Raw genomic sequence first — 72,089 nt, 5'->3', positions numbered from 1 at the left:
ACTAATGCCTTAGTAGCATTGCTCAGTCAACATCATGATATTCATGAAATTTTCTAAGGGGTAAATCAAACAAAAATGTAAGAAAAAGTCTTCTAAAAGATTATCTTCCCTAGAAAATACCAGCCAGATTTAAGAAAGAAATACAGCATGTCATCTGAGAAGAAAATAATTACTTACAAAATCATGTTTCCAACACTAATAAAGCACCTAATTATATATTAAAATTTCAAAAGGTCTACACAATTGATATTCAACTAAGTCTTGCATATCAATTATTTGGCTTCATAAAGTAATATGTTGTCTAAAATGAAGTAGTCATATAAAAACATATTAAAAACAATATATTTTTCTTAATGATGGTTATATAAAATTTCTTAATAGAATGGTTTTTCTGAGTAAATGAATTAGAGTTTAAAACAATAAATATAATAGTGCTATAATAAAGCTTCGTAGGACTAAGGCTGGATTTCCTGCTAATTTGTACTTTAGATTTTTTTTCTGCTTTGTGGAACTTTTCTCTTCTTCATAACATCATGCTTTTAATGTACCTTTAAAAGCTAATTAATTAATTTTGGCAAGTATTTTTCTGGAGAGATGCTCTCATGGAAGCTACTAAATGATATTTGTCTCATACCTGCTTTTCCGATTAGAAAATACATGAAAGACCAAGCCAGCCATGACCTGCCTCTGAGATCAGTATACAAATGTTTTGTGTCTTTAAATATGAAGCTAGGTAAAGTGATGTATGTTTAGTAAAACTCTTAATCTTTATAATAAAATATATCATAAATATATTATACCTACATAAATATGTATCACAGAACATTTGCTTAGATACAGCTAGGATAACTTCTCTTGTTAATGTTATTTTGCACAGATTTTTTAATCAAAATTGTCTCTAAAGTAATGTGCTATAGATTTGTTTTGAGATTTAGAACGATGTCAGACAAAACTGGACAAACTTTATATTTTCTTAGATCCAAATTTTCCAACTTAATGGAAATAATGCTTATTCATTACATGAAGTAAAATTCTGAGAAGGAAAAAAAAAAAAAACTTATGAAAGCATTTTAATGAAAAATTAATAACAAAAAGCAATACTAGTTTCTAGGAAATGATGATTTAAGTGAAAGAAATATTAATTAGAAAATATGTAAACTGACGTTTAACATGTATGTTACAAAAGTGCATAAAAGATAAGTTAAGTAAAATGTGTTTCATCAAAGAGTAAAATCTTCTATTAATGATTTACTATGAATAAATTATTAACATTTGAGAAAGAGTATGAAAATCATCAGTACAGCGAATATGTTCTACTGATATTATCACTTAACACAGTTACCATTTGACTGTTAATAGACAAAAATATAAAAATTTTCCAATTTATTTGCAGAATGAGTGTGGATGAATCTAAACAACATAGGAACATTTCTTTAGATCAGGGGTTCTCAACCGGTGGTATACAAAGAAGCAAAGTATTTTTAACTATTAAATTAAAAAATTAAAACCCAACATCCTGATTGAGTTTTTTTCTAACACTCGTAAATTTATGTGATTTGAGCTTTGTTCAAGAGTGGTGGTGGTATTAAAGGTTTTCAAGTTTTGTTTAGATGGTACGCGTTTGTCAAAATGTTGAGAACCGTTGCTTTAGATTAAATATTAGAAGAAAATGATAATTGCAGTTTGTCTAATTTGTAGATTTCCACAATGATTTAATATTTTGGGAGGTTAACATTAATATAAATAACTGTTGTAATCATAAAACACTGATGGCTATTAAAAGCATAACATTATTGAAGACAGGAGATAAAGCCATATTTATTATACAAATAAATTTTAATACATGGTTTAACTGTACATGTGTAAGCAAATCAGTTAGACTTAAAGTACATGGTTTAAAAAACAGTTAAACTTAAAGTATACCACCTCGTACAGCCATTGCATGTAGATAAACAGATAATGGATGTGCACCTAGAATATGTGAGAAAAGTAGATTTCAGTTATTACCAGTGTTCAGCTGATGTAGCCATGGGTAAACTGTGGTACGTTAGTTTTTTTATAATCATAGGCCTGATATATTCAGTAGATAACAGATCTAATGAAATCATAGATCAAGGGATTAATAGATCAATAAAAAAAAATGGTGGGAACTTAGGAGTTGCTCTCTGTTATGTGCCAGACATTCCTTGTTGATCACTAGTTCTAGACAACCTCTAAAGATAGACAGCAGTGAGCTTCGAAAACCTCAGAGTAATAATAAATGATTCATCAGATTTTAAAAACACTGCCTTTTCATAAATAGTATACATACAATAATCAATTTATGGAAATGAACTAGAAACTAAAAAATTACCTCACATGCTACATACATTTTATGAACATTGATCACAGAGCACACTTCCAAATGGCTATTGATTTCACATTTTTTGTACGAGTTTCCATACTGCATCATCTATCACATTTCAAGTCTTCCATTCGGCAAACATTAAGGAGTGCATTTTTGTACATAATGTACTGTTAATACATTATGTACAAAATGCACCTGGTGCTCACATGGTATTTTTGTACATAACGTAGCTGGTGCTCACATAACATACACAGCAAAACATTTGTTGTACGTAAAGAAAATTTGGATAATTTCTCATTCTTTACTTGGATTCAATCATTATAATATGCATAATATTTTCGATATTAGAATTTTTAAATCTGATAAATCATTTACAGTATCCCTAAACAATGGCGCCTGTTCAACTGCACAATAAACATAGAAGCTGTTTTTTTTTGGGGGGGGTTAATTTATTTGATTACAGTATAGTAACTTGGCTAAGGGTAGAGATACTTTCATGGAGTACTTTCAAAGAAAAATTAGCTTATACATATTTCATATATGCGGAAAACTATGAAAACACACGTGCAGCCAACCTGTTCGCCAGAATGTAAATTCAGGTTGAATTATCAGTATTCAACTACTTTACTGCTTGGCTGCTAGCGAAGACAGAGCTAGATATTTTATCACTTAATAGAATAACTGCTGCTTGCAAATTATGCCTTCCAGTTCCTGCCAAAATTCTAAAAATTTTGACGCTCCTATGTCTTGCTGCCCATTGCACTCATACAGGTTGCCCTGGCCACCGATGAGCATTAAACGTGAAGGCAACTGGAATGTAATGAACCATACGATTACACTTGGTTTCAGACCTGTATGGGGATGCATAATGCATGACATAATGTGGCATTTTTTTTTGATGCAGACCATGGATGTGATCCTTGATGGTGTTGATGTATTAATAATTGGAAAATTTCATTTATTTTATTTATCTTTCTATTTGCAAAGTTCTATGCACAGCTATAGCTGTAGTTACTTATAATGTTCTAACGAGGGTTTGGTTAGGTTACTTGAACATGGCAAAGCATCTAAGGGCTGCTTATTTTTTCTACCAAAGTTAGCTGAAACAATGGTCACTTTAAAAAAAAACTACTTTAACTTTTTGCTATGTAGCACCTACTTAGTTTTGAACTGAAGAATAATATAACTGTAACAGCCATACATACAGATTATTTTATCTTAATCAATGAGTCAAACTAGTGAGTTCATTCACCAGCTCAGGTAGGAAAATTAGATCAAGTAGGATAGTGCTTTTTTTTTTTAACATAATTAAGTATCAATGTGCTTTAAAAATAATAATTCAAATTGTGACAAAAGTACCTATTTATTATTAATACATCTCAGATTTTTAGAGGTAGTTATTTCCCAGCAATGATGTCTGTGCGTTTTCTTTGGTGGTAAAGTAAAAATTTCACAGATTGAAATAATAATCATTCCAAAAGCATATTGCAATAGGAAAGTTCTGATATATGCAAATAAATCATTATGTGGAAGAAAGGAAATTGGTTCGAGGGAAGCACAGCTTATTAATTTTTGTTCATCATAGTTCACAAAGTGTATAACTTACTCAAAATAATTCTAAAATGATGAATTTTGGTACTTTCTAATTTTCTGAACCTCACCAGAATGCTGTGAAAAAGTATTGATGGTCTAAACCATGATGCGAAGAAAAATTTATGTGGCTACACACCTCACTAAAAATTATTTATATGGCAACCCAAGTATACACATAGCATTCTCCCAGACAGCACTTCCCCAGATATTTTCACCAGTCTGGTTGCAGATTATGATCCCTCCTATGGGAATTTCAGTACTTCAGCATAAGGGTGGACCACATACCGCAGTTTCTGTTGTCTCTGGTAAAATCTTTGGCGATGTTACTTTCTGCATGCATACAACATAAAAGGCATCACATGCCTCTCTTTCCTTTCTCATTTTAGGATTCTGGTGCCAACATTTTGCAATTTTCTGATTTTTTTTATTAAAAAGATTTATAGGGAAAACAACGCTGAAAAAAAGCCTAGCATTGTGCGTGTCTTGTATTGAAGAAGAAGTATGTAAAACAATAGGTGGTGGTGGATGCATCATTGAAAGAAATTTAAAGATATGCAAACAAACATCCCTCTCCTAACTCACCAACAAGTTTGCAAATGCTCTTCAAAGTTGCCAATGAGTTCATGACTTACCACATCTGTGGTAAGAATGTAAATTCCATATATTTTATGGCTCTTGTTAAAGATGGAATTAAATACAGGAATTTTAATTTAAATATAGGAATTTTAATTTAATAACTTATATTATTATATTTGTTTCCCTTGATGGTAGAGCAAACATAAATATTGGTGCAAAATGTAGTTTAAAATATTAATGGTACATTTAAAATGCAATTTGTCACACAAGATCATCCCCATCTTTAAAAAAAAAAAAAAAGGTAATGTAGTAGAAATAGATAATGGAAATGACACTGTGTATTTTAAAATATAAATGAAAATTTAGGATAATCCAAGCAATGTTTATGTGTCTAAAAAGTATATTCCTTACTACCTAATGCATACTAAAGGTTACTGATAGAATTAACTGACAATAGTTACTTTTAAAACAAGAATAATATTAAGAGCGATTCAAAGGTTACATTTAATTTAATGGACATTAGGCAATGTAGGCATATATATTTTGCTGTAAATTGACTGGCAAATGTTATTCAGTAAAGGAAAAGATCCCACGTGTGCTTTCTCTATATAACTACTTTGATCTAGTCCATCATTAACAATATTTTTCCTGGGATTCCATCTCAGAGTGAAAACTGAGATAAATTTAGGTGTATAATTGTAAACTTTGTAATCTTGTTCTTAAAAATGTGGTTGTATCACGATAAAAGATAATAAACTATGTTATAGATAAATATATACTATAGATAAGTAAACTATGTTACATATTGTTTTTCCAACATTAGCAAAATGCAATATGGATATAACCCTCTCGAGCAAATAACCCATTTTCCTTCCTTTGTAATGATCCGGTATTTCTCAAGTGTGTATTGCATAAAGTGAAAATATATATTAACATATGAATTAATTCAGTTGTACATAAAATCACCTCTGACTTCTTAACTGATTTTTGTAAAGGATTAAAACATAACCGCTGTATGCGATCCGATGCGAACAAGTATGGCTGGAGTACGAGAAGCTTTACCACGTGACAAAACAAATGACGTCGAAAGCTCTATGTTACGTCTAAATTCTTCTAACCAATAGCAGCGAAGCAGCTCTCACAGCAGGAGGTACAGCGAGTACGTTTTAGGAACATGCGGGAGGGTTCGCGGTTTCCTCCACAATCGGGGAATGAAACTTCGCCGAACAAGCGGTGTCCATGTTTGTGACTTCAAAACATTGCATTACGGCAGTGACATGTACGTGTTTCTAACCTGTTCCGTGCATTTATTTTCCAGTAAAAATATCTTAAATTTATAATGAAATCCCTCGCTATTGTTGAATTTTGTTTTAAAGTAATAAAGATGATATCCATAATTTACTATGTACAGCAAGTTATTAAGAAATAGTTCGAAATCTAAATGCATGCGCATAACATTAAAGCCATTAAAAAATTATGTTTCTGCATATTTCACGGATTTGCCTAGGTTAGAAAATAAATCTTAATAAAATAAAACAGATTTATGTGAATTCATTGATTTCAGTTTATGCGCATTTCATATTTATTAATCTCGAAACTGCCTTTAATTAAGTTAAATTACAGAAATATAAGTTTTTGGATACATCTTTCCACATGTTCAATTGTGTAAATATTTTACTTAATTTTATCACTATACTGCTCAGAAATTTGTTAGTTTATGCAAAAAATTTTTATCAACAGAACAGTTTATCTTAACTTAAAAAAATGAATAATAATTAATATATAAAGAAAAGCATTGCTTTATTTAACACCTTTACAATTAATAAAAATAGTAACAATTGATTTCTTACTTTTCATGAAAGTTATAAAACGAATTAACTAAAACGTTCAAATTATAAAATTTAAATCCTACCATATAGCATTGTATCTTAAGGAACGAAGATACCAGCTATAAACAGAAACATTAAAATGTATTTTATATATTTTGATTATAGTTATATTAAATAACCTATTTTAAGTCCTTTTTTTCACATCTGGAAAGAAAACCACATGACATTGTGATATTTTTTGACATAGTTGTCATATTACATAAAAAAAGAAAATTAATACTTACGTGTGAAAAATAATACCCGGAATTTTTTTCGAGAATCTAAATGTGCATCCATATGCAATACAAGCTGACATGCTTCAAAAAGAAAAGAAAAAAATGTTGCAATGACAGACTTCCTTGCACAAGTCACGGTGATAACAGGAAGATGGCCGCCAAGCTTCACCGTTTGAGTTGAACCTTCCCTCCTTCTATTCTAACCTCCTTGATCAACATCATGCAAAACATGAGACTGACGACTCGGTAGAAAGATTTAGCGCGTGCAAAACAAGACAAGCGTCTAGCCCCTCAGACGCTAGTTTCCTCCTGGTTCCTCCCTGAACATCTGCGCAGGTTATTGCGCAAGTCGTCGTTTTCCTGAAGGCGCCTCGTATGGGACACGTTATTAACCGGACCTCTTCTCGCTCCTCCTACTAAATGGCACCCTCTCATTGGTTATAATGAATCTCAATCACGCATGACGTTCAGATGAAAGGTTTTGCTTCCGGGTTACTAGAAGAAGAACTTTATGTTTGTCATAGTAATGAAGAGCAACTGAAATGTCGCCAATTTGTCGTGATTTTGGGATTTTCGCGCATTTTCTTTGTTCTTTACTGAAACTTTTTGTTCTTTGTTGTTCATATGCAGACAGAAATTTTCCATAAGCTAATCACTAATTTTAATGCTTTAACGTATTAAACGCTATTTTATAAGGAGAAGCATTTACAGTATACTCTGAAATATTTTTTAATCACTTAATACTATAAAAATAATTCGTATCACTGAAATAATTTTTCAGTATTTCCTGAATTAAGTTTTTATCAGGATCATCAAATGTCTTTCGAAATGAAGCATGGTTTATTAATCTTTGAACAAATGTAGTTTCAAAATATTAGTTCTAATTTTATTTTCTATCATCTCATAGTTAGATTGTTCTTTTATAATTTTGAATGTTATCTTTTCTCAAATAAAATTCGTAAATTGTGAATAATCAAAATAGCTATTACTCTACACCGATTTCAGCAGGTTTTTATAACACAAAACAAGTATAATAATAAATGTTTAATAATTTTAATTTATCTTAATTTAATTTGATCCTGTTTTTATATTGTAACAGATATGCAATAACAAAATATCCTTGATTCAACTACTTATGTAAACTTGTCATTGTGATATGTAAATTATACTTTATAATTGAGATTTTCATCAAATTTCTATGCACCTCATACAATTAGTTAATAATAAGTAAATGGTGTATCATGTTGTATATGGTTAAACCTTGTAAAAAATTAAGAAATCATATTGCATGGTTTCAAATTATAAATAAACTGTTTAAATATCCTTTAATTAGCAAATTAAAATGGTTTGGATAAATTTATGTTACTTTTGTTTTGGATAAGTAATTATCGTTTCTCTTAGAATTTTCTGTTCAATAGCTCATTTTAATAACTAAACATATGTTTGATTTGGATCCCATCAGTGGCCAAGCAGTAAAGTTACTGAATACTAATAGTTTGACCTGAGTTGGATTCCAATCAAAAGGGTTGGCTACATGAGCATTTTTGCAAATTTCCAATGTGTAACTTGGATACCAACCAGTTTCCTCTATAAAGTCCTCCACAAAAGTACTCCTCCCTTTTGACAAATAGCACTCACATGCTTTGCTGAAGAATTTTCTGTTGAATAGCTAGCTTCATTTATAAAGCAAACTGAGCTATGTTTGATTTGAGATCAATTAAAAAATGAAAGGCAACTAAAAGTTAATTATCATTGATTTTAATTTTTTGCTTCAAGTTAAACAGCAAAATACAACTGATAAGTTAATATAGTATAGAAACTAATACATAATGATCATACTGGATATTTTCTGGGCACTTGATATAAGAAATACAAAAATAAACTGTTGATTGACTCCATAAAAATAAACAGATTAAAAAAAAAAAAAAAAAAAAAACCCTGATTTTTGTTGTTTGACTTCTGAATTAGTATTTATTCGGCGCGTTATTGTGTCTTAATCCTTAGCTATTTATAATTCATTCTAAGGAAGCATTAGATCTCTGTATAGTTAATTTTCTTTTTCAAAAATGTCATGGTGTAAGATGGTAAATAATGATTTAATATTTCTACTGGGTTACTAGAAGTTGTATTTTAAGGTTATTTTAGTAATGAAGATCAACTCAAATATTACCAGTTTGTCCTAATAGTTTGTCTTTGTAGATGTATTCTGTTCCTTTCAAAATGTTTGTTGATCATTAACTTGTAAGATAGTTATAAAGTATTTTCTCCTGTCCTTCCACATGTCTTCATGGTGTAATTGAAAACAGACTCGATGCATAGTCGAGAGTTCCAGGGTTCCAGTGAGAACATAGCATATTTTTCACACCTCCTGCTTCAAAATAATCTAATGACGTCACATAGTACTTAATTGTTCAAAAGCTAGTCAATAATTTTAATGCTTTTACCATTTTGTAGGGAGAAACATTTATATTATAATGTGAAATATTTTTATAATCACTTTAAATTATTGAAAAATTAGTAATTATATTTGTTATTTAATAGCTGATTTAATAACAGAATTGTTAGTGCTGTGGTTTCGTTAATTTTGGTTCCATTTCCAGCTGAGGAGATGCTGATGTCCTTAATTATTTATAATTCATTCTAAAAAAGCATTAGATCTGTGTATAATCAAGTTTCTTATTCAAAAATGTACATTAAAATGCTAAATAATGATTTAATGTTTCTGAGTTAAATTATAAAAATAATCCAATTTCTTTGTGATGATCTTGCATTTCATTATTAGCTTAAAATGTATTATGACATGGATATGTATTAGTTTACTACTCACACATTTAAAAATTAAATACCTTAAAACTTCCAAAGACTGATATAATTAAAAGTTCAAGATAGTGTGGTATTTTGATATTGTGCTTACATCAAAATTTTAACTAAGCTTTACACATTTGAGCAATATAATCACAAATTAGATAACTGACCTAAATTTTTGTAACATAGCATTTAATGATTATGAAAAAGCACACAATGACTTAACTATCTAAAGATTAGTTGGGGATAATTTATCCCAACTAAAGGGAGGACCAACTACAAGGGACCCTGTGTGTTTTAAATCACATGAAACATAGCCTAGTTCTTTCAAAATGTACTTGTAAACACTGTTAGGAGCCTTATGTTGAAAACCTTCTAACGTTAGTACTATGAACGAATGACAATGACTGGACATTATGTTTTAGCGTGGATAAGGAACCTAGAGGGGGGGAGAAAGAATATTTTAAGAAATTATTATTAAATGAAATTATTATTAAATTTAAGAATTATTTTTAACTTTAAGAACTTTTACAAATTATTATTAAATTTAAGAATTATTATTAACTTTAAGAAATTATTATTAAATTTGAGAACTTTTACAAATAATTCAAAATTAAGAAAGAAATTGTTATTAAATTTAGGAATTATTATTATTTAAAAATTATTAACTTTAGGAATTTTTTACAAATAATTCAAAATAAAAAGAAGCACTTACCAACAGCCAGTTAAGAAAAATCTCAAGAGTTCACTCCTTAACAACTCGAGCAAGTAGTGAGGAGCTCTAACAGACCACCTCCTTTTATATGCGCTGAAATGATCTTATCAGAGGAAATGATACCCTAGAATAGTATTCATAACAAGCCAAAAATAAAAATTGAGGTTACTTTACCACGCCCAGTTCTTGTTATCAGTTTCTAGAAATCAAATTCGCAACAGGATATCTTTTCATAGAACCACTTTTCAAGGAGAATGTCTTACCTTGTGCTTAATTTCGAAGATTTTTAAAATTCCATGATTCAATTCGTAGTGAAAGAATTAGCATATAATAATTAGCTAAAAAGTAAAGAAAGATGGATTCTTAATCAAGGAGAATGTCTGACCTTGTGCTTAATTTCGAAGGTTTTTAAAATTCCATGATTCAATTCGTAGTGAAAGAATTAGCATATAGTAATTAACTAAAAAGTAAAGAAAGATGGATTCTTCATCAAGGAGAATGTCTTACCTTGTGCTTGATTTCGAAGGTTTTTACAATTCCAAGATGCAATTCGTAGTGAAAGAATTAGCATATAGTAGTTTAAATGGAACGTGTCGAGGAATATTTGTTTTTAAACCTCCTTTTCCATGGTATTATATGAATGACCAAGAAAAGAAAACGGCCGTTTGGGCAAGTAATTACTATAACGGTTTATCTTGGTACGAAGGGGAAATACCTTATTACCATTTACAATTTATTTTAAACATGTTGAGTAGGACATTTAAACAATTTCCAATTTATTGTCGAGGGGAAGGAAAACGCTTATTCTTGGAAAAATGGCTTGGGAGACCCGTTTATAATATTTCAGGATCGAAAGAAGAAATTAAAAAATGTGATGAAATTGAATCGGTATCTTGCCCTAATCATACAAAAGGATTTCATCATTGTGCTTTGCAGAAGGTGGTTAGATATACCCATTATTTAAAAAGCAAAGGACCTTGAATACATAAATCTCAAAAAAAAAAAAAAAAAAAAAAAAAAAAAAAAAACACCTCTTCCTTTCCCTCTTTATAATTTGATGTCTACACTTTTTTAATTTTGGATTTTTTTTTTTTTTTTTTCAGCTAACAGATTGCTTGTAGCCATGTTTTGATCCAATGTATAGACAGACTCATTTTTTCTCCTTTCATAAATATTTCCCCTGCTAGGGCTGTTTGGTTCTACATTTACTCAGGAGTTTAGTCCTGCCATGGAGGATATCTGTACTAGAAAATCGATAATTTTACCCTTCAGGTTCGAGAATTTACCCGTGACAATCTTCATTATAGAAAGATGTTTATGGTTTAAAGCTTTAGACATTTCAAACTGCCTCAAAAGACTATTTATGAGTAACAGAGGAGAATCAGTCTTAAACGAATTTATCTCGAATGAAACGCTTCCATTCAGAGATACAGGAAATACCCCTGAACCCATCTTGTACCAAACGAGGATATTAAGAAATACGAGGTTCCTGATGTATCCAAAATTGAAGAGCCTCCTAGAGAAGTTGGGCCAAGACGCAATTTTGTTCTCAAACTGGCTAAACGACGTGTTAAGCAGACCGCTTCAAATAAATGAAGATAGAGTGACTGGAGAACCCTATTTTACTATTATGGAAACTGAATCAGATTGTAAATTCCAAAATTTTCTGGAACTGTTGGATACTGCCTACCTATATGAACAAATAAGCGTTCCTTGAATAGTATTATATGTGTATTTAGTTTTTTCCCGAAATATATCATTATGAGATCAAAACATAGATGTAAGCAATCTCTTTCAGCTCTGACCATCCTAAGGAACAAAATAAGTCAATTCTCATCTCCTTCCTAATTCATTTGGAGGTCTACTACGTCCCCCAAAATGGTGAAAACGCAAAAAGGATTCCTATTCTCCTGTGGATTGGTGAAAGGATAAAAAAATTTTCTCCTCATTTCCCTATTCAAAGTTCTGGAGAGTTTGATAAGGAGATGAAAAAATGGGTTCTTTTTCACCCAACCTTGGAATTAAGAAATATTTATCAGTATCTTATCTCTTTAAATAAATGAATGTATTTTTGTAAAGGTTTTGGCATGAAAAGCAAAAGACCCAATGGTAGTTATCTTGGGAAAAAAATGAATCCCCGAGACGAATCGAGATAATCTCGGTTAGGTAACGAGGTTCCCTTTAGAAGAGTAGAAAAGAAAGCTTTTTTGAGGGAAAATATCTGAACGGTAAACAAGTAAACAAATTGGTAAACAATGTAAAAAAAATGGTCAACAATGTAAAAAATGGTAAAGTAAAAAATCAGCTGGAGAAATTTTTTTTCTGAAAAAAAAAAAAAAACTCTTCCTTTTTCCTTTTTATAATTTGATGTCTAAACTTTTTACTTACTTTGGAATGGAAATCTATTTTTAGAACCCCAAGGTCAAAAAGTGTAGACATCAAATTAATATGCATAGAGGAAGGAGTTTTTTTTTTTTTTGTGAGATTAATTTAAAGTAATGACATTTGCAAAGAAAAAAAAATAATGTATGGTATACAAATTATCGCTTTATAAAGGATTTTTTTATTGGTATTCAGTCTGCTCAACTTATTGTTATGAATTCCTTCATTGTTCTTAACATAGAAGGTTTTGATTTGGTCCAATATAATGATGAAAATTACCATGATATGTTAGGTGTGTATATAATTAAGGAACTTGCATATATCTCGAGTGATAATGCCAGAGGAGTTGTATACGTTAAATCGCCAAAAGCATGGAGTGATTTAACACCTTCCATAAGACGACGTTTTGTTTCTACCTACCTCCACCTAGCCGATTCTACACACGGATTTTCGTGGAATGAGGGCAATCTCCCTTACAAAGCGTTACAATCCTTTCTCGTTTCTTTAACGGCAGGTTATAGTAAAATTTATTGTCCAGAATTTTGGAAAGCTAATCTTTTACAAAAAATAATTGATCGGGATGTTGAGAATACATTATCATTAATGTCCATTAATGTATGTCAGAGTAATTTAGCTTCAGATTCATATTCTTGCCTGAAACATTTAGGATTGAACAATTATTGTGCTTTACAAGATGCCGTCGTCTTTTTTCGTTATCTTAAGGAATATCTATTGGACCGGCCTAATCAACTAAATGATCGACAATTAGGAGTAAAACAATGGATTAATGACATGAGATTACAATAAGAATTCTTTTATTTCCTCTCAGTACTTTGGAAAAAAATAAAAAAATTTAATTAATAAAAAAGAAGGGAATATTATTATACTCTCCTCTAATTTTCTGTTGTCACGGTGCCAATATTTTTTAAAGTTTTTAGACTCAGAAATTTTTCCTCAAGATGAAAATTTCTTTTCAACTTTTCCGATTCCCCCCCTAAAAAAATAAAACAATACAACATGTTTAATTGTTAAACGGTCAAGTTTAAGCCATTTTTCTTCATGTTTGATAAGTATCTTTTAACACAGGAAATGGGAGAAGGAGCTTGAAAACAGGAAACTAAAAATACAGTTCGATTTCTGAGAAAGAGCTTCAAAACAGGAAATTGGAAATGCGATATAAAACGGGAGGATAGAAAGCGTTACGAGTCATTGCCTGCTGAGCTTCTTTGACTAGCTACATATTGAAAGCCATTATGGACAAGTTATGCGATGTGTTTCCTTCCAAATGTATCGAGTCCGTTGACGAGTTTAAACGACTGTCCAGCTTTAATGATGATTATTTTAAAGATTACTGCTGCGCATTTATACCTCATATACCCATGGATAAGAGAAAATTGTACTACAAGCCAATTAATACCACTCAATTAATTTTGCAAAATATTGAACGGACTATGCTCGAATCAAGATTAGCTCGTGAGTGTGATCCTTATAAATGGAACAAAATCGATCAGAAACTTCGTCTACCTGTGAAATCCTCGAGTGCAGAAAAGAAATATACGGACACCAGGACGAGCTTCAGGTGGAACAATATGTTTCTAACCAAAAGTTACTTTACTTTTGGACTTAGAAGAACGGGAAAGGGAGAAGTACATATTTATCAAACGTCTGCAGCACCTATGGTATATTATGAACTTTGCCCTTCTCCCAACAATTCCTCTATGTTAGAGAGAATGTTTAGACCTGTAGACGAACTTAAATTTAAAAGGTACATTTTTCAACCGAATAGGCTGTACCTTATCCCATCAGATAGGGCATATACGATTTTGACTACGCAGAAAACATTGTTCGCGGTGGACAGGTGTGCTACTGCTTTAGCAGTACAGATAAAAAAGAAGCTGAACATAAAATACAAAAACCCACGAAGTTATACGAAATTTGAACTCTCAAAGGATCAACCTATCGACCCCTATGAGAAACCACCTGCGACTCCCTATTTAGACGAAGTGGCAAAGTGGACGTCAACCTCGATCCCCAAAAAGAGGAAAAGTGAGAAAGCGGAATCAAAAGCGAAAATTGCAAAATTATTTGATAAGGCAGAATCCGAATTTTACCAGTATTTATCAGATGAGGAAACGGGGAGCAACAAGAGGGCGGAAGAAGGAGAAAAGATGGTAGAAGAAGTATTTAAACAGCCACTTCCACCCCCTCCTGCTGTTGTCAAGAAACCAGCCTGTACTGAAACATCAACTACTATTTTGGTACCGGAAAATTTTATAGAACCCATTAACAGTACCATAATACTTAATTTAGACGAACAAACATGGGAAAAAGGTACCCCGTCTAATTATACGGACTCTGAAATCCAAAACCAAGATACCTCATTGCAAGTAGAGGTAAGTATTAATCCTACCACAAGTTTTAGTAGTGTTCAGACTGAAAATATTACACCAAGTGACTGTGCATTAGTTTCAACCGAAACGACTAATGACTGGAACTTTATGAGTTCTTTAAATGATTATAGTAATACAAACGTTGAAGCGTTCAACTACTCATCACCACAACTAGTACAGGTACAAGAATCTTCTTTTCAACAGACTTTATGTTTAAAACAAACCCAATGCACCTCATTACAAGCCAAGGGTAAGCGACAATTCCACAACTAGTTATAATGACGTTCAGTCTCAAACTGTTACATCGGGGGACTCTGCATTAATTTCAATGAAACCCGTGGAAAATTGGAACTTTTTGACGGGTTCTCTAAGCGATTATAATATGGATATTAAATCGTACAACTCGTCATCTCAATTAGAGTATACCGTTGTACAAGGAGCTTCTTTTTCGCAACCTTCATTAATTACAGAAACCCAGAAGGCCTTATTACATGGAGAGGTACACGACAATACAACAAGTGATGTTCAAACAAATTCATTGTCTGATGACTGGGACTTTTTGGTGATGGACATTAATTCTTATAACTCGTCATCACAGTTATCACAGACCGTTGTACAAGTACCTTCTTTTACGGAAACAAATCCTGAAGAAGAAAAAATGTGGGAAGAATTTATGTCATTTTCCTCATCTTTAGTTTAGCATTGTGTTATATATTTAATATAATTCATTGATTTTAGACTTTCGTCATTGAGAATCATATTTAATGAAAAAAAATGTATGTATATCTTCTTATTTATTGGAACTCAATAAAACTGTTTTTTTACGGAAATATTGTGTTGTTATTTTGTCTTTTTGTTTAACCTTTAAAAAGTTTTCAAATATTGAAACATTAACGAATAAGAAGCAAATTACACTCACTTGGTAAGTTAAACAGCTTTTAGTGATTTTTGCGTTTTCAAGATGGGTACCGGTGTTCAAATACTTTTTTGACAGACTGTATTTGTCCAATTTTACCAATTTTTCCTATTGAGACATAGAACTCTTGTGTTAATTTACAATGAACTGAAAGGTAATAAATTTATTGTTTAAAACCTGTTATCTGTTTATCTATTTATTAAATATTCATAAAAATATATTCAGATTAGGTACTGAACTAATTTTTAGGATAAAGGAGACACGAAACCACTAGAATTTAAAAAAATGATCCGACAGACTATTTTACCAGATTTTGCTGTGGCACTGTGGTAAATAAAGATTACACACCCACGTGTTAAATAAAGATTCTTTTTAAGTACCCTAAAAAACTTTGATTTTAGAAAACATCAATTATGTCCGTGAAGTATTAGCAAGTTTGTTATATTTATAATACCGCTGCCATGGCTGAAGCCATGGCATGTGAGTCCGCATAAAATGGGGGTATCGCCTCAACCAGAGGTTCATTGTAGCCCAAATAAGTCTGTAGAGTTCCACAAAAAAAGGTGAATTTGAAGATTTAATAATGTCATTCTTCAGAAACACAATTTGGGTACAGTAAAATTAAATAATCATGTTAGAAAATTAATTTCTTTAAAGTTGCACAGTAAACACCACGTGATGCGAGGTGGCCAATAGCGAGTGAAGGAGTCATAAGACCGCGAACTAAAATTTTCTCTGAAAGCAAAGTCTTTGCTTTAAAACACTACACAGTACTAAATAAATTCTTGGTTAAATGAAAATAATAAGTAAGAAATATAGTAAGTTGTAATCAAAGTCCATAAGCTTTGTGCATAACGTAAACTGATCTTGAGTAATAAAGAGTAATAAGATAGGTAAAATAAGTAGAAATAAAAAATATACACCGTACACTACCACCATAATGCATTATGATGTATAGTTCGCGGTCTTTTATCTGTGGGTTCTTTAATGGCTAGGTATTGTCAGTTTTTCAAAGAAGTTGTGTGCTGTAGTTAGTATTTGATCATGAATCGGGAGAATCTTTAAATCCTTATGGATTTGAGCGTTTCGCACAAACCAAGGTGCATTTGTTATGCTACGGAGAATCTTATTAGGTAAGACTTTTATTTTTTCTAGCGGTCAGGTTATCCGGCAGTTGCCCATGCAGGAACTGCATAGAGTAGAATTGGTCTGATGAGAGTGATATAAAGATTTCTCTTAATATTCAGATTTAATTTAGATTTCCTTCCAAGCAGGGAGTAAAGAGACATAAATGCTGCATTAGCTTTATTGATGGTATACTGGATATGGTCCTTGAAATTTAAAGCTTTGTCGACGTACACTCCTAGGTATTTATATGAGCTTGCTACTGGAACAGGTGAATTATCTATTTTAATATTGGAATTAACGGGAAAATTTTTTCTGTATCTGCGATATAAAACAACCCAAAATTTATCTGCGTTAAGTTTAATTTTCCAAATTTCACAGTATTTGTTGATTAGATTAGCTTGCATTTGGAGTATGTCAAGACCATTTTGTGGATTTCTAGAGCTGGCTAAGATAACTGTATTGTCCGCATATTTATAAATACTTGAGTGTAGTGGGACAGGCATGTCATTTATAAAAAAATTTAAATATTTCGGTCCTAAAACAGACCCTTGAGGGACGCCTCGGAAAATCTCTTTCTTGATGAGAGAATTTCTTCACATCTTTACTTAAAACGTGAGACAGTACAGATAAGAGTAGGTAAGTTTAATGAAGCTATTAGGCAGAAGGAAATTTGACAATTTGTGGAGTAAGCCAAGCATGCCAGACTCGGTCAAATGAGAAAGCATGCTGTTACACCATTCTTTTTTCTAAATTCTTGGGCGATAAATTCTACCGGGTGGAGTATCTGATGAGTAGTATAGTGTCCCTTTCGGAAACCAAATTGGTTCCTACCAATGCCAATTTGGTAAGTCTTGTACTGATGACACGTTCAAAAACTTTGCAGAGAGCTGGTAACAGGCTGATGGGTCTATAATTTTTGGCATATTTAAGGTCTTTTCCAGGTTTCAAGATGTTAATAATTATTTAATGCTTCCACTGAGAGGGATAATAGCAGTGACGCGTTTTTCCAAACCCTACCCCACTTTTCGAATTTTTGACGTCATGGACAAATCGACTAGTTTCGCCTGGATGGTAATTCTTGAGCATGCGCTGAAGGGCGAGATGTAACATAAACAGAACTTTGGCTTGCGCTTGTAAACGATATTATATGAAAGTGTATTCGTTTATGTAATTGCATAATTTTACTGTTTCTGTAATAAGAAAACTTCATTCAGATAAAATTAATTTTAATATTATCATTATCTGGTTATAGGATTATACGAAATGCTGAATACTCTAGGTACTATCGTAATCTTCGCATAACCTTTCACATTGGATTTTGCCTTATCATTTTAAAATATATTGTATTATAAAGATTAAATCAAAGCAAATTACTTTGTTAGAGGTGTGAATGTTCTGACTGAATTTTTTTTTTGTCACTTATTATTTATTTCCTCTTTGAAAACACATTCATATTTGACAAATAATTATCTCCGCTTCAAATTTTTTGATTGTTTAAAAACTATATTTGTCAATAATATAATAAAAACTCACTAATCTAGTGCTTCATAGATCAATATGACAACGAATTCAAAATGTTTTAAAAACAGTTCTTTAATCTTTATTTTGTAGTAGATGCAACTAATGTCACAGAGAAAAAATATTTCAATAAAAAAGTTCTCCATGTTAATTCAATAGCAAAATTATTTCTATTTCAGTGAGAAATCCACTTTCAATGCTTATATAACAGAAAAATGTAACATAAGCATTTTAGAAGTTTTAAATAGAAGCTAAAGGTTTACTGTACAATTTTATGTATGAAACATAATAATTTACTTTCATTCCTTTTAAATCGGCATATTAGTTTCCAATCAACTAAAATTTTTGGCAAGTTAGAGACTTAACACACAGTATTCCATCACTTAAAATATTAATTAATTGTTCTTTTTCATTTAGAAATACATCGAATTGAAAACACCAAAGGCAAAATGGGTCACAGATCCAACCTAATTCCTTATTTGGAAATTTTTCAAAAACATTTCTGCCAATTTTATCATATGTTGTTTTAAACAAGAAATCTGTATTATTTTCTTTAGGAAATTGTAAAAAAAGCATGTTTCTGTTTTTTTTTTTTTTTTTTTTTTGGTTCAATTCTCCTTGCCAAAGTATTGGCTTAGTTTTAAAAGCTTACATTAGTACAAACTGCAACACAGTGTGTCTAGGTAAGATTATTTGTTTCAAAATGTCTGTTAATAATTTCAAATATTTTCTCTCCAGTTGCTTTTCCTTCCCAAATATTACAACATAAAAAATATTCTACTGCATCGTTTTCAAAAACATATCTCACATAAACAATGAAATGAAACATTTTAGTAATGTCGGTAGTTTCGTCAAGTTTTATAGTAAAGACTGGATTTTGTATTCTATAGTGTCTGATATGACAAAAATTTGGTAAGAAACAGTATCTTTTTTTTTTGTGCTATTGTTTTTAAATCGTTACTATATTTTTCTACGTGCATAAATGATGTCATTTTAATTGCTGAAGGAAGAATGATCGATTCTCCAATCGTATGAGGCTTTAAATTTTTTGCAATTAAATATGAAACTTTTAAGGATGCCTGTAAATCCTTCTCAGGAACTGTTGTATATTTTTTCAAAAATACATTTTAATTTTTCATGCTCTCAGCTCATTCCTTAAAAAAATTCTTCAGATTTATTTACTTAATCTTTATGTTTAGTTTCTGAGGTACTTTTCAGTTTCACTGGCGCAAATCTCGCCAAGCAGACTTTGTTGACGACATACAGTATACACATAAAAAATGTTAACAAAGGTTAGTTCTAAGAATTTTTTATTTTGAAGGCACAAATATTTTAATATCTTTTAAAATTTTATAAAAAACCTATAAATAAAGATAATAAATTTGTAAAAAGACGTTAAGAATTTACTATGTTTTCATGGTTCAACATCCTGATTAGCCGGTTCATATCACATAACACCACGTGATCTCATCTCACGTAAACTACGCTACAAAAATCTAATTCTCTCAGTAATTATCTACATTAATTTCAAGTTAAATCTTAATTTGGAATACAAGTTTAAATGTAAGAAATATTTCAATTCGTACAAATAGCTTACTCAGAAATTATGTAAAACCGCAGTGCTTTACTTCACTACTGCATTCTCATTAAAATTGATGAATTTAACCCTTCATTTTGCCTTCGGGTGAGTGGTGTGATTGCAGTCTAATTGTCTTAATTACCGTGAATGGTCTTGGGGCATAAATTTGAATTATCTTGTAAGAATTCTATGTAGTTGTATGCCAGTATTGAAAGAAACAATCTGATAAGAAATGTCTGCGACTTGTTTCGAAAATGAGGCAGAAAACGTTGGCAGTGAAGATATTCCGTTTGGCATCAGTAGTACCGTTGTTGGCGACTTTATTGTTTGCGGCGGCAAAATAGGAAAAGAACCATTTCTAAATGTATTTTGAATTTCGCAGGTTTCATGCTTTCCATTTGCCAAGTTTTCACTGCATTTAACACACAATGGATATTCTTTTTCCATTGATAATGCAACATGTAAAACAGTATAAAATAAACTCTTGATATTTACTCATTTTTTTTTTTTTTTTTTTTTTTAGAAGTAGAAAGAGAGCCAATGGTTAAATTTTTGTTTGCATTTTCATTAATAGTTTTTCTCTAAGTTTATTTGATGTTGGTGCATCCATCCCATTTCTCTTACAAGAGATTTTGGGCCATTTAACCATCATGAACAAAATTGCAACGAAAACAAAATTGTTTTTATTATCCTTTGAGACACTACTGAATTTTCCAATGCTTAGGAAATGTTATGTGCTTACTTGACAACAAATTTTATTAGAAATAAGAAACGAATTTATTAGAAATAGTTTATAAATGATGTGTATTACAATTAGAAATTGCATGCAAGACGCTACCAAGATAGCCAAAAAAACTAAATCTTAGCTGCGCGTATGCAGTTGCTTTGAAATTTGATTCGAGTTGATTGGAAATCATCAAACATAATGCATAAATCAAGTGAAAGCAATAAAATCAGAATTAAAATATGGAAATGTTTAATTTAAAATTCCTGGCAAATGTTAAAAAACATCCAAAATTCTCTTCAAATTCTGTATATCTTTCATTGTCAAATAAATTTCTTTGAATTTGGTGACCCCCCACAAATTTCTTCATGACTCCCAGGTTAAAATTTTGTAAAAAAACAAGTTATCAATTGCATTTTGAAAAAAAAAAAAAAAAAAAAAAAAAATTATTTCAGGCTTGTCTTCAACAGAACAGCATACAATAGAGTATTTTCAAATTTACGAGAAAGTACAACTTATGTGAAAATTTATAAACATTGGCTGTCTAATATGAAAAGTGAATTACGGTTTAATATGTTATGTTCATAGCTGGTGTATTTTTATTATCTAACTAAATACAGAATGATCCGTTCTTACAAACTTCTGCTGGAATAACTGCTAGAATATCTATCTCATTTCAGATGAACAGAAAGCAGGTGTTGTATTCTTATTCAACAATTACAATACTCTTGCATAATACTTACAAGGAATAAAATTGGTTATTTAACTAAAGTGCAGTCAATTTTATTTCTTATTTACATGAATGATGTATCACACAATGCTGTGTAGGCTGGTGACCTAGCAATGATGACTCAAAATGCATCTTTGCATTCAGGCATACACTCCTTATAAGAATATAACCATGCACTGAAGTCCTAGCTTCAGCAGGTACATTTTGTTATGCTATGCAATCTCTGTGGGTCCTAAATCCCAAAAATTTTGCTACTTGATATTTCTGTAAATTCCAAAATTTGCACACCTGCCATAACTGCACTGGCTGTGGCCTCAGTTATCCAATGTTCCAACAAAATCAAATATTGTAACGTTATTTTAGACCAGACTTTCTTAAACTGTAGATCGCAACCCCCATCTACAGCAGGGGGTCGCAAAAAATTTTAGTAGTTTTGGTATTTCTTAAACTTAATACGAGGGCCATCCAGGAAGTAGATTACGTTTCCGTCTGTGTCCGCTAGGGGCGGGGCTAGCGCGGCCATCTTGGGGTCAGAGCGTTGCGCAGCTCAGTCTGCATCTAGCCGTGCTAGTGAGAGGTTCGTGCTGTGCTCCGTTCAGATACTGTGACGGTTTGAAATGTCTGCGTTAATTGAAAATCCCGCTAGCTGCGAGGTGCGCTCAGTAATAAGGTTTCTGACTGCAAAAAACTGTAAACCGATAGAAATCTATCGGCAGCTTCGTGAAGTGTATGGGGACAACATTATCACTGAAGGTGGAGTGCGTCAGTGGGTCATAAGATTTCAAAATGGCCGAACCAATGTTCACGACGAAGATCGAAGTGGGAGACCCAGCATAGTGACCGCCGAACTTCTCGAAAAAGTCGATGCTAAAGTCCGTGAAAATCGAAATTTCACAATAACGGAACTTTCTTTGAGTTTTCCACAAATTTCGCGAAGTTTGTTGCACGAAATCATCAGCGAAAAGCTTGGTTACCACAAGTTTTGTGCAAGATGGATTCCAAAAATCTTGACAGAGGACCACAAAAATCAGCGAATGGCTGCAGCGTTGAACTTTTTGGACGCTTACCATAAGGATGGTGACTCTTTACTCGATCGCATCGTTACTGGTGACGAAACATGGGTGAAACATGTGAACTGTGAAACGAAATTGCAATCAATGCAGTGGGGGCACACAAGTTCTCCCCAAAAACCCAAGAAATGCATGCAAACAATGTCGGCAAGGAAGATGATGGCGACTGTTTTTTGGGACAGAAAAGGTGTAATTTTGGTGGACTTCCTGGAAAGAGGCACTACAATAAACTCTCAAAGGTATTGCCAAACTCTCCAAAAACTCAGAAGAGCAATTCAAAACAAGCGCAGAGGAATGTTGAGCTCTAAGATCTTGTTGATTCATGACAACGCCCGGCCCCACACGGCAAATGTCACTCGTAAAGTTCTTGAATCTTTTAAGTGGAAGTTGTTTCCTCATCCGCCGTACAGTCCCGACCTGGCACCGAGCGACTTCCACCTATTCCCAGCAATGAAGAAGTGGCTGGCTATGCAGCGTTTTGATGACGACGCACAGCTGCAAGAAGAGGTAACGAAGTGGTTGAAGGCACAGGCGGCCGAATTTTTCGACAAAGGAATTTCCAAGCTCGTACATCGCTACGATAAATGCCTTAATTTGTATGGTGACTATGTAGAAAAGTAGTATTTGAGTGTGGCTTTCATCTGTATATAATAAAATTTGTTTCCTATACTTTGTTTATTTTTTTATTCCAAAACGTAATCTACTTTCTGGATAGTCCTCGTATAATAATTTTACAATTACCCAATACTTTTACACAATGTATCTGAAAATAGATAAAGATAAGCCAATACAGACAAAGAGAAAAAAAAAAAAAATGTTTCAACGCATTCTGTTTATAATATAAATGTTCATTTTACTTGCTTTGCTTATTTCGTCTGTTACTTGATTAAATTTTTCACATTGTTCTATATCTTAAAATGAGAAATTAAAGATAATGACCTAAAACTGCAATACTATCTTACAATACAAGTGGAAAAATTGACAGTTTCACTCGCGCGTGTCAGATTTTTGCAATGCTTATGGGGTCTCACAAAATTTACATAAATATTTTGGGGTCGTGGAAAAAAATCTATGATAAAAAAGGGTCACGACTGAAAAGAAGGCCTGTTTTAGACCAATCAGTTTCCTGACGCCAACCCATTTTTTTGCCTGTTTTGTTTCTCAGCCGAATAATGTTTCTGTGGGAATTTTTCTATATTTTTACCGTTTCAGCTGAATGGAAAAACACGCTAAAATGTTTCAAATGACTATTAGGGGAAGATAATCAAATATCCCACATTATTATTATCTCTATTTATCTCCTGTTTTGTTTCTGAGTTATGTTTTTTGATAGAATTTTTCCATATTACATATTTCAGATCAACAAAAAATCAACTTTTAAAATATTGAGGAAAAGCATGTACTAAAATGTTTCAAAATGAAAATGTGGGATAAATAAATATATAAATTAGTTTTTTCTAGGAGTGTAGTTCTTATATATAGTATATAAACAAATTTAGAAACAACTTTTCACAAAGACTAAAAAATTGAAGTTCAAATGATCTTCATAAAATCCTATAAATGTGGAACAAGAATAATTTAAAATGTAAAAATTAACACTTTGACTGCCGCGTGCATTTTACGTGATTTGGGCATGATGCCAACTTGAAATTTTTATTATGCGATATATATATTATGTTGAAATATTATCTACAGAGCATAATGTTATATAATTGTGCTTCATGCTGGGGGTCACCAGCGACCTCCAAACATCTGTAGACCATTTTTGTGATTTATAATTTAAATTTTTACGATTTATTATTCTTCAAACCATTATAGTAACAATGGTACTATTTACAAATTTATCAGTATCAATATTTATTTTAATTATTTATTTTACTATTGGTCGCATTGCCAGTGGCACCCACCGCGCTGTAGCCAAGTCGAGTGCAGGTCACCGGTGATCCCCACGGCAGTCAACGTGTTAAAATAAACCATCACAAGAAAAACCAGAAAGTAGTATAAAAGAACAAGAAAGGTGAGGAATCCAACCAACTTTAACATAATATCGTCAAGAGGAAGTATGTCGAATTTAATTACATTTCCCCTTCTAAAACAAAATCCTTGCTTTTCTGTATCCAGAATCAGCTAATGAACCATTTCAATATATTTTTTATCTTAATAGTTCACCAAAAAATTCTAGTCCTCCTCAAAGCGAAGGAAAATCATTGAAAATATCTTTCGATTTAAAAATATTTTTCTAGTCTAAAAAGAATCGAAAAAGAAAGAAAGAAAGAAAACATGCCCTTAAAAATGTAGAAAAAATTAAAATCCTGCAGTGGAAAATCTTTGAAAGTTCAAAATAATTTTAACACAAAACTTCACTAGAACCTCTTATCAAACAGCAGTAGCAAAGAAAAATGGGAGGGGGGAGTAAAATCATTAAAAATATCTTCCAATTTAAAAAGATTTTACTAGTCTAAACAGGATTTTATCAAGTTAATTTGAATTTCAATTTTTATTCTTTCTGAAAAATTGGTTCTAAATTTCTTTCTTTATATATTAACTGATCAATTTTTAGCAGCATAATGCACAAAAAATTTTGGAAGGATTATAAATTTTCCTTTTAAAAAATTATTTGTATATACATAATCCAAACACATCTGTATATAGTGGAATACGTTTAACGTGAAAACGCTTAAGGCGAAATATCGGTTAACACGAAATAATGCAACGGTCCCAACAAACTACTATGTATTTTCATGCAATTGGTTTCTCTTAACACGAAACAAAAATTGCTTAACATGAAAAGATATCCTTTCTGGAAATGAACAAAATACAGAAAACACTGGCATCGCTGGCGAGATTTAAGCAGCGTGTGAAACGAAAGAGAGGTGGTTTCACATGTTTCATAGAAAAGAGGCTAATTTGGCTTTGAAATACCCTCGGAATAGCCTGTGACATGAGCCAGTTTTGTTTATCTACGGTACTTTCGCCTTCCACGTCTACAAACGCCACACAAACATCTCATCTCTCATCAGTTAGCTTTGGAATTCAATGATGAATACATGGCAGTGTGAGTAAAAATTAGTGAGTTTGGCTCATATGTTGCATTGCATAGAATTCAGCAACTCCAAGGATGAATGAAAATGATTTTCATTACACACAATTCTCAAAAGTATCAGATTCTTCGGCGCCGAAAGAAATGGAGAAGTAGGATATTGAAACTGAGCTGACACTTAATGAAATGTTTGAGAAAGTTTATTAATGAACTGTCTACTGTACTATTGGAAGAATTCGTTGCAGTAGTTTATGATAATGTGTGTACAGCCTCAATTATGGCAGACAAAGTTATTTTGGAGTTTGTTCAAAGCTAAAAAATTATCATTGATGCAGATTCTGATGACGAAAATAAAGTGAATAATGCAGTTCCTGTTCCCACCTCATCCGAAATGAGGAACATCATAAAAAGTATGGACAGTTATTCAGACGCACATTCCAATGGTGAAATGAATAACAAAATGTTTGACATTGAACAATTTGATGCTAAAAAAGACAATGCAAAGAAAAATATCAGATTATTTTCCCAAAACTCAATGTTTTGTTTTTCAAAAACTTGAAAATTTTGTATTAAATTCCATTAAGTTCGTGTGGATGTTTTAGTTTCATTGGTTTTTATTAAATACATGCATATATACATATCTATGTAAATAAAATGTACTCTAATAAGCTTAATTTTGTTGAATATATGCTTTTCTTTTCTTTTTTTTTTTTTTTTTCTTTTCAATATTCTTTATCACGAAAAAATATTTCAGTCCCCTCACTTTTATGTTAAATGATTTTTCACTGTATATCTGTTGCACATAAATCCCTTTCTTACATAAAATATAAATGTTTGTATAGAATAACTAAATAAATTGTAAAGGAAGTTTAATTAGCAACTATGAAATCTTAAAAAAGTACATAGTATGAAATTTATAATGGCAAACATTAAAAATAGATGAAAGTAAATAAAATTTAAATTATAGAATGCACTTTATAAAATTAATAATAAGTGGTTAAAAATATTTTTTTTAATTACTTCAAACATGGAAGTTATTTGGCAGAGATTGTTGGATATAAAATTACTACTTCAAATTTTCAGATTACTATTATTCATATTTAAAGTTTCAACTTGCAGTCTTAATCCACATAACAACCATTGTAAAAATCACCCGTTATCATATTCCAAAGATCAGCAGCATACATTCTTTTCAAAATTGTGCATAATATTAAATATTGGCTTTTGATAGTCAAGTTGATACAAATAAGATGAATTGTTTTTATGATTTTAGACTAGTAGTTTATTCTTCCATTCACTTATTACAATATTTCATTTTTTATATGCCCGGCTATCCAAAACTTCAAGAGCTTTCCGGATATTTTTTTTTTTGTTGAGTTTTTACTATACATACATTTCAGCATTTACATCGTCACAAATGCACAGATACATACTTGAAGTGAATTTACTTTTACAGCTAAACACAGGAACTGGAAAACAAAAAAGTAGTTATTCAGAGATTGTATTTCTTTTTCGTTCATGAAAATCAAAGTTCATTACACAAACATGCATTCACACTGCACAAGCATGTATGGAAATTCTTAATACATTTAGTAATCCTGATAATTGATTACGCATTTAATAAATAAATCAGAAAATATTTTAATGTATAACAAATGAATAAAGTAGTTAAGCTTTTATAAAACAGAGCATAATACAACAGTTAATATTAAACAGAAGAATTAATAAACAGAAGATATTTAATGTTATAAAGTTAGGTAATTTAGTAAATTTCAGTTGTTCACCAAAGCAATCAATTATAAAGTTCCTTGTATATCTTTATAAATGAACTTTATTGCTGTTTTAAGGAATTAAACAACTGTTCAAGTTATTTTAATAATTTTGAAATATATACACTAAAAGAAACAATAAAATGTATTAATCTATTTGTCAACCTTGATTTTGGCACGAAAGTCTGCAGAATGCTTCGTAGTTTTTAAGCACATAGAGGCACTGCAATTCTTTCTTATTCCTTGATCTGAAGATTTCTGCAATTGTTTTTTTTTTTTTTTTTTTTTTTTAATTGCTGTATTGGCACACATACAATTTTTGTATAGTGGCTTCAGATGTGGATAAGTTTTTCGAACACTTTCGTTTGTTTTACTGGCGGCGCTGAATTTTGCGATGAAATGCAGCACATTTATTGCCGAGTGTCACCTTCCAGTTTTTTCATACTGTTAATGTATACATCAGCAGTGAATTATTCTCCTCTTTCCTCAAATACACTACGGCGATAAACAATAACCATTCAGTAAAGATTTTGCGTAAATTCCCACTCATAATAATTTAAATTGCTAAAATCTCACAATTAGCACCTATACACACTATTCGGCAGCACAATTCTTTCGAAAGCGCGCCATAGTAGTCAAAAGTGGGGTAGGCATCTTGCCAGGTGAAACTAGTCGATATTTCCGTGACGTCAAAAATTCGAAAAGTGGGGTAGGGTTTGGAAATACGCAGCAGTGACGAATGCATGCGTTGAAAATATTGGTGATAAGTACTATACATCTGTTAGGCAGTGCCTGTAGCCCTTCATTTGAGATATTATCAAAGCCTTGGCTTTACGTTTTTTGATAATTTAGAGGCTTTATTATGGCTTTTAATTATGATAGCATTTTCGCCTCCTCTGTTGTGGGGTCTATCCTCTCTGATAGCCATGAATTCTGAATCTGTGACAAGCTCGAAGATGTGTTTCATTGACTAACATGACATCAGTGTCATGTTTTTGGAGGTCGGAGATCATCATTCGTTAAGTGGTGTTCAACCCAAAGGCCTTTACCACTACATGTTTATCCATCCCCTAAGGACCTGTAAAAGTTATTTTTGGAGGTAAGAGATGAGCTGAGGTTGTTGCTTACTGATACCGTTAGCATTGAAGAAATTAATTTTTATAAAGCTTTTGGTAGCTAAAATAAGATTAGGAATATTATGAATCGGCTTAAAATTCATAATCAATATTTGACAGATAATCAAAAACGGCCATGCCGATCTCTAATTTTTCAAATATTCCTTTAACATTTTTAAATTTTAGAAGAAATCTTTAATTTGTAACTTTAACCTCTCATAAAATCCTAATTGGCTAGTTTTTGATTCTCTCGGTTGGTTTTCATCTCTGGATGATTGTTGCCAGGCAGGACTACGTTTAGGGATCTCCTTCGGATTGAGCGCCTGGAATTCGTTTTTGTCATAATGGAATTGATTCTTCGTCGCTTCTATTTTGGCTTTAATTTCTTCAATCTGTTTCTGTATATTAAATGGGTGCTCAGGGAAACCTTTAAAAGAAGAAATGTGATCTGCTCCGCAGAGGGCACAGACTGGAGGTTTATCTTTATAATTTTTTGTTTGGGAGCAAGTATAGGTCTCGTGAGGTTTTGCACATTTTAAACAGCATGCTTTATATTTGCGGCGATCCCGTGTATGCCCGTACCGCTGGCACTTATGGCATTGCATGGGGCCAGGGCGAGATTTGTAAGGTTTCCACGAACACGTTGAGTCCTCTTAATTTCTTTATGTCATATATAGCTTTACCTTCTTTATTGCGGGTGCATTCAGCTAAGTATACAGGTAAATGGATAATTTTCCCCTCAATAACATGAGTGATTTAACGGTTTTTTTTGGATGGGTATTTCCATTTCTTTTATTTCAGATTTGATACGTTCAATATCAGCAGTCTTTGGCAGTTTCTCGATGTTCATTTTAAAAGTATGGTAGGGAAGTTCAAGTTTATCTAAAAAATCAGTGAGCATTCTGTAATGTTCAGAGTCGTAAACTCTGATGGTAAGAGTTCCACCGGATAAATTTCCGCGGAATTTTTTTATTTTTAACTTTTCTTCAATAGCATCTTTTAATTTGTCCCAGTCGCCTGCAAAGTCGGCTAGGACAGTGGGAGGGGGATAAAATCACCCTGCTCGTTAGTAGAATCGATATTGTCTTCGAGATTTAATTCCTGGAATTTGTTTTTCTGTGCTGGCTCATTAACCTCTGCGTTTGAAAGAGTGCGTTTATGTGTTATGCGAGGTGTAGTAAAACCTTCTTTATCCGTTATGTTTTTCTTACGCTTAATTTTAGCGTTAGTAGATTCGGTAGATTTATTAGTTTCCATAGTAGCTGGGAGTAATTAGTGGGTTCATCCTCAGTTTGAGTTCAATAACGTACTGGCTTAATGCTGCGATTTGATTTTTGAGATCATTAAGATAAGCTAATTATTCCTCGGACTGATTGGGAACATCTCTAAGTGAGTAATATTCTTCCTCTAGTTTTTGCATAATAAGCATAAGATTAGATGGACGAAATTCTATAGTATGATTTAAACACCATTCCTCGGACCTTCTGAAAGGCCTCCTCTCTCTCCATGATAATCTGTTGATCCGTTCACCTAACCAAATGGCTAAGATTGAATGAAAAACATACTTCTGGGACTTAATAGCCCTTCTGTGCTGTTATATTTATTTTGTGCTCCAGAAAAATCTTGTTTACAAGCAGGTTACATTATAACATAAAAATCAACTTGTGTTAAGAATCACTGAACTTGTCTCATCGTACGTACCAGGACCACCAGTATGCCTGATTGCGATCAATTTCCCCCCTTCAATCTTCTACGAGATTTTCCTTCTCCTGAATGAACTACTACAAGTGCCACTTCAGCATTACTAGATAGAGCCGAAGGTATCATATGGCCAAAAAAAAATTACGTTCTGCTCAATTTATTTGCAAAATAAGGTGGGAAAGAGCACATGTGGTGTAATTTTCTTTAATTACCATAAAGAAATCACATATAGTGCAGTCAAATTGTCTTCCTGCTATGACATTAATGTAAATTATTTTAAGATATGAAGTCTAACATATCGTATGTCTTTAAAAGTTCTTATGCCTTATGTAACTGCCAGCCATTTAAACATATATACTTGCACTTACAAACATGTTTTGAATAAGACAAATATTCATGTTTTGTATTTCTAAATTTAAAATATCAGTTTTAACTCATGAAATTATAAAACCTATGAAATTAATTTTGTAACACTTGCATTCTTTGATTTTATTTCCAAATATCAGTTAATAATAATCAGTAGAATGACTTTTCTTTCACATGTACTATTGTTCATTATTTTGAAAAAAAAAAAAAAAAATAGTCTAATCGATTTTGGTTAAAAAAAGATATTCAAAATGTTTTCAAAATGAACTTATATAAGTATTCGAATACTTTGAAGAAAGAGTTAATAAAAAAAAAAAAATTAATAAAATAACGAGACATTCAATACTCATAATGGTTAGATATCTTTTAGCTAAAGTTACACTTTTCACATGCATTTATCTATATTTTTTGTGTAACTGTTGTTCCATTCATACATGTTCAATTTGATTTAAGTCTGAAGACTAAATGAAGGAAGAAGTTGTGATAACTTCCGGACAGTTGTATGAAAACCACATGTGAACATTTAGGGCTGCATGTTTAGAATCATTATCCTGATAAAACATGAATGTATTTTGCATTCCAGTTTTCTTGCAGATGCTTTCAAATTTTCATAATAGTTATATACTGATCTATATAATTTTCCACTATAAATGATACAAGATTCTAGTGAAATTGGTTGCCTTTGGTATCTAGAATACTTGAGAATTGTGTAGCGACTATTCATTGACTTCTAAAAGGCTAGAGCGACAAGTCCAAAGTAGGATTTAAATATCCTTTTATGTAACTTGAGACCATCTACAGTTGGCCAATCCTGGGCTTACGTGAAGTCTCCACTTGGGCTTTAACTTAAGATAGAAAATAAGAAACTAATGCTAACTAACTAAAAACTAGAAAAAGCTGTACAGAAATAACTAACAGAGTTGGCCCTTAATTAAACCTCACTGGCAAATACTAACAGCCACATAACAATACGGCTGAACGTAGTAAGATTTAGCTTAAAGCAATGACATGGCCAGAAAGGAAGACATGCATTACTAAGCTCTTTCACGGAAGTAACTTCCGTAGAAGAAAAAAAAATTGACGTGGTCATTTTTTCCCGAGACTTCTTATTAAATACTGGTTCCACCTCGTTTATATAAAACGGAATTTTGAAAATTCATTTTGGTAGGGAGTTGTAGGTGGGAAACAAAAAAAAAAAAAAAAAAAAAAAAAAAAAAATTACAGGAAAGCTGTTTAAAAATAAAAATAAAAATAAAAAAAAAAAAAACCTACAAAGGTAAATTTCCCATTCCAGGAGCAGCGAGAAATATACAAACCATTTTGCTTCCAACTCTGTGCTTAACAGTATGCAGAACCATATTTAGACTTAATAAGGTCCTAAGCTATTTGAGATATGGGGCCCTTTATAAGTCTGTTACACAGTACAAAGTCCGTAATCCGGACTCGTCGGGACTTTGGCGATTCCGGATTATAGATCATCAGTTTAAATCTGGTATGATGGCATGCAGAAAATATACAATTAAAAATATGAAACCGTAATTTATGGAATAAAGAGCAATTATGATCTAATCTGTATCAAAATTTACGAAAAAAAAGTTTAATATTTAAAAGCTTACATTTGTTTCAATGAATAGCCACAAAATATAATAACTACTACTGAAATATAAATGAATTTTTCTATAAAAAATAAACCTTTATTTATTCCCCCCTTTTTTTAAACCTCAGGTTCTTAAAATACCATTTGAACTTTACCTACAACCAAGAACTAGCAAGTCTGCTCTAGGAACAGGATTTAAAAATTTAAAAACCTTGCTCCACAGAATATCCCAGCTGGTTTTTTTTTTTTTTTTTCTTGAAATAAAATACCAAGTATTTTCCTGTGATAAGAGATAACATATCATCATTACAGTCATTAAAACAACTCTGATTTTTTTCTATTATGTCATTCACATTTAATGATTTGAGTTCAACTTAATTGCAAAACAAATATTAGATACTTATGCTTCATAAAACAGAACTCTTAGTATCTAAGCCTGAATTTAAACCAAAGTTTTCCTAAAACACATACACTAATGATTTTAAAAATACTGATAATTCTTATATTGATTTAAGAATGTATAAAATGGAAAATTTATTGGAATACTGAATGCATAATTCACTTCAATACATAATTTATCTTCTTTTAATATGTTACATTATTTCAAAAATTCATATATACAGTTTCATTTTTTAAAAGTATGTACTAAAGAAAGATCTCTCAAATGATGTTGAATTTTAATGATGGCTGTTACATTTTTCAGTCAGTTGTACACTTCTATCAGAAGCAAAAATGTTTTATTTACTACATTCCACTCTTTTGTAGTTCTTTGAATACTGTACATATATTAATAAAACAACTTGAAGGACCACAGTCCATAGCTATCCTATAACAGTTAATATGCATGTATGATACAAGCTCTTGATCATCCAAGGTGACCTTGGTGTATATTACTTTGAATAATCAGTCTATCATATTAAAAAAAAAACTGAAATTTATGAATTCTTAAAATTATTCTTAGCATAAAGAATATAAAAATTTTTCTCAGTATCTTGCACAGAAGATCACCCACCCTGTGAAATTCCTAAATAAATATGAAGTTAACTGAATAATATTACTACAAACTGAACATAAATTTCAGAAGTTTTTCCCCACCAAAATATACTGAGGAATGGGTACTTGCCATTTTATTTACCATGTTCACATTCTAGGCACCTAAATAAATGTAATGAATTAATAGAAAAATCAAATTAAAATTCAGTTCAAATTTACATGGACTAGATTTTTGAAGTATTTGAAATTCAATTCTGTTGTAAAATATATTAACATTTAATTCTTATATTATTTGGCTAATTCCATTTCTTAAATCTTCATATAAAAATTTAGAAATGACTACAGATTAAGACAACTCTGACCAAATGAAAAAGAATTTAAAAATTCTGAAAATCATTAGAGAATGAGGGAATGGAATTTGCCTAATTTAAGTTTAATTAATTAAATACATTCCATTTATTTCTGAGAAACATTTTTCTTTGTTAAGACTAAAAATTAAAAAAAGGAGAGTAGGCAGCAATGAATTATTCTTCAATATCAAAATGTCCTAATTTCCATACTGGCTTTAGTTATCTATTAAATGAAAGTCCACAGGAGACATTCAGATAAATTTCTAAAATTACTACACTCAAAAGTCTTTAATCCGGACTCGTCGGGACTTTGGCGATTCCGGATTACAGATCATCAATTTAAATCTGGTAAGATGGCATGAAGAAAACATAAAATTAAAAATATGAAAACTTAATTTATGAAATAAAGAGCAATTATGATCTAAAGGGTATTAAAATATACAATAAAAAATTATTTATTTGTTTACTTTATTAAACATTTCTTTCAAAGCGCATGCGTAAAGAATACATTACGCATAGTCGAAATTAGAAAATTGCAATCAGAAAACTATTTGATGTGTATCCATAATATAATGACGAGAAAGACGAGAAATTTGATTAAATCATAATCAAAAACGGAGTACGAGATGAAATACTACATTTAGTAAGGAATTATAAGCCAAATAAAATAAAAACATCTGCCCTGAATATAAAGATAGTGCTGACAGATCAACTTCCAGTTCATTGTGCGCCGTGATGTCCCCCCTCCCTGCAGAGAGATGTAAAATTGATAAACAGATTTTGGAATGGTTAGAGAAACAAAGGATATGCCTTTATACATTTTTTTTGCAGCAATTCCACTTTTTGTTTGATGGACATAAAAACATGCTTTCACTTTGTAGATTCTTCGGCAGCTCCAGAATCAGAAATTCTTTTTGACATAATCTAAAGTTCAAGCTTACTTTTATAAAATTGCTCTAACAGTCCACAAAAAATAATAAGCCGGATCCATATAGAAGATTAAGGAACAACACAATCTGCAACATTAACTGAAATAGATAATTAGATAATTTTAGCTTAGCTTATACCGTCCGTTATACATTAAACGCGCATGCGTAAACGCATATGCGAATGCTCAGAAAGTTTGTAGCTTTGAGGTCCAGATCATTTCGGATTATGGACATCCAGATTAAAGGCTTTTGACTGTATTCTTATAATAGAAAAGGGATGGTCACTGTATGCTGCAGAAAAGCTTCTCGAACAGAAAGGTGATGATAAAGAAAAACTAAGTTATTTTATGAACTTGAGCATACTGTCTATAGCCACACTTGGAAATTTTCATTTTTTGGGGGGGGGGGGGTTAAAAATCTATTATCACCTGTGCCACTAAAACGAAAGGTAAAGTTCAATAGGAAAATTTTTTACAAATAACAGCAAGTTTAACGAATTAATCAAATGAAAGAAAATCCAGAATGACTTAAAATTTACACACATGCTCAGACATTCATACCCAGAATTAAAAAAAAAAATTTTTTTGTCAATAATGAAATTCTGAATTTAGTTTCAGTATTGCATGATAATCAAAACCAACACTTAAATGTCACTAACATATTTAATGAACTTTTGTCATTATGCAGAATGATACTAGCACAGCTACAACACACTGATTTTTACTTGAAAGAAATGCTCAAATTTTTTTAGTATGATTAGTCTTCATACTAAAAAAATGCTGAATAAATAGCTCAACCACCATACTCAAATAAAAACTGCTATTTAGCTATTTATTGGAAACTTGCCTTTACTAGAAAATCCACGAGCATAGCCTTTATACTTTAATGTAATAAGTTACGTGAAATAAATAAAACTATTAAAAACTAAATTCCATATTTATTCAAATTGGTAGGACCATCTGCTACTACTTTTTTTTATACTAAAAACAAATAATTATTAAATGATACACATGGCTGGAAATTTATGAATACAGCAAATGACATACTCTTTAATAAATTCATTTCACATTTTGTTCCAATTGATCGATTTACTTAGAAAAAATTTAAATTATGGACATATCCCATATAATTAGCAGAAATCAGTAGTTAAGGTCAAACATTTCACCAATCTGTTTAAGCCTTAAATTTACTAATAATGATACTATAATTAAGGCCTTTTTACGAAAAGTTGACTTCTATGCAATCAAATAAAGCATGTTAACCTGCAAAGCACAGAAGTCAAACTTGAAATCTGAAAAATAGCAAGACTTTTGGGAGAAAGTAGAGATGCTTTGCCAAAAATGGTACAAAAGATGCCAAACGGAATATCTCTGCTGGTAACCTTTTACGCTCATCTTCAAAACATATCGCAGCCATTTTTTTTATCAGATTGATTGTTTCTTTCCAGTGGCATAGCTAGGATTCCAACGCCCGGGGACAACTGAAGAATTTACGCCCTTTTCTATGTGTCAAGAATGCAAAACATTCATTAAAAAATTTCATAGCATTAATTTGGCGCCCCCTGGATGCTGCGCCCGGGGACAGATGTCCTCTCTTGCCCCACCCTAGCTACGTCACTGTTTCTTTCAATACTGGCATACAATTACATAGAATTTTTACCAGAAAGTTCAATTTTATGCCCTAATGCCATTCGCGGTATTTAAGTCAATTAGGATGCAATCACACAGCTCAGCGAAGGCGAAAATATAGAAAAGATAAAATCAAGGGTTAAATTCATCAATTCTAATGAGAATGCACTAGCGAAGTAAAGTACTGGGTTTTACATAATTCTTAAGTAAGCTTCGTACGAACTGAAATAATACTTGCATTTAAACTTGTATTCCATATTAAAATGTAACTTGAAATTATTGTAGTTAATTACTGAATCATTGAGAGAATTAGATTTTTGTAGCGTAGTTTGAGCAAAGAATTACGTGAAATGAGATCACTTGGGTTCACGTGATACGAACCTGCGAATCAGGATGTTGTACCATGAAAGTATAGTAAATTCTTAAATTAATGTTTTTTAAAAAATTTATTGTCTTTTTACAAAACTTTAAACGATATTAAAATGTTTATGCCTTTAAAATAAAAAAAATCTTAGAACCAACATTTTTTGACAATTTTTATATGTATTATGTGTTGTCGCCAATAAAGTGCGCTTGGCGAGATTTGCGCCGGCGAAACAGAAAAGTACCATACTGATTTATACAGAAATATTTTAATGCATTTATTTTTTAAATTGCTTCCAAATGAATTCGTTCTTAATTATATCCAAAAAATTAAAGATTAAAATTGCGATTTAAAAGGTCTACCAGACTTTTCGAGAAATGAAATACTTAGCAGAGAATGCACAGCCTATGTTAATTATAATTCTGAAGAGAAATTCTTGCAATTAGAAAAGCCACTACCTTTCAAATTGAGACCTTTTCCCGACTGCGATATTTTAAGTTTAGAAATGAAAAGGCAGATGTTATTTATGTCTGGATAAAAGGTACAGAGTTAAAAACTGCAAGCAAAAAGTAAAATTAGCTTCTATAATTAACAAACATTCGAAAGTGAATTGTTGGGCATTAAAATAACACAAACAAGAACTAATTATCATACTTATTCAAAAAAGGTAGAAAGAGCGAATTCTATATAGACTAAATAAAAATAATATTCACAGGAAAAGTGCACAGCAAAAATGGATGACAAAAATACACATGTAAGAATTAATTTTCAAACTGATACATATTCAAAAGAACTGCATGACGAACAGCAACAACGAACTAGCTACACACAGAAATGACATTTTTCTTGAATCATTAAATTTGGCACATAATCAGATAAAATAAAAATTTTCACACATAAAAGGCAGAATTTATCCTAGAATATAATAAAAAATTCAGTAATTAATATCAGAAAATCTTTTACCAATCTGTTAGGCCAAGAACTTAACCTGCATTAGTTTTAATGAATATTCTCAACAAATCGCATCTCAATCTGTCAAATAAACTGTGTTAATATGCAAAACAAGATATTAAATAATACAAACAAGAATTGACATATTTATTCAAAAGAGGCATAAAGAAGAACAATTTTTACGCAAACTAAGTAAAAACGGCACATTTACTTGAAATTTTCTCAAAAATTTACCAGCACAATAAAAAGAGACATTGAGGGAAAAAAATAAAAAACAAGAATTATTTTTTTTATATCTACTCAAGAAAAAAAAAAAAAAAAAAAAAAGGCAGAATGAGCAGCAGCAACACAAAACAAAGTAGACAATTAAAAATAGTAATTTTAATGAATCGATCATTAATAATGAAATTCTGGGCATGTACCACATAATCAGAGATAAAGTACAAATTTTCATACATAAACAGCAGATTTTATCCTACAATATGACTCAGTAATTAAGAGCAGGTAATATTTTACCAATTTGCTAGGCCAAGATCTTACCATCATTGGTTCTAATGCATTTTTCAACAAACAGCATTACACATTTGTCAAATAAACTGCATTAATCTGCAAAACAACACATTAAAAGAATACAACTAATTAACATATTGGCTCAAAAAAGGCATAACGAAGAGCAACTTCTACACAAATTCAGTAAAAATGGCACATTTACTTGAAATATCCTCAATCAGAAGTTTACTAGTAAAGCTTTTACATATGTTAGAATTTTCGTGATTACTTAAAAAAAATGGAAACAGTAATCTCTGCACGACCTAAATGAAAATGGCGCATTTATCTAAAAACACGGTAATCGGCCAGAAATCTACCAGCACATAAAAAAACAGAAAATGAGCATGGAAAAATATACGCATGCAAAAATTACTTTTAATATTTAATAATAAATATAAGATATAAAGCAAACACTTACCAGAGAAATAGAAACCTTGGTTATTTGACGAATAACCTGAAATTTGCCATTGCGCACATCTAAAACTAAACAACTTCAAATTAATCAAGCAAAATGTGTAAATTTGGAAAACAAGGTATTAAAAATTTATGGTAGAATTTTAGCATACTTACGGATCAAAAACAGACCACTCTTCAACCACAGTTCCAGAAATAAGAATGAGCCGATGACGCCAAATTACTTGGCGAGAAAGTTATTAGTAGATCTTCATGCAACCCAGAGAATCTCGTAACTCCTCCCATTTTCCCCCCTTTTTTCTCGTTAAGATAACCTGTCAACAACGAATTCCCCTCGTATTTACTATTATTTACTCTGCTCTTTGACTGCTGTGGTAGCGTGTAATCGCTGATACAGTTCTCTTTTTTTTATTTTGCTTCGATTATTATATCTTCTGCACAAAATCAAGAAAAACTGCCCATTTCAGGGCCAAATACTTCTGTTTCCTCAGAAGGTGTTTTTGATTCTAAATCGAATCAAAATCAGGAAGGAATAACCGTGTGCGATAATACCAATTGTGGTATGTCTGATAATTCTGATTGTGTTGCGAGTGATATGGTTCATTGTGCAAATGATTTTAGTATAGCTGAGAGTAATTTTGTTTGCTGTGATTGCTTAAAACTTTCAACTATAGATACAATTTGAAACACCATGCATATAAATTTCATTACAATAATACTACATTAATTGAGTCTCTGAAAACTAAGTTCTAATAGTATGGTTGATTGTGCAAATAATTTTGTATGTTCTGATTGCTTAAAAACGTACCAAAATAAATGCAGTTTGAAACGCCATACCAACACATTACACTCTAATAATACTACATTATTTATTCTTTAAAAAGTGGTCGATCACCAAGCTACAAATGTGAGGACTGCTATCTGAAATTTAGTGACCTAAAAAATTGGAAATATCATCAAAATAAAATTCATACTTCTAACAGGTAATTATGTGTGTCCTGTATGTTATGCTAATTTTGAAAAGCGAGAAAAAATATTTCATTTCAAAAATGTTCATGATGTTGATTTGAATCATACTGAGCTGGAATTTAATTCATTTGATGATTTTTTGGCATAGAAGGCAGAAATTGAAAATAATACGAAGTCAAAATTTCTTATGGAGTAAGCATATTTAATATACATGGTGTAATGCCACTGTTCAGGAAATTTTATATCAGAAAGTAAAGGTTTGCATCACTTAAAAATTCTTGAAAGCAATAAAATAAACGTATATTGCCTAGCTGAATTAAAAGTAACAGAACATACAGATGGCAAATGTGTAGTGTCATATCAGAAAAATAGGGCCCACCAGCGGCCGAGCGGTAAAGTCGCTGAACACTGGTAGTTCGGTCCGAGGTTGGAATCCCGCGAACGGACTGGCTGCATGGGCGTTTTCATGGTTTTCCCCATGTGTAACGTGTATACGAACCAGTTTCCCTTAGAAAGTGCGGTAAAATCCTAGTATACGGTGCAGCTTTGGCGCGACTTTGAAAATTATCGCCAACACCAAAAATGATCCAAAGAACATCTGTCTATATATATACTATACACACATACTATATATACTATATAAATAGTATATACTATGTTTAACTGTATATTTTCTTTGAATGACCCGTTAACTACTCATCGTATATGTCCCGTTTTTACTGCTCATCATAAAGTCACCAAAAGTAGCCAAATCCCGTGTGCACTGGATACTAGGATTAAACCGAAAGTGCTCCACGAAGGCATCCCTCCCCTTAGGCAGATAGCCCTCAAGGCTTTTCCATAATCTCTCACACACACACACATATCAGAAAATACATATTGGGCATCGGAATGATTTAGGTCACTTATTTTTAACAACAGACGAAATAAAAAATATTGCATCAAAGATAGCAGCAAAAATTTCTCTGGATAATATTTTAGATGAAATTAGAAATTCTCTATGAGATGCTGGGCTTCAGAAGGTTCATTTACTTAGAAAACAAGATTTACATAACATCAAAAAATCTTTCAATTTGTCTTCTAATTCTGTTAAACATGAAAATGATTAGGTTTGTGTAGATATGTGGGTACCTGAAATGCAAAATTCTGAACATCCATGCATTTCATTTTATAAAACCCAGGGATCAACATAGCATGAGTGAATATTGTACACGATATTCATTTCTAAAAGGAAATGATTTTGTTTTGATAATGATGACAGAAGCACAAAGAGAGATACTGAAAAAATTTAGTTCTAACTTGTATATGTATTGATGGTACACATGGGGTGAATGCATACAGATTTGAACTCGTAACTTTACTTACAATAGATGATTTGTGCCAAGGATTCCCGTGTGCATTTTTAATTTCTAATCCATGTGATCAGCCAGTGCTATCATTTTTTTTTTTTTCATGTATTAAAGAAAATGTTGGGCAAATACAACCACAAATATTTATGTCTGAAATGGGTTTACTACAGAAACGTCTTTTTTGTGCATGGCATATTGATAAAGCTTAGACAAACAATTTAAAAAAAAAAAAAAAGAAAATCAATGGTGTTGAAAAACAGGCAAAAACATATAAAATTATTAGATCTCTCTTAGAAGAACAAGACATTCATACTTTTCATACACTGACAGAAGCAGCAATAAAATTACTTAAAGAAGATCCTGACACTATTGTATTTGTAAATTACTTTGAAACATATTATTTATAAAATACATCTAGCTGGGCATACTGTTATAGATTTCACAGTGGTGTTAACATAAACGTGCACATCGAATGAATTCACCGAACATTAAAATATATTTATCTTCATGGAAAAAATGTTAAGAGATTGGATAACACCATACATGGTATTATGAGATTTGTAAGAGATAAAATGATTAACTGCTTAATTACAGCAAATAAAGTTAAATTAACAAGTAAGATTTGGGTTTTAAGAATCAGACATAAAACAAATGAAACACTATGTTTATAAGTAATAGAGAATGAGAATGGGTGGTCTGTTTCATCAACACATACAGAAATATACACTATACATAAAAGTAACAAAACTTGTACATGTCACATACAGTGCACTGTGTGTAATCTATGCATTCAATGATATATATGCAGCTGTATTGATTCATCAGTTTGTAGAGACATTAGGTATTTTTTTGAAAGCAGGCAAGATGAAAAATATGCAACACCTTCACCGGGAATCAAACTGTGGACCTCTGGATACATATCACACCATGAAGGCATGCCAAGAAGGTGGGAGAAATACTTTACCTAATCGTCAAATCCTGGGCGTGGAGAACAATCATCTAACACTCTTTTAGTTCGGGCACCACTGTACAGACATTAGAATTTTACATTGGAAGCAAGAGGGATTGAAAAATTAGCAATGCCTTCGCCGGGAATCGAACCACGGACCTCTGGAATGTGCGCCCAGTGTGCAGACCACCACACCAAGAAGGCGGGAGAAATACCTTATAAGTTAGGTGGAGTATGTGCAAACACACTAGAAATACTGCTACTTATTAAATACATTACTTACATCAGCACACTAGAAATACTGCTACTTATTAGATACATTAATTACATCAGCACACTAGAAATACTGCTACTTATTAAATACATTACTTACATCAGCACACCAGAAATACTGCTACTTATACTACAACTACAATACATAATGAATTATCCACTTATTATAGATGATGAAAATGAATTTTGAATTAAGTAGCCGAAAAAAAAAATCACAGACCCTCTCACTGGAACACACAGAATCGTAGCTAGGGTTTTCAGCCCCCAGAGACAACTGAAGATTTCGTGCCCTCTACTGCTCGCCAAGGATGGAAAAGATTTAATTCTAAAATGTCGTAACATCAGTTTGGCGCCCCTTGGATTCTGCGCCCGGGAACAGATGCCCTCCTCTAGCTATGCCCCTGGGAACACAGAAAGAATGAACTAAAACAAACATGTTTAGAATTAGTAGATTCATTAAAATATGACAAACAATGTGATGTGTTAAACAAGATTCTTAAGTTAGCACCACTACAAATAAGAAGCGGCTGATATGTTAAATGCACAAGAAATACATTTCCCAAGTGCTAATAAAGGTATTCCACCTAAGAAAAATATAATACCCAAAAGATTCTCAAATACAAAACGAAAAGGGAACTGACAAAATAGTAACTTCACAGAATAAAGATAATAATACAATTCTAAAAATTATTTTGGATCACAAAAATTTTACACATAATAGCACAGAAGAAACTTAACATATCTAGTGAAAAATATATATTTTAACAATAGTCATTAGTACCTATTCACAATTCCTTTTGTCCATTTTTATCATCTAAAACATCTTCTTTCAACTGCCTGAAGTGTTTTATATGTGTCAGATGATATATATATATATTTTTTCTTATTTATATAATATCTCTCTCATTCTTCAGAACTTCTCTTTAATAATAAGATAATTCCCACTCTGATCCTTAAAATGATCAGAAACAGATGTAGAAGTTCAGAACAGGGTTTTAAACCTTTATCTCAGGTCCTCGTGGTAGGCTGATGTATTCTGTGATTAATGAGTAAGTCTATTTTTGTTCATCCTCATTGCATTACTGTCTTCCTTGCTCCCCCCCAAGTCCAACAGTACCAAACATTGTCCATACAATCAATCATTCATTGACTTTTAATCTGTTCAGTCAATAGATTATTACCAAACGTTTTAATGTTAATAAATATATTTTGGTGAAACTGAGTCAATCCCAAATTTGAACAGTAAGCAATATTTTCTACTATTTAATATTTGTCAAGTTTTTTATTTTCTAATTATGCAACCCCATGTACATTCACATGTTGTGCACTGGCCATTTCATTATGTGTAGAATTGTTTAAAACTAACTGAACATTGTAACAATCTCATCGCAGTTTTGTGAATTGCCACATGCTGCTACATTTTTATTTTGGGGTTTTAATTATTAATAACATTAAATGGTAGAAACCTTAATTTTTTTAATGTTAACTAGCTTTACATACCTGGTAAAGGTACCTGGTATTCCTGTACCTTGAATAAGGCTTACTTGTACATTATGTAAACTTGTATTTTATGCCAATCAGTCCCCCTCCCCACACATGTTGATGTCAGCATTTATTCGTATTCCTTACATTTTACAGCAATAATTCATAAGTTTGTCTTATAGATATCTGAGATATGAAGGAATATGTAATGAACACGTCCCCCCCCCTTTGGGGCTGAATTTTGAAAATGTTTGAAATTGGTTTTTAGATATTCATATTCCATACATTTTAACTCTTTCGCATCGAAGTCGCCCCAAGCGCCCGAGCATTCAGACATCGGCTGGACGCGCGAATAATTTCCTACCCAGTGCTTTCCCCCATCACGTTACTGCATTACTCATTGCTTTCAGGTGTTGTTAAGTCACATGTCAATCATTCTTTTGAAGCTACTAAAAGTAGCTTCCTTGTTTCCTTTGTTCCTTCCTTTCTTTGGTTACTGTCAGTGTTTAGCTTTTGATGCCCGAAGTTGCAATCCCGTCTCAAGGGGGAACTTCACACAGTGTCAAAGCGTCGAAGAAAGAAGTTCTCGCTTTACTTAAGTAAGGCTATTGTTAGCACTGTAGTATTCAACTTGTCATGGGGGAAGGAAAAGCATTCCAGGAGAAATTCTTAGATACGGGCGTTTTCGATGTTTGGGGAATTGAGATTTTGCCCTCTCTCGATGCGAAAGAGTTAAAGCAAGAATTTTATGTACATCTGTTTCTTCCTTATATGAAAAAACATAGAAACACGTTTTGCCCGCCGAATCTTAAAAATTGCTTCTTAAATAACATCTTCGGTACAAAAGGAATAAGCTCCTAAGTTTTGATATCTCTAATAGCTTTGGGCGATGATCTGTAGGTGAATAAATCAGGAATTCTTCCTTTATGTATAGATTTATAATAAAACATCTGAACAAATAAATATGTATACCAATTAAAAAGAAAACTATTTCAGATAAACTAATAAAAGAGATTAATTTACACTCAGTAATGCGCACCAAGTTTGCAACGTTTTAAACGAGTGACGTTTGAAAAAAACGGCTTTGACCACTTCAAGCTTTTTGGAGTAAACACGCTGTGCGTGAACCTGCACAAATGAGCAGTGAGGAATCAGGAGGAAACTAGCATCTGAGGGGCTAGACGCTTGTGCCTCCTGCCAGTAGTGTGGTTGCAGTGGTCCGAGATGGAAGCTCTTATTCCTTCTCCTGCTGCCTGCAAGGTTGGGTCAGTGATAAAGTTCTTGAATGCAAGTACTGCGCCAATTGAAATTAATTGTCAGGTCTATGGGACACACATCATGAGTAAAGCAGATGATGCATCATTGGTGTAGGCAGTTTTCAGAAGGTTATCAAAGTGCTCATAATGAAGAGTGCAGTGGTAGACAGTCCCTCATCAATGATGATCTTGTTGAGCTTGTGCGGCAGCTCGTGATGGAGAACCGTCGCTTCACGATTACGAAGCTGAGCAGCCATTTTCTGCAGATATCACAATCCTTGTTGCAAGAGATTGTCACTAAGCACCTGCTGTTCAAAAAAATGTGTGCCAGGTGGGTGCCGAAAAACCCGACATCTGAACACAAAATTGAACGCTTAGGAACAGCACTGACATTTTTGTAACGGTATCACGATGACGACAACAAGTTCCTCAATGGGATCGTCACAGGTAACCAGACTTGGATTCTGCACTTCGCCGCTGAAACCAAGCAGCAGTCAATGCATTGGCAGCATAGTGGATCTCCAGTCGGGACGAAATTCAAACAGATGCTATCGGCACACAAAGTGATGTGCACAGTGTTTTGGGACAAGAAGGGCATTCTGCTCATTGAGTTCCTTCCACGTGGTGAAACAGTAAACGCTGACCATTACTGTGAAACACTGTGGAAATTGTGACGCGCCATTTGAAAAAGATAAATGGCTTCGAAACGTTTTGGGGATCGAGAAGTGATACGTCTTCATACAACTTCCTATGCCCTTTAAACCTACTATTCATCGATTAAATGGCATTATCCAATATAAAAGTAAAGACAATAACTTGTTTGATAGAGCAATTTAAATTATAGTCGGCTGATTCTTCATCGTCTAATTGTTTCACTTTTGGTATCTTCTAACAGGTAGCTATTCTTTTATATCACAACCCAGGCTTTCTAGTTTATTATTGTAATCGGTTGCAAACAATTTTGATGCATTAAATGTTAAATTGAAGTTTCTAGAGATGGCTTTTAAAGAGCTTGCAGCCTCCCTAACTATATTATATGCTAGCATGTAATCTAATCCTTTAGTCTGCAAATATTTCATTACTGGCTCAGTATATTGAAATATTTTCAAATATACACGAGCAGACAAAATTATTCTAAAAGTTGATATTTTATCCTGAATAGATTTTGCCATTTGTCGTATCTGTGCATTTTGTATACCATTGGAAGATATACTTTTCAGAGAAAGTATTAATTCTACGCACATACTCTCCCTCGCAGGGCTGTCTCGCCGAGTCATCTGTGTCAATTCGATTGTTCGAATTTCTTGATCAGCCCATAACCGCACCAGCCTCATCCACCACTGAATCTTACGGATATCTAAAGTGTGAAGAAATATGTGAAAACATATTTTGCCCCTGTGGCGACTTGCCTGTTACATGCTGCCAGTCTGGTAACCCATAACAATGAAAGACAAAATAATATTTATTCTATTCTATTGTTATGATTATTACGATCTGTCTCAATTATTGTACTACCTTAATAAAAATTTTATTACCACAGCCCCTACCACCTTGGGGGCCGAATTCTCAAGGGTAGGGGTCCTTGGGGTGTCGAACTTCTGAAACTGGTTTTTAAGTATTCATGTTCCATACATTTTAAAGCAAGACTCTTGTGTACATCTGTTTCTTCCTTATATGAAAAAACGTAAAAACATTTTTTGCCCTCCCCACCCCCATTGGGTGCCGAATTTTTAAAAATCTCTTCTTAAATGACGCCTTCAGTAGACAAGAAATGAGCTCCTAGCTTTTGATATCTGCATCTGTAATAGCTTTGGGCGATGATGTATAGATGAATGAATGAATAAATATCAGGAATTCTTTTATACACAAATCAAAATAATATATTATTTGATAGAAAATGAGAAACAATAAAAAATCAATATCAACACGTAAATATGTATCCGACTTAAAAAGAAAAATACTGTAGAAAAACTAATAAAAGAAATTAATTTGCACTGAGTAATGCGCAGCACTTTCGTAACTTGACAGCACGGCGTCGGTGCCAGCTGATTCCTTTCTGCATGTCGAGCTCCCTGATATAAACACGCTGCGCGTGAATCTGCGCAAATGATCAGGGAGGAATCAGGAGGAAACTAGCATCTGAGGGGCTAGACGCTTGTCAAAACAAGACATCTCCTGTGGCTGTTTGACTTCGTCAATTACAGGTAGCAAAGAATTTGTCTGTAATTTAAGGGATGCAAGAATTTAAAACTTTAATATGTTGATTTCTTTTATTGCAGAAGCATAAATTTGATAACTTTCTGTTAAATCAACAAATCATTCGAAACTAATGCTACTGAAATATTAATCAGTTTACGACTTAGAAAAACAAAGTATGTTACTGTTGTCTGCTTCCTCACGTATAAAACGAAATGATTTTTTTATAAAATATAAATAAAGTGTTTGCGAAATGTTTTTCGATGATAATGAGCTTTGTTTACTAATCTGAGAAAAAGTAATGGTGTTTGTAACAAGTCATTTGCATTGAAGTAATTTTTACAAATCCATCTAAATATTGCCAATGAAAACAGGTTATGGAGCCGCCAAATATTTATAAACTTTCTTTTTGAAAAATCTTCATTGAACCAAACATGCTTGCAAATAAAAAGCAGAAAAGTTTTACCTGTCATGTATGCAGCTCTACTTTTGATCAAAATAATTCTTTACAGGAACATTTGCTTTCACATACAGGAATGGAACCTCATATATGTGCTGTATGTAATCAGTCGTTCATGCAAAAGGACCAATTAGTAGTACATATGCTTACCCATACAGGAGAGATATCTGATGTAAATAATATGTGTGACAAGCCGTTCACACCAAAACAATATTTAGTGATTTTCGTGAACATCCAGACTAAAGAAAAAACTAATGTTTGTATTGTGTGTAACAAGTCATTTACATTAAAAAAGAATTTGAAAACACACATGAGTATCCACACAGGAGAAAAGCCATTTATGTGTGATCTATGTCATAATTCATTCAGACAAAAGTCTCAACTAGAAGCACATTTGCCTTTCCACACAGGAAAGAAACCTCATGTATGTGGTAAGTGTGGGAAGTCATTTACCCAGAAGTACAGTTTAAAGATGCACATGCCTATTCATTCAGGAGAAAAACCTCATGTATGTGAAATCTGTGGGAAGTCATTTACAATAAAACAATATTTAAGATCTCACATGCGTACCCACACGGGAGGAAAATCTCACATTTGTAATTTATGTAAAAAGTCATTCAAATGTAAGCAGAGTTTAATGACACATATACTTATACACACGGGTGAGAAACCTCATGAATGTGATACATGCCATGAGTCATTTACATTAAGGCAACAACTTATGACACATATGGTAACCCACACAGGAGAGAAACCTCACATATGTGACATATGTAAACAATCATTCTTGCAAAAGCACCTTTTAAGCAAGCATATGCTTATTCATACAGGAGAGAAGCCTTATATATGTGATATATGTAGTAGGTCATTCATGCAGAAGCACAATTTAACGGCACATCTGCGCATTCACACAGGAGAAAAACCTTACGTGTGTGATGTATGTGATAAGTCATTTTCGCAAAAACAGAATTTAGTGTCTCATGTGTATATCCACACAGGAGAGAAACCTCACCCATGTGATGTATGTAAGAAGTCATTTACTGAAAGACAAAAGTTAATTGTTCACATGCGTATACACACAGGAGAGAAACCTTTCACATGTGAATTTTGTGATAAGTCATTCAAACGAAAGCATCATTTAGAAGAACATATGCATATCCACACAGGAGAGAAACCTTATGTATGTGATATATGTGGTAGGTCATTTACAAGGAAAACACGATTTGTGACACATATGCATATCCATACAGGAGAAAAACCTCATATATGTGATATTTGTAACAAGGCTTTCAGATTTAAGCAAAATTTAGTAGATCATATGAAAATCCATACAGGAGAGAAACCTTACTTATGTGATGTATGTAGCAAATCGTTCAGAAAAAAGGTGGATTTAGTCAATCATATGTGTATCCACACAGGAATAAAACCTCACATATGTCATGTTTGTGGCAAATCCTTCAGTCGAAAGCATAGTTTAAAGCTTCATGTGTGTAGTCATACAGGAGACAGACCTTATGCTTGTGAAATATGTGAAAAAACATTCACATACAAAAAGCAGTTAGAGACACATATGAATCATAAACATGCAAATGATAAATCTTATTTGAGTGATATAGAATTGAATTTTGATAAATTGAAAGAACTGGAATAAATTTGAGTAGTTGACAAAAGTAAGTTTTTTTCCTAACCAGAAATTCTAGTTTGCTGTACATAATAAGTAACTAGTACAAAAGTAGTTTGTAAGGCTAATCTTTAGAATATGGTAACAGGTAGTTTGGTGACATTTTGATAAGGCGATAAAGGTTACTAGCTAGGACTTAGCAATAATCTGAGAAGTACACAGTTCGAATCACAGATTATTTTGTCTCGGACAAATGAGAGATTGAGACATGTCATGTGACATTTTCCGGAAAATTCTGATCGTGATTTTAGCTAATAAGCACTTAGAAACAATTTTCGCTGCTAAAGTGCAGAATCGCCCACTTATTTGGCACTTTTTACAAGAGTAAGAAAAATTGGATTTTTGTCAATTTTCTTTGACTTTTTAAGTGAAAATAGGTCGATGTGTACACAGATAAAGTCAAGAGTGTGCGCAATGCCATTTTTGTGCAATTCTGGGGTATTTTTTTTAAGGGAAAATAGGTCGACGTGTACATGGATACCGTGTATGTGCAATTCTTAAAAACGCAGCAAGCAGACACGCTCAATTTCGCACCTAATTTTCGTCGTAATTAAGCATTTTTTCCCCATAAAAGTTCTAGTGTAAGCGTAATTCGGCTAGCAGATTGTTGGAAAAAATGTTAAGAGAAAAAAAAAAAATGCCTTTAGTTTGTGAAAACAAAATGGCGTCCAAAACAAAACTAACAGGTTGCTGTAGCAGGGTTGGTTATCAAATTTTCGCCAAAAAATCGCCAAGTTACCATAATGTAAAGATTCACCGTTTGTAATATTCAGTGTACTTGGTATATGTAATGTAGAAGTAGCGGTACTATTCTGTTTTGAGGACCATAAAAAATTGCAGCGAAAATGTATGCGCCAAATCTAGCAAACATGCCCATTTAACAGCACACCAAATCTAGCATACATGCTGATTTCAACTTGCGTTTATATAGTTCTATATTTCTTAAGACGCAATTGAAATATTAGTTTAATTTTTAAATCCTTTTTTGATATCCTATGGATTTAACAATTTGGGAATTGCCCATGACGACAAGTCTACAATAGAATTTTTTCAAAGAAAAGGCATCGTTAATTATAGAAAATTATGTTTGAAAAACCAACGAGATAAAGTTAAGCTTTAGCGATAACTTGGTAGCGAAATAGCAATGCAGGAATACATTCAGTTATGTTTAGCCTTTTTTTATATAAATTATAAGAATGATCTGAAATAGTTATTTACTCTTATGCTTCCATTCAGTTATGTTTGGCCTTTTTTATATAAATTATAATAATAAAGTATTATATGAAATTAATCTTTCATATAAATTAAAACAATGATCTTTAGATAGATATTTACTATTATATTTCCTTTCTTGCATTAGAGTTGCCGCAATTATTTTTGGCAGCACTGGCATCAACAATAGTTTGGTGAAACAGGAACAAGAATAACTCAGATGACTAATAAAGTAATTAATATTTAAAAAATTAATTATTAATATAATTAAGTAATTTAATAAAATGTTAAGAGATAAATAAAAATTTAACAAGTTATTAAATGAAGCATAAATAGTTAAACAATAAAATAAAGTACTGTATCTTGACTTATTTGGCATAGTGGCTGGAATTTAAATTTCACACAAAAACTGAGAAATAACTCAATCGGTCTTCGGTTGAATATAATGTACTACTTCAAGGGATTATACAGATAAAGACCATTCTTTTTCCCAGCACACCTACGAAAAAGCAAATCGTTAAAATGGTTAAAGCATCTCTAGAGAGAATGTATAAACATCAACAGAATATCGAAAAATTTTAATGGATGATATGTAAATATGAAAACAAAAAGAGAAGAGTCCAACATTGCATCTGACAACGATCTCCTGTCAATATAATTCTAGTTGTCATTTAGAATGTGACTGACCAGGGGAACAAATTTTTCCCTAATTCGAGGGTTAGCTGTTAAAAGAGAAACAAATGACAATTTTCATCAAGTCTTTGTTTACATCTTTCCAAAAAGTTTGCAGGTGCTCTTTTCTGCCAGAAGACACTAGCATTAGAACGAAAAATTTACCTGCTGTCATAAATTTATTGTACTTTCAGGAGAATAAACCTTTGACATTTGAATGGGGGCTTTTCTTTCTTTAAAAGTCTCGACCTCCGTCTAAAGGTTTATTTCCTGTGGAAAGAGAAGTTAGAATCAATTTTTAATATAATTTTTATCATTAAAAATAAAATTTCTGAGATCAAGTTTCTGTTGAATTTGTTGTTCAGTTATATAAGTATCGGAGCTTTTTTATTTGGGGCTCCACTGTGATCGAGCTAGAATTATGATTTATCCCCAAAACTAAAAAGGAGTATCGGAGCCAGGCTCTGGTGAGCTCCTGAGCATTTAAGCTGTGCATTTATCAAATGTATTTTTCAAATGTTTTGTTTTATATAAGTATTGCATTGACTTCTCTTCTTCTTGTAACACTTCAATGATTTTTCATTACACTTGTTATGCTAGTCACCATGATTGTATTTCTTGCAAATTTAACAGTATGAAAATATATTCCTATATTACCTGACTTTTTGAGGAACATATGAAGCAGCTACTAGAATAAAAATTTCTTTCTACTTCTGAAATTTTATTTGAATTGATCTAACACAATGCAAAATAAAATTGTGATTTAACTTGTATTCATACACACTTTGAAACTATGCATGTTTTCCTGGAGAAGCTAAAGGTTATATGATAATACAGGTTTTCATCCGCAGAGAACCCGTTGGCGCCGTTGCATTTTTACTCGCCAAGCTCGCCATTCATCGACGATGAGCCGAGCCGTAAATGTGATATTTTGTAAACGTGATTTTTAGTGCATGTAAATTCAAATTAGGAGACAAAACAATATATTAAGCATATGGTAGTAAAAATTCACAGATAATAAGCATGTAAAAGTAAAACTAACCGGTTAAACGTGATATACGAAAATAAATTTGTATGAAATTCAAGTTAGTGCAGAAAAGAATATATTAAGCATAAGACAATATATAAGGATTTATAACGGAAATAAAAATTCGGCTGATCTTTGGAATATGGTAACAGGTAGTTTGGCAACATTTTGGAGGCGATAAAGGTTACTACCTAGGACTTTGGTAATAATGTGAGAAGTTCTCAGTTCCGATTACGCATTATTTTGTGTGAGGGAAATGAGAGATCATGAGATATGTCATGTGACATTAATGGACGAATTATAGTTCTTTAATCGGAAAAGCGGGGGGGGGGGAATTTGGAAAACTGTAGTACTATATTATTTTGTATTAAGCTTCATTGTGTGTTGTGTGAAATAGTGGAAATGTGCGTGCCACGTAATAAAGATTCTGAAGATTAGGTAAGTGATGTAGTTTTATTCATTTCAGGATATTATTTTTATGCATTGTTCTAAATGTAAAGAGTAAATAAATTAATATGATATTATTGGAAAATTGTTATTAGCAATGATTTAGTTTTAAGTAATTAGGATTGTAATCTAATTTTTATTAATTTAATGATCGTGATTTTGTGAGTTATATGTTTGTAGTATTTTGGAATACGTTTGAGTAGAATACGTCGAGTATTTTCATGCATTTTCGTAAAATTTTTCTAATTTATGAGAAAAAAGCAGTGTATATGGATATAGTGAAGAGTGTGCGCAATGCCATTTTTGTGCAATTCTGGGATGTTTTTTTAAGTAAAAATAAGTCGACGGGTACATGGTTTAGTGATATTTTAATTAAATGATAGTTATTTTGTGAATTTTATGTTTGTAGGAATTTGGTATACATTTCAGTTGAAGTAAACGTGCATGGAAATAATTTAAATATTTGACACTAAGTATTTGTAACCATTTGTAATGTTTGCGGTATGAATTCGTTGGTGACGTTTATAATATAATAGATAATTTAGAGGTAAAAGTTTTTGGATATTTTATTTATTTTATACTTGGAAATGTTTATGCTTCGAAAGGGTATATACTTTTTCGCAATCAGGTAATTTCATGTATGTGCTTTTTACCGAGTTTAAAGATTCACAGAATTCTTTTTGAATTTTCGTGCAAATTTTTGTAATTTATGAGAAAATAGCAGTGTAGATGGATAAAGTTAAGAGTGTGTGCAATGCCATTTTTGTGCAATTCTGGGATGTTTTTTTATGTAAAAATAAGTCGATGTGTACATGGTTTATGTGTATGTGCTATTCTGAAAAACGTGCAAGGAGTTTGCGATTGTGCACTTTTTCCCAATTTTGCAGTGAATATTTTTCATGATTAAGCAGTTTTGTTACATAAAATTTCTAGCATAAGTGTAATTCGGCTAGTAGATTGTTAGAAAAAGTGTTCAGTAAATAAAAAGAAAAGAAACATGTCTTTACTTCGTGAAGACAAAATGGCGGCGGAAAAAAAAAAATAGAAGGTTGCTGTAGCAGAATTGGTCGCCAAATTTTCGCCAAAAAATCGCCAAGTTACCATAATCCAAAGATCAACCAAAAATTCATTTAAAAATATAAATTAGTATTAATATACTGAAATTAACCGGTTAAGCGTGATCAGGGTTCGTAGCCACATTTTAGTTAAAAAAATAAGCACCTATAAGCACTTTTCAAGCACATTTTAAGGAAAAAATAAGCACTTGTTTAATTACATTATACACAACTGCAGAACCTTAAAAGAAAAATTAGACTTGTAATTTAAAATATGAGCAATGCATTACCTCAACCATGGAAAATAATTAACTTTTTTGGTATTATTCGGTTTCGAGGGCCGTAAAAAATCGCCAAACTATTGTTGATGCCAATGGTGCCAAAAATAATTGCGGCAAGAAAGGAAGTATAATAGTAAATAACTATCTAAGATTGATGTTTTAATTTAGATGAAAGGTTAATTTCATATAATACTTTTTTATTATTATAATTTATATAAAAATTGCTAAACATAACTGAATGGATGCCTGCATCGCTATTTCGCTACCGACTTATCGTTAAAGCATAATTTCATCTCGTTGGTTGTTCAAACATAATTTTCTATAATGAATGATGCCTTTTCTTTGAAAATATTCTCGGTAAAGTGCATAATAGCTCACTTATTTGTTCGCCGCTTTTTACAAGGGTAAAAACAATTGGATTTTTGTCAATTTTCTTTTACTTTTAAATTGAAAATAGATCAATGTGTACACAGATAAAGTCAAGGGTGTGCGTACTGCCATTTTTGTGCAATTTTAGGATATTTTTTTTTTTAGTGAAAATAGGTCGATGTGCACATGGATACTGAGCATGTGCAGTTCTTAAAAACGCGTCAAGCAGTGGATGATTCTGCACTTTACCCCAAATTCTATTGCCGACTTTTCGTCATGGGCAATTCCCAAATTGTTAAATCTATGGGATATATATATATATTATATATATAGAAAAAGATTTAAAAATTAATATTAGTATTTCAATGGCGTCTTAAGAAATATAGAACCATATAAACTTACGCAATCTGAAATCAGCACGTATGCAAGATTTGGCGAGCTGTTAAATGGGCGCGTTTGCTAGATTTGGCGCTTTTGCGCATACATTTTCGCTGTAATTTTTTTATGGCCCTCAAAACAGAATAGTACCACTTTTTTTTTTTTTTTTTTTTTTTTTTTTTATAATTTTAAATGACAGTTCAATTTACAGAATTAGTTTACAATGACAGGGAAAAAAAAAAACTATGCAGAACTAAACTATGTTACAAGATTTAATGATGAAATTTCAGTTCAAAATATAGAAAATAAATAATAATAAGCCATATTATTTGTATTCGTTTGGCACCTAATAATAAATACAATTTATTTTTCCACTCATATTAATTAATATTTAAATAATTTAACTTAAATCAAAATTCTGAACATTTTCTAAATTTTCATTGCATAACATTTTCCCTTAACATATATTCCAAGCAAAGTAATTTAAGTAAAAAGAGGCGCATTTATGAATTCAGGAGATGGGAAATTGCTTCATGCAGTCATCCTTTAATAGTAAAAGCTTAACCCGCATACTCGGAAATTTCCAAATATTCCGTATAGTCGAGCATAACTGGAAAAAGAGGAGGGGGGGGGGGAGATTGTAGCCATTCTTTAGATTTTTCGGCTAAATAAATGATTTTGACATTTTGATATGTGCATCATATAAAAATAGACCAATGGAACTGAGAAATATTCTGCTTAGAAAGCACAGTAAAACTCTTTTAAGTGTTCATAAATAATTCTCAGACTGAACATCAAAATTAATTATCTCTGCAAAATACCGCAAACATAATTGCGCAATACGTATGGCGTAATTCTTCCATATGTGATACTACGCAATCGGAATCGGAATGAACAGCTGCCAGTATTCGGAGAATAAAGAAAAAGAAAGAGACTTACTAATCTGGGGTGTTTTGATTCTAAATTTGAACAGACTGTGTTAAATTTCCGGAATAGAGTCATTCTTTGCTTGGGTTGGGTAGACCACAAAACTTTTAGTCCTATTCAATCCAGATTGGACACTGACAAAAAAAAAAAAAAAAAAAAGTCCGCTCCTTCAATATTAGAGATTTTGCAGAGAAAGAGGAGAACCTCCCAACCTCCGTACTGTATAATGTATTGGAAAAATAAATAAATAAATAAATAAATATTCTGATTATTCGATTACTTTCCTTTTATTTAAGCCATTCCGAATATTATTCCTTAGAAAGCTAATCTGTGTAAAAACACACCCATTTTTGGAAGTTTATCTATACTTCAGCAGTTACTGCAACTATATAAATATTCATGCATATGCTCATAATATAAGCATAACGATCATAATAAACACGAATATGTACTGACCACGCGGAACGAGAATGCAAATTATTAAATTCGGTAAAAGTTTACAATTGGGTTCCCCTTGTTTATTGGCGATTTTTTTTTTTTACGCCAAGATCGGCACCAAGAAAGCACAATTTCAAGATGGACACATTAATCTATTTTCGTTTTAAAAAAATCAGGAAGCTAAATATTAAAACTATCATGGGAACCAGAAATGAGGTCTCATTGCCAAATTTTTTTAAAAATTTATCACTAATCGAAGGGGCACCCAATTCTACACTAGAGCCTTAAATTCTTGATAGAAATTCAAACGTGTGTAATATTTGGGTGTGAGGAAAAGAATACCGAATGTACCGGAATTGTCTACCGTTTTCGCAATTCTTTAACCAATAGCACGACGTGCACCTGTCTGTACTCTCGCACGCACCATAGGTTACGTTAATGCAGAGAAAGGGGGGGAAAGCAATTTCCGGGAGTATAATTCACCATCTGACGTTGCATATAAGGAAGAAAAGTTGTTTATTTAGTTTTGGCTTTGGTACGGGGAAAAAATGCATGTTCATTTAAAAAAAAAAAGGATTAAAAAAAGCACTAAAAGCAAAAAAAAAATAAGGGCAAAAAAATATAAAAAAATATAAAAAAATAAGCACTAAAAACAAAAAAATAAGGGCTTTAAAGAAAAAGTAAGCACCTATAAGAGCCTTTATATTTTATTTTCAAATATAAGGACTTATAAGCACTTGTAAGGACCGCTATGAACCCTGGTGATATATGAAAAAAATTTGTCTTAAATTCCAGTTAACACAAAAAACAATATATTCCTTACACCAGCAGTGGTTTGCTAATTTTGATGACCATGGTGATGCATCGAACTATTCTGTCATCTTAGATAATCAATATTTTTTATTTCAATTTAATCATCTATTTATGTCACACCTGCCATCCTCTGAAAGGTTATTGTTAGAAAAGCATTAACAATATATTATCTTGTTAAAATATTACGCCACAAAAATTGATTTATTCACATAATTTTAGATGACAATAACCAATAATAAAAAGAAAAGCATTTCTTAATTATTTAAAATGCACATGCACATTTTTGCAGCCTACGAAAACAAATTTTAGCGGTTGGAAACTTCATGGTTCTTAGAAGTGTTAATAATTAAGGAACACAATGTGAACAGCCGTGTTACAAATTAGCATTCACCCCTCCCGCCGCATTTTCTTCCTTTCATCGCGAACCGAGAACCCGGCAGATATCTACGAAAATATTTCTATCTATTCGTTGTTAAAAAATTCAGAAAAAATAATAAATAAGAGAAGAAGAATATAAATCTGCAAATGCAAACAACGACAGTGATAATTCAACGAAGGCCAACTTATACTCAAGGCCTGCCAGTGTGAAAATATTCTTTTGTGTTTTCCATGGAGGTAGGAAAGGGAGAAGGGGCCAACCCGTGCTAAAAGTGAAGCACTGCTTTGAAGCTTGGGTCACCAGATGGGGTGTTCTTTGTTTACATTCAGAAGCTCGCTTGACAAGATTCTGATAGTATTTCGACACACGACAGTTCCATAGAAATCGAAAAAGGGACACTTTCGCATGAAAGAAACATTCATAGTGTGATGGATAATAGCAATTTGTATAGTTTAGTGACATTTACGCAAAAACCACATCTTGGTCTTTTTCTATAACTAACAACAGCGATTTTGATTATGAATTTGTTTTATAAAATTATAAGCTGTTGCATTACAAAAATATAGATTTTAAGAAAAATGTTATGCTTAAAGAATGAAAAATACCTTACGGTACATTTAAAATTGTATACGTCTTTCGATACCCTTGATAGAGTATTCGCTACTTTTATTTTATTTTCCAAACGTCAAAATGTTTTAAATAAAACAAATTTTTTTCACATCCATATATTATTGTAACATGTACCTTTTAAAATATTTTAGAGGAGAGGCTATACTGCTGCACATTTTAAACCCATCGTTTTAATTTTATATATCTAAAAAATAATCACTTTGGGCTTACACGTTTTATAAATATAAAATTATGTATGTTAAAATATTTGTAATTAGGCACATAGGTCACATTAAGTTTTTATTAAATAGAGTAACACATGCAAGGCTATCTGCCTAAAGAGAGAAATGCCATCGTGGAGGAATTTTGAAGAAAAACTGACCTTTGAGTGGGTATTAAAAATAATACTTATAATTTTCATTCAAATTATATTCATATATATTTTTTATGTAAAACTTTCGGGTGTATGCTAAATTAGTGTAAATTACTTTATACGAAAAATATAGTAAATGCACAGAAATTAAAGATTTGCACATGCCGGAAATGAAAAATAGGAAATATGTATGGTTATTTATGCATGTGCTTGCAAAAAGCATATATCTGCCTTTGACAAAATACTGAAATATTCATTAAATTATTTATAAATGTATTTGAATTATTTATAAATGTATTTGTAATATTTATAAATGTATTTAATGTATTTATAAATGTATTTGAAATGAAGAGTTTATTCACTTATAAACAACTGTGAAAGTACTGTGAAGAAATCTAATTATTAAATGTATCTAATTTATAATGATTATAAATGTTATCTAAATATATAATAACCTTAATATTGAATTGTAAACATAAATTGAAATCCTGTTGACAAATACGTTATAAAACTATTTAAGCAAGAATTGTTCGTATTGGAAAGCAATCTGTTAAAAGGTGTTGTAAAGCAAATGCTATGAGATGCGCACTTAAAGAACGTAATAAAGAGTTTTGGAATATGTATTGTTGAAATGAAGGGTAAAAAAAATCTGATAAGTATAATTAAAAGAATTATTCCCCTTACATTTTATAATAACTCAGTTACAAGTTTTAAATAATACTTTCCCTTTCAGAAATGTTCAGAGAAAGTACTATTTAATACCTATTTAATTATTAGGAATTAGCGAAATACTTATTTAAAGTATTTCACTAATTCCTAATAATTCTCTAATTTAAAATGAACCGAATAGAGCATTAATTATAAATTGACTTACATTTTTCGATTTAAAAGATGCCTCAGAAGCCAAAAAATCATGTCATATTTAAGAAAGTATTTTAGGAAGAAGCTCTATAAATAGAAAAGAAATAATGCATAATTTTAATATTAATAATACAATAAACTTTGATCTTAATTTTTGTACCTTAACCGAATAAAATCGAATTACCTTAATTTTTTTTTCTAATGTAATTAACGAAAACTTGTGAAAATATTTCATTCATATTAAACCATTCTGAGAAAACTGTCCTGTGAAAAGTATAGCATTTAATTCCGTTCAGAATGAAATGTTGTTTAAAAATATGTTGTTTTCACATACTTAGGACTCTGAAGTGTTGTAGAAAAAGAAAATACAGTCAAAAGTCGTTAATCCGGACTCGTCGGGACTTCGGCGATTCCGGATTATAGATCATCAGTTTAAATCTCGTAGGATGGCATGCAGAAATTCTAAAATTAAAAATATGAAACCGTATTTATGAAATAAAGAACAGTTATGATCTAATTTGCAAAAAGAAAAAGCTTAATATTTATTTGTTTACTTAAATAAACATTTCTTTCAATGTAAGTTGTTTAAGTTTTGCTTCGTTTCATGTGATAATACTTTCTCTTTAATTCTATTAAACAGACATAATTTCTTGTTCAGTTACAAAGTTCCGCTGTTCAAGTCCTATAATTGCTGTGTCAAGAACACCGACTAATTTGTCGATCGAATTTTTTCGTTTTCAATAACCTCTGTCACTTTTCTTCGCTATCGGAAGCGAATTATAATGACGAGGAACTTGTTTTAAATCATATCAAAGACGGAGCATATCGAGATGAAATACTACATTTGGTAAGGAATTATAAGCCAAATAAAATAAAAACATCTGCGCTGAAGATAAGGATAGTGTTGACAGATCAACTTCCAATTCATTACGTGCCCGCCGGCGCGTTCCCCCCGCCGAGCAGCGTGAAATTGATAAACAGATTTCGAATTTCAAAACATACTTTCGCTTTAGATCCTTTACATATTAACAAATATATATCGGAAATTCTATTTGATATAATCGAAAGTTTAAGCTTACTTTTATAAAATTGCTCTTACAGTCTGCAAAAAATAATAAGCCGGATCCAATTCGAAAATTAAGGAACAACGCAATCATCAACATTAACTGAAATAGATAATTAGATAATTTTAGCTTATACGTCCATTATACATAAAACGCGCACGCGAAAATGTATTCTGCACTTGCGCACACTCATATGTGCAGTCGTAAAAGGTCTTACGCGCACGCGTAAACGCCTATGCGCATGTGTCAACGCGGCGCATGCGCAGAAAGTTTTTAGTTTTGAGGTCCGGATTATAGATTATTCCGAATTATGGGTGTCCGAATTAACGACTTTTGACTGTATATACATTTATATGTATATTTATGACGTAATTACAAAATATTTACATCCGAACGCATCAAATCCCATAGAACTCAATGGTAAATGACCCAATGTTTTGGTCACCACGTAGGGATTGCCGGTGCTTCGAAGCAGGGTACGGGAGAAACTTGTTTAGGGCGACTCCATCTTACTTCCTACCTCCATGGTGTTTTCGGTTGCCTGCGTGATATTCCTACTGACTACAAGATGGCGCTACAATTCTGCTACACTTTGCGATGTTTACAAAAATCGGAAAAGTACCAAAAACGAATTCTGTCTTGTTATATGCAAAGTTTAAAAACGATTAATCCATAGTAGTCAGAAATTGTTGATTTCTTATTAGTAAAAATATTTTAATTAGAAGGAAAGCATAGAATTTTAAGCTATCTCACTTTTTTTTTTCCCCACATAAACACCAGCTATTTGATCTCGATTTTAATTCCTGCTTTCATCTAGACATGCGCTATTCTGAATTGTACGCATTACATCTATTTATTCTAATTTAAAGGTAATTCAGAGTATACACCTTATTTTTTAATTATTTATATAGTAAGAAGTTAACAGATAGCTTCAGATCTTGTACTATTTCAGTGAAAAATTTTCAAAATATTTCTATCGGCTGTACTGGGCCAAAAAATAATTTAGAATCCCCTACCAAAGATGTAATTAACATATTAATACACCGTGATCTAAAATTTGTATATCTATTTCCACGGCATTGGAGTAAAAAATTACTTAAAGAGATTAAAGTAAAAATATTACTTAAAGAGATTAAATTTTACATACTGAAGAATTTTTTTTAATTATTAAATAACTGTTTTTAGGAAATCTTAAACAATAAAAGTTTAAATAATGCAGATTTTGATCTCTGTGCAGTATTTGCATTGCAGATTTTCAAAGACATTCTAAAATTATTAGGCAAAAAAAAAAAAAAAAAAAGTTGGCTGATCTTTAGAATATGGTAACTGGTAGTTTGGCGACATTTTGGAGGCGATAAAGGTAATAATGGGACTTTGGTAATAATGTGAGCAGTACTCAGTTCCGATTACGCATTATTTTGTGCGAGGGAAATGAGAGATCATGGGATATGTCATGTGATATTAATGGAAGAATTACGGTACTTTAATCGGAAAAGGGGGGGGGAAATCGGGAAAAAATCTGGAAATTTTGTATTTGGCTTTATTCTGTGTTGTGTGAAACAGTGTTCGTTAATTTTTGGATCCCATGGCCCTAACTAAAGTGAATTCGAAATGGGTATTTAGTGGGATTGAAAGGGGTAGTAATAAGTGTTTCTTTAAGGTTGTGCGAGATAGAAGTAAAGATATTTTATTAAGTTATTTATTTTACCTGGTACCTTGCTGTGAATTATAAGTATGATTTTAAAGATCCTGAAACAGAAATAAGAAAAGTTTATCGGACACGTAATCAATATTCTGAAGAAGATTAGGCAAGTTAGTATTTTTAATTATTTGAGGATATTATTTTTATGCATTGTTCTAAATGTAAGGTGGAAGTAAAGTAATTTGCGTAAACGTGCATGGAAATAATTTAAATATTTGACACTAAGTATTTGTAACCATTTGTAATGTTTGCGGTATGAATTAGTTAGTGACGTTTGTAATATAATAGATAATGTAGAGGTAAAAGTTTTTGGATATTTTATTTATTTTATACGGGGAAATGTTCATATTTGGAAAGGGTATATACTTTTTCGCGATCAGGTAATTTCATATATGTTCTTTTTACCGGGTTTAAAGATTCAGAAAATTGTTATGCATTTTCGTGAAATTTTTCTAATTTATGAGAAAAAAGCAGTGTACATGGATATAGTGAAGAGTGTGCGCAATGCCATTTTTGTGCAATTCTGGGATGTTTTTTTAAGTAAAAATAAGTCGACGTGTACATGGTTTAGTAATATTTTAATTAAATGATAGTTATTTTGTGAATTTTATGCTTATAGGAATTTGGTATACGTTTTAGTTGAAGTAAACGTGCATGGAAATAATTTAAATATTTGACACTAAGTATTTGTAAAGTTTGCGGTATGAATTCGTTGGTGACATTTATAATATAACAGATAATTGAGAGGTAAAAGTTTTTGGATCTTTTATTTATCTTATACGTGGAAATGTTCATATTTGGAAAGGGTATATACTTTTTCGCGATCAGGTAATTTCATATATGTTCTTTTTACCGGGTTTAAAGATTCAAAAATTGTCATGTATTTTCATGAAATTTTTCTAATTTATGAGAAAAAAGCAGTGTACATGGATATAGTGAACAGTGTGTGCAATGCCATTTTTGTGCAATTCTGGGATTTTTTTTAAGTAAAAATAAGTCGACGTGTACATGGTTTATGTGTATGTGTTATTTTGAAAAATGCGTAAGGAGTATGGTATTGTGCACTTTTTCCCAATTTTGCAGTGAATATTTGTCATGGTTAAGCAGTTTTGTTAGATAAAATTTCTAGCATAAGTGTAATTCGACTAGTAGATTGTTGGAAGAAGTGTTCAGTAGATAAAAAGAAAAGAAACATGTCTTTACTTCGTGAAGACAAAATGGCGGCAGGAAAAAAAAAAGAAAGGGTTGCTGTAGGAGACTTGGTCGCCAAATTTTCGCCAAAAAATCACGAAGTTACCATAATGTAAAAAGATCAACCAAAAAGCCTTACTGTGGCATAGATTTTGAATGAAACTCAAACCCAAAGTTGCATTTTTGACTAATTTTAATATTACACAGATAGTTTCTCTTCACTTTCATTTGTGTTCTAAATTTCATTGATGTTAACATTAAGAAACTAGTAATTGAATTAAGTGCATTGCAGCAATTTACATTTTCAGTGTTAGAGAAACTTCAATTTTTCAAATGAAAATAATGAAATTTTTGATAAAGCTATTGATCAAATCAATCTGTTTGTTATAAATAAAAGAGACACATACATCATAAAATATATTTTAACAGCACACAAAAATAATAACTCTCATAATCACAATATATACTTAAAAAAACGTTCAGTTTTGTATATTAAGGATAAAATTTGAAAACTTGCAATGGCTGAATATAAGTAATATATCCATCACACATGCCCACAATGCTAAGTAGAATGAGGTATATACACAATTTTAGATATATATGCATTTAAAGTTAGGCAAAAAAAAACAAGCTTATTAAATGCATCACTTAAATATACAGCAGGTAGACATTTTTCCACACATACAACATTTATCAGAATGACACGTGTACAAAATTTTATGGTTGGCAGTGTGAGATACTGATATAGTTCATTATCAAGAATAATGTATACATGAAATAAAATTACTGAATTTCACAAAACAATATTATCACTATTAAGCACACATACACATGAGTGTCATCTTGATACATTACCTACATGACATAAATCCATGTGTAGCATTCTCATTCCAGATTAATCGGAAGAAAGTTCCACACAAAGTTTTGAAAGTAACAGCATTAGATGCACAAAGATTTCAGAATTAAATAAGCAGAATGAAGAATTTCAGAACTGAGTTCAATGAGGTATATACACAATTTTAAACCTATATGCATATAAAGTTAGGCAAAAAAACAAGGTTATTAAGTATAGCCCTTAAATATACAGCAGCTAGATATTTTTTACACATATACAACATTAATCAGAATGACATGTGTACAAAATTTTATGGCTGGCAGCGTGAGATACTGATATAGTTCATTATCAAGAATAATATATACATGAAATAAAATGACAGGTATATACAAAATTTTAAACCTATATGCATGTAAAGTTAGGCAACAAAACAAGCTTATTAAGTATAGCCCTTAAATATACAGCAGCTAGACATTTTTACACACATACAACATTAATCAGAATGATATGTGTGCAAAATTTCATGGCTGGCAGCATGAGATACTGATATAGTTCATTATCAAGAATAATGCATACATGAAATAAAATTATTGAATTTCACAAAACAATATTATCACTATTAAGCACACATACACATGAGTGCCATCTTGATACATTACCTACATGTAACTACCTGACGTAAATCCATGTGTACCATTCCCATTCCAGATTAATCAGAAGAAAGTTACAAAGTTTTGAAAAATAATTAGATGCACAAAGATTTCAGAATTAAATAAGCAGAATGAGGAATTTCAGAACTGAGTTCAATGAGGTATATACACAATTTTAAACCTATATGCATATAAAGTTACGCAAAAAAAAAAAAAAAAAAAAAAAAAACAAGCTTGATAAGTATAGCCCTTAAATGTACAACAGCTAGACATAAAATACAGTTTTGGTTAATAACGAGCCACGTTACAAATAGTGAGCGTATAGCAAAATTGTAGCAGAATGCGAGCGCCACCTAGTGATGAATTTCGCGAAAGCCACTGAAAACTGGGAGCCAGAATTTCGTTCAGTCTGGCAGGCCTTGAGTATAATAAGTTGGCCTTGATTCAACAAAATGAACGCATGAGGAATGGTTGCAAACTTTGAACAAGAGAATAGTATAAATCCGATGGGTTACTAGGTTTGAACAGTTATCGCCAAAGTTGGCGATGTTTACATTTACCGGGTTCTCTGCGGAAGTGCTTCCGATAATACTTCTGTCAGTTCAAAAATATGTCTAAAACAGAATTTTTAGATTATTTCTTTAAAATGCAAATATATGTACTTTTCCATTTATAGGATATAAAACAAACAATTTATGCCATAAAACGATCCAAATTAGTATAAACAGGATTTTAATGTATTTTTGAAACCTGAAATTGTAAGCTACTGTACTATAATTCATTAGAATTTTACATGAAGCACTGTATAATTATAATTTAATAAATTTTAAGTTCTGAAATAGTTATTTACTCTTAAAAATGGTTAAAGCATCACTAGAGAGTATGCTATAAACTGCTAACTATAATTAATTTTGAAGTTAGGCAGTATAATGCTATTTTAAGGAAATGGCAGGGGATTTCTAGTGGATACAAAGGATAAGGATTTTAAATAGATTACAAATAAGTAGAATGAGAAGGATAATAAAAGCTGAAACAGAACATTTAAGAAAGATAAATAAAAATAATTTTAAAACACTGCTAGAGTTCTATTTTTCTGTGTACTTAAGTGAAGTTATAATTTTTAGATCTATTTAAATATTTTAATTGAAAATAAAATTTTATGGGATACCTAAATTCATATATTACATCTTATATTTTTTATTAAATATGATGTAAATGGTAGACTGGCTTTCTTTGAATAATTACTTATATTAAATGGCATTGATGATTTAATAAATCTATAACTATTACTAACATCAATAATAATGAACATTAATTTGAGGCTATTTTTTATTTCATTCTGCAAAACAGGATGTCGATTTTGCAACGTAAACAATTTTATGTTTAATCCTTTTCCACATTTATGTGCATAGAATATCAACAAAATATTTCATAACTTTTCAATATATTTTACTTTGCTGCTTTCATCTGGTATCACATCTACAAGCTATCCTAAATAGCATGTCGAAAGAAGCATTCCCCAGAAATTTCGCTTTTTGGTTACTAGAATGACTGATTTATGCAAAAACCAGTTCTTTGAGCAAAGGCTATGAGGGACAAAAGCTGAAACAAAACATATTCACCTTGATCACATCCTGCATAGTTTTCAATCATATAAAGAAGCAAATTAAAAAATAAGTCATTCTTTTTACTGCAACCCTAATAAAATTGGATTCTGGCAGCACCTTCTGATACACTGCCAATAATGCCATCTGTGATTCTCCTATGCCAAAAGCATTCCAGCAACCATAGATGCTGTTCCCAATTCTTCTGGAAAGTTTCATTTTTGGATTCCAATTTTTTTTTCTTTTGTTATAGGATAACATGCACCAAACAGTTTTCTGTAGAAAGTATTAAAACCGGTGTTAACTATTGGCTAGTGTGAAATTAAATGTACTTTTCTCATATTTCACAACAGTGTTCTTTGATTTCAAAGTAAATGCTCTCAATAAAAAATTCTTAAGTCTCATATTTTATTTTGTTCCTCATCTATTGAAGCAACTAATTTCATCTAAGGGATAAATTTAAAATATTTTACTGCAATCCAAATGAGCTGATAATGAATTTTCGTTTTTCTAGCTGACAGTATCAAACTGATACATATATTAATTTAGAAGTGAAACAACATCTTAAACAGTAATCTTAATGATATATATATCTTCACAGGAAAAAGAAAACCTTGATGCGTGTTATCCTGTAACAGAAAAAGATGCTTCTTCTTTCTTTAATGCAGGTACACTAGTGGTAATGTAGGTACCCTGAAGAGTGGCAGTTTCCCGCAAGTTTCAAATCATTCATCCTATGTCTGGTGTTTTCAAGGCCAAAGGAGCAGTACCTTGTGATGAATCTGGTATCCATAATTCAGTGGCACTTTAACATAAGCCAAATTTCTAATTATATTGTAAGTGCCAAAACTTGGTATTGGTGTAAGAGAAACCTTTTTCATGCCATAGCTGATAAAAATTAATTTAATTTTTCAATAACACAATATTTATGATAAATGAAAAAGACTGCTTGAAGAGTTTCTACACATTCACATTATGAAAGTGTATACTTTATTGTTTATAGCTCAGTAAAACATTCATATGAAAATTTAAAATTTCAGTGATGAAATATTTTACAAAGGAATACAGTACACGACCACTAAAATATCTGCACAGCCAAACCTACTTTTGTTGAGAAATATTATTTTGAGGGCCATGTACTTGGAATATACAAATATAGTTATGTCAATGTGTATATTTTTTTAATGTAAATTTCATTATACCATTATTTGGAGAAAATGCAATAATGTCAATATATATGCATATTTTTGTCATTAAACCAGAAACAAAATACTGAGTTAAAAATTATCTATGTTTATTCCTTGCAATAAAATGGCAAATACAGTCAAAAGTCGTTAATTCGGACACCCATAATCCGGAATGATCTATAATCCGGACCTCAAACCTAAAAACTTTCTGCGCATGCGCCGCGTTGGGACATGCGCACAAGCGTTTTACGCGTGCGCGTAAGATCTTCACTACTGCGCATATGCGTGTGCGCAAGTGCAGAATACGTTTTCGCCTGTGCGTTTAATGTATAACGGACGGTGTAAGCTAAAATTATCTAATTATCTATTTCAGTTAATGTTCATGATTGCGTTATTCCTTAATCTTCGAATTGGATCCCGCTTATTATTTTTTGCAGACTGTAAGAGCAATTTTATAAAAGTAAACTTGAACTTTCCATTATGTCAAATAGAATTTCCGATGCTGGAACTTCCAAAGGATCTACAAAACGAAAGTATGTTTCGATGTTCAACAAACAAAAAGTGGAATTGGTGCAAAAAATGGATAAAGGCATGAAGAATGTGACAGAGAGGTTAGAGAAAACGAAAAAATTTCGATTGACAAGTTAGTCGGTATTCTCGGCACAGCAATTAACGGGACTTGAACAGCGGAACTTTGTAATCGAACAAGAAATTATGTCTGTTTATAGAATTAAAGAGAAAGTATTATCACATAAAACGAAGCAACTTAAACAACTTGCTTTGAAAGAAATGTTTAATAAAGTAAATAAATAAATATTAAGCTTTTTTTTGTAAATTTTGATACCCTTTAGATCATAATTGTTCTTTATTTCATAAATTACGGTTTCATATTTTTAATTTTAGAATTTCTGCATGCCATCTTACGAGATTTAAACTGATGATCTATAATCTGGAAAAATCGATAATCCGGAATCGCCGAAGTCCCGACGAGTCCGGATTAACGACTTTTGACTGTAATAATATACACTGTAGTATAGATGCATGCGCTGATCAAACTTATTACTTATGTTCGGGAGTAGATACAGATAGCTATTATTTCCTTGCAAGCCTTTGTATTTATACATATCAGCATAAATTTATGAGTGTAACTAGTATTGGGAATAATAAAATGTATACCCAATAAATAAGTCCCATAAAAAACAGTGATTATCTTGTAAACTTATCTTATATCCTATCTAGATATATATTTATCCATCTTAACATCAGCAACAGGTTGATATTTGGTACACAGTGATAATACTATCTTCATGCACTGTTTTCTGCGATTTTAGAAATGTATCTCAAAATTATGGTTTGCTGGCATTTTTGCTAGTAAAATCATTTGTACTATACTATTTTGTCATATTCTAGTATCAATTGATGCATATAACTAGCACAAGTAATGTAATTAATACATGAATTATCTGTATTTTTATAAATTAAAATATAAATATGCTCGTGAATACATGTGCAGTACAAAGTCTTTAATTCGGACTCGTCGGGACTTCGGCGATTCCGGATTAGGGGTTTTTCCGGATCATCAATTTAAATCTGGTAAGATGGGATGCAGAAATTATAAAATTAAATATACGAAACCGTAATTTATAGAATAAAGAGCAATTATGATCTAAAGGGTATCAAAATTTACAAAAAAAAAATCTTAATATTTATTTGTTTACTTTATTAAACATTTCTTTCAATGTAAGTTGTTTTAAGTTACTTCGTTTTTTTGTGCTAATACTTTCTCTTTAATTCTGTAGACAGTGATAATCTCTTGTTTAGTTACATTGTTGAAGTCCTGTAACTGCTGTTTCAAGAATTCCGACTAACTTTTCAATCGAAATTTTTTCGTTTTCAATAACCTCTCTGTCATTTTCTTTATTATCGGAAACGGTACATCGAAATATGCTTTTGCTCTGTAGATCCTTTGGCAGCTCCAGAATCGGAAACTCTTTTTGACATAATCGAAAGTTCAAGCTTATATTTTATAAAATTTCTCTAACAGTCTGCAAAAAATAAAAAGCCGGATCGTGATGGCGACATTTGAGATCTTTGATCTAGTATTAGTTTTGGAAATACCCAAAAGAAAGGTCTTCTTTGGATCAAATTTGGGTTTAACATGGAAAGGCCACTTCTCCAATTCTTGAGTGGCGAAACTTAAAGCTTTATCAATAGTATGGCGACCACTTCCCGTGGCCAATAAAACAAAATCGTCAGCATAAGCTTGTATACTAACATTTTGTGGTAAGATTATGCTTAAAGCTATATTAGCAATAATATGCCACAAAAGTGGACCAGATAAGCCCCGTTCACATGCAACGCTCCTTCGCACAGCTGCCGTTAGCAAGGGGAGAAAAAGGAGACATGAAAGAGTTTCCTATTTAGGACCGTTCAGAAGACCACCGTCTTCCTTCCCCTTTACACCTAAGCCTCTGTGAACAATCGCGTCTCCGAATTGGCAGATTTCTAATACTGTTTACACATTTTTAACGTTGTTTACTGTTGTTAATTTTGTAATCTGGACTTTCGCAACTGGTACCTGAACTTTCGTAATGGTTCCTGAAAAATATATGCGTTTTAATTATTATTGTTATTATTATAAGCTGTTATTTAGTTCACTCTTGGTGCTTGTCGCTATTTTTAAAAGATGGTCATGGATTTTTAAATTGCTTCCCGATAAGATATAGATTTCAAACTTTGTACATACACTGCTTGTGGATGTGGTATCACACTTCTGATTTTTAGAGGACTAGATTTTTTTCAAATTTAAAGTTGAAACGATATTTTGCAAATATTAACAAATAAACTGAGAATCTCAGAATATTATAGTTTGCACCATAACACACTGTGGAGGAAAAAGAAAATTAAATGAAATTTTTAGCGTAATTTTTTAAAAGTATTTTGGGAGAATTTTTGAAAATTGTTCATATTTTTTGACTTCTTGACGCTCATTAATTTTAAAATTTCATATCTAAAAATATATCGGTTACAAACTTCCGACATTTTTACAGCTTATAAAACAAACGTTTCGCATTTAAAAAAATGATACAGGAAATTAATTGGATGATTTTTTTTTTTTTACTTTTTTGAAAGATGTGCAATGAAGGAGAATGGGAAATATTGGTTCTTCTTGGGCATCAATTCGAAACATCGGTTTCAAAGTAATAATCTCATTATACCACACTATTTTTATGACATTATTTATGCTGTATAAGTTGTTATTGTTGCCAATTGTTAGTTCAGCGTTAGATTGGAGATATTTCTGAGTTAACTTTCTCTTAAGATGCGTTTTGCATTCCGTTGTGTTTAAAGTTCTCATTAGATTGAAGCATAACTACTGATTATACTTAGTGATATTCTAAACACTTGTACGAGTATTTCTGTGGAAAATTCCAGAATTTTGAATTGTTTCTGTTGATAAAATAAAATTAATTAAGCTATCATCGGATTTGAGTGCAATGACAATCATTTACGAACTATTAGCAGTCTATTACAAACCCGTACGCACGCAACAATATTATAATTAATTAATGTATTAAATTGTTTTGAACGTGTTTTAGAAAACAAAAACAGGTAAAGAAAAATTCTGCTTGCGTTTTATGAGTTTTTGCAATTTTTCTGGCCACATAAGGTTTTAAAAAAAGGTTTGTAATTTATGTTTATATTTACCAATTAAATAAATAGCACTAGGTTTGATTTATATATATATATGTGTGTGTACTGAAATTCAGTAATAAAATTTTAAAGATTTGAAATCCTTAAATGTCTATTTAGACAGTTTGTATTCTTTAAACTGCAAATGCAAACTGAGAAGCCTTTTGCATTTTTTTTCAATAAATCCTTTTACCTGAAGTCCTAAAACATATACAGGTATGGACTAATTTTTTTAATTATTTTTACTGCTTATTTAAAATTATATACTTTATAGAAACAAGAATGGGTTTTGCAAAATACTGAAAGGAAAAAATTATTTGAAATGAAAATGTGACTGAGATCATATTTGTTTTAAGTATTTTAGATAAGAGTGTATTTTTTCCCCCTCAGAAACTAATTCATTAATTGCAAAATCATTCCTTGAAGTTATTAAGAACACTCTAATAAATACAATAAAAAAACTGGGGGGAGACACTGAAAATTGTAGGAGAAGAAAGACATTTTAATTGTAGAATTTTTCTTCAAAAATTTAAATTAAAAAAGTACTAGCAAAAACTTTTTTTCAGCTTAAAATTGTTTTGTTTCACAAAACCGTTTAATAATATTCATAAAAAAGAGATGAAAATGCTTAAATTAAAAAAAAAAAAAATCATTCAAAAGATGCCGAGTCTCTTGTCGCGTTTAAGCCGATATGCACTTGTCTTAACTTTAGTTTTAATTTGAACGATATTTCTGGAATACCTAGCATCAGATAACCTTGTCTGTATTTGTCTATAATTTGCGTATCTTGTACAGATCTATCTAATTTTTGGGGTACTGCTATCACATCCCCAGACGTCTATCAGCGCGATTGTTTCGCTGACAGTCCAGCGAGCAGTAACTAAAATTAAGTGAACCGCGCAGTATAGTACAGGAAATCTCCCCATTTGCTCTGCTCCCGAGAGGTAAGGAACATTCAACCAAGTTCTACCTCCAATTCGGCGAGGCAGTTAATGCTTGTCCCATGTGAACGGGACACGTTGGAAGAACCGGTTTTCGCTACCGGTCGAATCTGCTCTTGTGAACGGGGCTTATTGAGCCTTGGGGACAACCCCTTTGGTAATTTATGTGATGCCACTTATTACCATCATATAAGGAAACTTTTCTTTCATTCAGAATGTACAGTTGCGCGCCTCCAACCTGCACGCAACAAAGTGGTGACTGCTGAAACTGGAAATTAGACAGTCTTGCGAAGGGTTTAAGTCCCTTTTTATTCAACTTAAGAAATTACAATTGCGTGCTCTTGACGCTCACAAACCACGCCGACCCGGCGGTAAAATAAAAATAAGAACCTGAAAAGAAATAATAACAAGATTCTAACTACG

The 72,089-nt window shown here is 31.7% G+C and overlaps 1 protein-coding gene across 1 annotated transcript; it reads left to right on the top strand.

Annotated features, from left to right (window-relative positions):
- Positions 1-46,742: 46,742 nt before the first annotated feature.
- Positions 46,743-51,552, top strand: LOC118179309 (uncharacterized). The gene has a single exon (XM_035348495.2). The coding sequence runs from the start codon at positions 47,252-47,254 to the stop codon at positions 48,926-48,928; it is 1,677 nt and encodes a 558-aa protein (XP_035204386.1). The 5' UTR covers positions 46,743-47,251; the 3' UTR covers positions 48,929-51,552.
- The last annotated feature ends 20,537 nt before the right edge of the window (positions 51,553-72,089 follow it).

The sequence above is a fragment of the Stegodyphus dumicola genome, chromosome 1, assembly GCF_044657685.1.
Source record: "Stegodyphus dumicola isolate Sdum_Otavi_A_Nest chromosome 1, ASM4465768v1".
NCBI classification, from domain to species: Eukaryota; Metazoa; Arthropoda; class Arachnida; order Araneae; family Eresidae; genus Stegodyphus; species Stegodyphus dumicola.
The sequence above is the reverse complement of the archived record's forward strand: the minus strand, read 5'-3'. Positions and strand labels throughout refer to the sequence as shown.

Coding starts and splice junctions, on each gene's coding strand:
- LOC118179309 (XM_035348495.2), top strand. CDS start 47,252: ATGCTTGCAAATAAAAAGCAGAAAAGTTTTACCTGTCATGTATGCAGC.